General features: G+C 35.4%; 3 protein-coding genes and 2 non-coding genes across 5 annotated transcripts; 3 read left to right on the forward strand and 2 right to left on the reverse strand.

Annotated features, from left to right (window-relative positions):
- Window positions 1-12319: 12319 nt before the first annotated feature.
- On the reverse strand, window positions 12320-12392 carry Trnak-cuu (transfer RNA lysine (anticodon CUU)). The gene has a single exon. It is a non-coding gene; the product is annotated as a tRNA-Lys (tRNA).
- Window positions 12393-12698: 306 nt separating this feature from the next.
- On the forward strand, window positions 12699-12771 carry Trnak-cuu (transfer RNA lysine (anticodon CUU)). The gene has a single exon. It is a non-coding gene; the product is annotated as a tRNA-Lys (tRNA).
- Window positions 12772-25921: 13150 nt separating this feature from the next.
- Window positions 25922-27257, forward strand: LOC129751768 (dehydrogenase/reductase SDR family member 4). The gene is made up of 3 exons (XM_055747470.1): window positions 25922-26298; window positions 26359-26899; window positions 26961-27257. Exons 1-3 carry the CDS (start codon window positions 26153-26155, stop codon window positions 27129-27131), a joined length of 858 nt encoding a protein of 285 aa, XP_055603445.1. The 5' UTR covers window positions 25922-26152; the 3' UTR covers window positions 27132-27257.
- On the reverse strand, window positions 27228-28009 carry LOC129751769 (EKC/KEOPS complex subunit TP53RK). Its single transcript, XM_055747471.1, has one exon. It carries the CDS (start codon window positions 27976-27978, stop codon window positions 27280-27282), a length of 699 nt encoding a protein of 232 aa, XP_055603446.1. The 5' UTR covers window positions 27979-28009; the 3' UTR covers window positions 27228-27279.
- Window positions 28010-28091: 82 nt separating this feature from the next.
- Window positions 28092-31933, forward strand: LOC129751766 (pentatricopeptide repeat-containing protein 1, mitochondrial). The gene is made up of 3 exons (XM_055747467.1): window positions 28092-28516; window positions 29947-31193; window positions 31249-31933. Exons 1-3 carry the CDS (start codon window positions 28184-28186, stop codon window positions 31721-31723), a joined length of 2055 nt encoding a protein of 684 aa, XP_055603442.1. The 5' UTR covers window positions 28092-28183; the 3' UTR covers window positions 31724-31933.
- The last annotated feature ends 30840 nt before the right edge of the window (window positions 31934-62773 follow it).

Raw genomic sequence — 62773 nt, forward strand, 5'->3', positions numbered from 1 at the left:
AAAGAGAATCAATGAAACTAGGATTGCAGAACCTCCAGAGTTAAGAATCATGTTTAATGATTTTATTTGAGAATAAATATAGATTTAGAAATTAAATTTTCCGACGGCTATCCACGATGAGAAATGAATTGCAGAATTGTTAAAAAATAACACGATATTTTCAAATCACTATTCGGAAAACTATAATTAAAATTATATAAGAATTCTAAAATCGGTTATAAAATCATAGTTTTTATTAGGTCAAAAACTTATTTCTAATTTTTGCTTTTCAAATGCAAAATGAAATCATCAAATTACTCTGTAGTGACATATGAAGAAGATACGAAGGTGTACAAAATTTTTAAATAATCATTTTTTTTACAATGTATTTATTTCAAACGGCTCAAAATAATCATTTTATCAAAAAAAAAAATCACATGGAAAATTATAGATTCTTTGATTGAAGTTGAATCAAAGGATATCGGAAAAGTTCACGTGGAAAAGGTCGAAAAGGTTTAAATATCTTCTTTTTTTATCTAGTTCAATCAATTTGGTGGAGAAGGGGCAGTGTACAGCACTCTTGCCACCTCTCCCCCTTACTATTCCACAATAATCCTTTTGTCACAAGATATTTAAGTTCTTTCTATTAATCGATTTTTTAAAATTTTTAAAATAACCCCACAAGAGCGAGCTCTAGGACCGCGCCTGACTCATCCTATTAACAATAATGTAATACAAGATCTTTTTCATGTAGAAGTCTTCCTGATTTTTAAAATGCCACCCATCCTGAAGGACATCAGAGGACTTGTCGCTTCTAGGGCGTTTATCACCCAAAAGTTTGGGATCCTGTGAAATCTGAGACAAAACATGTCGAAACAGGTTAAAAATTGCCATTTAAAATTGCTTATTTGATATCGAATTAGATCAAAATAACGATGATCTTTAAGTTTGAGCAAACCATACTTTTTACCTAACGTATCCATATAGTCGGGCAATTCAGGACGATTTTTAAAATATTTGGTAAAAAAAAGGGCAAATCTGAAACAAACCAAGATATTATTCTAAAGAAATACAAAATGAAAAAGAAAGAAAATTTATTTGATTTAGCAAACAACCTGAATAAACCCGGACAAAATCCGAGCAGTTTTAAGCAATATTTTTTCATCTAGGCCAGTTTTAACTTATCTCGAATTCTTTTTGGATTTGTTGGGAAGCCAGAATATATCAAGAAAATTTGGAATAAACGATAATCAAAGTATAAAGCGATACTTGTCAGAATTCTCCTGTACGATCTACAGTGAAAGATACACGGATACACCTAAGATAGGCTTGCCAGATACTTTTAGAAAAAAGCGGGACATTTCACGAAAAAAAGCGGGACTCAGCCAAAAAAGCGGAACATTTTAGAAAATCTTAAAACAGTTAAATTGTGTAGCCAAACTTATACCTACGTTTACCATCAGCCAAAGTTGTTCATAGACTAAGATTTATTTTTAACGCATATTGATTTTGCCCGGTTTTTCTTACACGACTTCTATTTACACATTATTTTGCCGTATGCAGCAGTACATACATGTAAACGGCGGATTTTATATCGCGTAAAAAACCCTTGTGTAATTTGTATAAAAAATAGTTTGTTTGGTAATTTGTTTAAAAATTTGAAAACTCAAAAAAAAACTTCCATATTAATATACTTTGGACAATTGAGTTGAAACAGGTGGTGACTAAGATTCCAGCGAAAAAAATAATCTCTTTAATTCAATAATCTATAACTATTTGAAAACAACTTAAATAACATTTTATTCATACATTGGTTGAACGTGCTCTAAGAACACTCAACTGAATCAGAATCTTACTGTTATGCCATGTACTTCAGAGTTATTCAGTATTGTCATATGTAAACTATGAAAAAATGCTGCTAATTTTGAAAAAAATACATATTTGAAAGATTTTTTGTTAATCTCAGAATTCAAATTGGGACTAGAATTAGATTTTTTCAGTAAATTTTGTAGAAGTTTCTCACGAAAAAAAAGCGGGACATTTTGAGGAAAAAGCGGGACAGCGGGACACTCAAAAAAAAGCGGGACACGTCCAACTTTTGCGGGACGGATGGCAACCCTAACCTAAGATGTTCAACTAAAACCATTAATCGCAAAAGGCAAGAAAATTTGCAAATTCATTAACTTAATTATAGTCTCCTATGTTCACCAATTTTCATCAAACTAAATAAATAAAAAAAGACATCTTATTTTAACTTCGAATTACGAATAAAGTTTGAATTTGATTCAATAACTACTTTAAAATCGCACTCCACAATAAAACACAACTGCCAACCTCTCTCTTTCTCGCCGTTAACGACCTGTTTATGCGAATTGACGAAACAGCCATAAAACCGAATTAGAGTACGAACGAAATCCGATGCCTATGGCTGCCGCGTGTCCCTTAATCGTGAGGGTGCTTCAGTACTTTTTATTTTTGAATCAGTTGGTGTAATCAGGTAGTTTGAAAACAATTTGAACTCTAGACCAAAATTTTAAGTTTTTATTTTCTAGATTTACAGTTATGATGTTTCCCAAATGGAATGAATCACCCTACAGAATCCAAAATCTTCATGTGTGATGGTTCATTTACATATATCGTCTTGAGCAAAATTGACTGCAGAATGCTTTCATGGAAATTACTTGGCATATTACTGAGCAATATTATAATACACCAAATTATGGCGAGTGCATTCTGGCAGTTTTCTTCTGGTTGGTAATAATCAGTTTTTTTTTCTTTTCTCGACACCCGCTTCACCAAATATGAAGGGTAAAGCCAACAGATTTTACTTGCATAAAACTTGTGACGTTGCCGCACGTTTCGGGAAAAACGACCAAAATCTGCCGAATATTTCGGAACATGTGACAAATTGGCGGTTGAGCAGGTTTGCAAACTGCTTTCCCCGGGATTATGACGAAGGCCCGAAACGATTACGTAGGATAAGAATTTTTGCCGGGGCCGGGAATTTAATCAGCATAATTGAAGCTGCGGGAAAAGTGCTTCATGTTGAGTGCGTGATGATAGTTGCAAAATAAAATTGGGCCTAACAGCTTTACTCACTTTCATACGGATATATTTCAACGGGTAGGTACCTACATTTAATTAATGATATTTATGTTTTCGGTGGAAAAATTTGACAACATTAAGCGGTGGTACTTTTCGACTGGGATTTTCCCTCCTCTCAGAGGAATGCACCAGAAAAAAGTGGATTGAGGATGACCCTTGCCGAAAATTAAACCGAATCACATCATCGGTACAAAGCTATCCGAACCGATATCCCATAAATCTCGGCAAATCGAGCAACGTAGAAAGGAGCATTATTCAATTAGTATGATTGTAATGAAAATTTATGAATCAATTTGCTCTCGATTTCTTTTGCCGAGATTCAGCCACTTCTGAAGTCGGGTAGTACGGCTTAACAAAACCGAATGACAATGATGCCGTTAACGCAAGAGACCGAATCGACAAAAATAAATTTATGAAAAAAAAATACACTTACGCACATCCGGAATCCGACGAGAGAAGGAAGGATGATCCCAATCGAAAAATCTCGGCCGACCCGCGTTTCATATATCGATAGATGGGTGATCTGAAAATCAGAAAAGAGAACAAAAAAAAATAACATCGAGGGTTAATAATGACAACAAAACACCACTCACTCGGGGAGTTGCGAATCTGCCTCATGAAAGCATTATTTATGGCCTACAAAAGAGCAACATTTTTCCCGCAGTCAGCACACTTCATTTAATAGTTGCGTAGGACGTGACGATGAGGGAGATCTTACACAAAATCAATACGAAATACGTTAAAATCGAAAGTTTTAATGTTTTGGAAGGCAAATTTAAGAAAAGCAACAATTACAAAAATGATAGAAAAGACAAAAACGACAACCAATTAAAAAAATAGTAAATTTTTTAAAAATTAAAATAAATAACAAAACATGAAAAGAATCACTAAAATCTAAATAATCGAAATAACAAAAAAATATACCAAAAATAAATAAAAATTCAAAATGAAAATCTCAAGAAATGAAAAAATGAAAAAACTTGACAAAAATCAAACAAATTCACAAAACATTGAAATTTTTTTTATAAACTACAAGAATTTAAAAAAAAATGACAAAACATGACAAAAGTAGCAAAATGAAAAAAATAACAAAAAAACACTAAAAAATTAAAATGAAAAATAAAAAAAAAAACCAAAAAATGACAAAAAAAAAGGCAAAAAATCACAAAAATTTAACACATTCACAAATTCTATTAAAGTAAAAAAAAACTGACAAAACTCACAGAAGTGACAAACTAGAAAAAAAATCAGAAATAAGCTAAAATTGAAAATGAAAAATAAAAACACAAGAATAAAAAAACGAATGTCAAAAGAAACAAAAACTAAACATTCACAAACTTTAGAAAAAATTTTGAAAAAATTTCACAAAAATGACAAAAATGACAAAAATGACAAAAATGACAAAAATGACAAAAATGACAAAAATGACAAAAATGACAAAAATGACAAAAATGACAAAAATGACAAAAATGACAAAAATGACAAAAATGACAAAAATGACAAAAATGACAAAAATGACAAAAATGACAAAAATGACAAAAATGACAAAAATGACAAAAATGACAAAAATGACAAAAATGACAAAAATGACAAAAATGACAAAAATGACAAAAATGACAAAAATGACAAAAATGACAAAAATGACCAAAATGACAAAAATGACAAAAATGACAAAAATGACAAAAATGACAAAAATGACAAAAAAGACAAAATTGACAAAAATGACAAAAATGACAAAAATGACAAAAAAGACAAAAAAGACAAAAATGACAAAAATGACAAAAATGACAAAAATGACAAAAATGACAAAAATGACAAAAATGACAAAAATGACAAAAATGACAAAAATGACAAAAATGACAAAAATGACAAAAATGACAAAAATGACAAAAATGACAAAAATGACAAAAATGACAAAAATGACAAAAATGACAAAAATGACAAAAATGACAAAAATGACAAAAATGACAAAAATGACAAAAATGACAAAAATGACAAAAATGACAAAAATGACAAAAATGACAAAAATGACAAGAATGACAAAAATGACAAAAATGACAAAAATGACAAAAATGATAAAAATGACAAAAATGACAAAAATGACAAAAATGACAAAAATGACAAAAATGACAAAAAATGACAAAAATGACAAAAATGACAAAAATGACAAAAATGACAAAAATGACAAAAATGACAAAAATGACAAAAATGACAAAAATGACAAAAATGACAAAAATGACAAAAATGACAAAAATGACAAAAATGACAAAAATGACAAAAATGACAAAAAAGACAAAAAAAACTAAAATGACAGAAATGACAAAAATGACAAAATGAAAAAAAAGACAAAAATCACAAAAAAAGACAAAAATGACAAAAAATTACAAAAATTACAAAAATTACAAAAATGACAAAAATGACAAAAAAAAAAATACAAAAAATGTCAAAAAATACAAAAATGAAAAAAAGACAAAAATTGAGAAAACTGATAAAAATGACAAAAATAACAAAAATGACAAAAATGATAAAAATGACAAAAATGACAAAAATGACAAAAATGACAAAAATGACAAAAATGACAAAAATGACAAAAATGACAAAAATGACAAAAATGACAAAAATGACAAAAATGACAAAAATGACAAAAATGACAAAAATGACAAAAATGACAAAAATGACAAAAATGACAAAAATGACAAAAATGACAAAAATGACAAAAATGACAAAAATGACAAAAATGACAAAAATGACAAAAATGACAAAAATGACCAAAATGACCAAAATGACCAAAATGACAAAAATGACAAAAATGACAAAAATGACAAAAATGACAAAAATGACAAAAATGACAAAAATGACAAAAATGACAAAAATGACAAAAATGACAAAAATGACAAAAATAACAAAAATGACAAAAATGACGAAAATGACAAAAATGACAAAAATGACAAAAATGACAAAAATGACAAAAATGACAAAAATGACAAAAATGACAAAAATGACAAAAATGACAAAAATTACAAAAATTACAAAAATGACAAAAATGACAAAAATGACAAAAATGACAAAAATGACAAAAATGACAAAAATGACAAAAATGACAAAAATGACAAAAATGACAAAAATGACAAAAATGACAAAAATGACAAAAATGACAAAAATGACAAAAATGACAAAAATGACAAAAATGACAAAAATGACAAAAATGACAAAAATGACAAAAATGACAAAAATGACAAAAATGACAAAAATGACAAAAATGACAAAAATGACAAAAATGACAAAAATGACAAAAATGACAAAAAATGACAAAAATGACAAAAATGACAAAAATGACAAAAATGACAAAAATGACAAAAATGACATAAATGACATAAATGACAAAAATGACAAAAATGACAAAAATGACAAAAATGACAAAAATGACAAAAATGACAAAAATGACAAAAATGACAAAAATGACAAAAATGACAAAAATGACAAAAATGACAAAAATGACAAAAATGACAAAAATGACAAAAATGACAAAAATGACAAAAATGACAAAAATGACAAAAATGACAAAAATGACAAAAATGACAAAAATGACAAAAATGACAAAAATGACAAAAATGACAAAAATGACAAAAATGACAAAAATGACAAAAATGACAAAAATGACAAAAATGACAAAAATGACAAAAATGACAAAAATGACAAAAATGACAAAAATGACAAAAATGACAAAAATGACAAAAATGACAAAAATGACAAAAATGACAAAAATGACAAAAATGACAAAAATGACAAAAATGACAAAAATGACAAAAATGACAAAAATGACAAAAATGACAAAAATGACAAAAATGACAAAAATGACAAAAATGACAAAAATGACAAAAATGACAAAAATGACAAAAATGACAAAAATGACAAAAATGACAAAAATGACAAAAATGACAAAAATGACAAAAATGACAAAAATGACAAAAACGACAAAAATGACAAAAATGACAAAAATGACAAAAATGACAAAAATGACAAAAATGACAAAAATGACAAAAATGACAAAAATGACAAAAATGACAAAAATGACAAAAATGACAAAAATGACAAAAATGACAAAAATGACAAAAATGACAAAAATGACAAAAATGACAAAAATGACAAAAATGACAAAAATGACAAAAATGACAAAAATGACAAAAATGACAAAAATGACAAAAATGACAAAAATGACAAAAATGACAAAAATGACAAAAATGACAAAAATGACAAAAATGACAAAAATGACAAAAATGACAAAAATGACAAAAATGACAAAAATGACAAAAATGACAAAAATGACAAAAATGACAAAAATGACAAAAATGACAAAATGATAAAAATGACAAAAATTACAAAAATGACAAAAATGACAAGAATGACAAAAATGACAAAAACGACAAAAATTAAAAAAAAAGGCAAAAATTACAAAAATGACAAAAATGACAAAAATGACAAAAATGACAAAAATGACAAAAATGACAAAAATGGCAAAAATGACAAAAATGACAAAAATGACAAAAATGACAAAAATGACAAAAATGACAAAAATGACAAAAATGACAAAAATGACAAAAATGACAAAAATGACAAAAATGACAAAAATGACAAAAATGACAAAAATGACAAAAATGACAAAAAAGACAAAATTGACAAAAATGACAAAAATGACAAAAATGACAAAAAAGACAAAAAAGACAAAAATGACAAAAATGACAAAAATGACAAAAATGACAAAAATGACAAAAATGACAAAAATGACAAAAATGACAAAAATGACAAAAATGACAAAAATGACAAAAATGACAAAAATGACAAAAATGACAAAAATGACAAAAATGACAAAAATGACAAAAATGACAAAAATGACAAAAATGACAAAAATGACAAAAATGACAAAAATGACAAAAATGACAAAAATGACAAAAATGACAAAAATGACAAAAATGACAAGAATGACAAAAATGACAAAAATGACAAAAATGACAAAAATGATAAAAATGACAAAAATGACAAAAATGACAAAAATGACAAAAATGACAAAAATGACAAAAATGACAAAAATGACAAAAATGACAAAAATGACAAAAATGACAAAAATGACAAAAATGACAAAAAAGACAAAAAAAACTAAAATGACAGAAATGACAAAAATGACAAAATGAAAAAAAAGACAAAAATCACAAAAAATGACAAAAAATTACAAAAATTACAAAAATTACAAAAATTACAAAAATGACAAAAAAAAAAATACAAAAAATGTCAAAAAATACAAAAATGAAAAAAAGACAAAAATTGAGAAAACTGATAAAAATGACAAAAATAACAAAAATGACAAAAATGATAAAAATGACAAAAATGACAAAAATGACAAAAATGACAAAAATGACAAAAATGACAAAAATGACAAAAATGACAAAAATGACAAAAATGACAAAAATGACAAAAATGACAAAAATGACAAAAATGACAAAAATGACAAAAATGACAAAAATGACAAAAATGACAAAAATGACAAAAATGACAAAAATGACAAAAATGACAAAAATGACAAAAATGACAAAAATGACAAAAATGACAAAAATGACAAAAATGACAAAAATGACAAAAATGACAAAAATGACAAAAATGACAAAAATGACAAAAATGACAAAAATGACAAAAATGACAAAAATGACAAAAATGACAAAAATGACAAAAATGACAAAAATGACAAAAATGACAAAAATGACAAAAATGACAAAAATGACAAAAATGACAAAAATGACAAAAATGACAAAAATGACAAAAATGACAAAAATGACAAAAATGACAAAAATGACAAAAATGACAAAAATGACAAAAATGACAAAAATGACAAAAATGACAAAAATGACAAAAATGACAAAAATGACAAAAATGACAAAAATGACAAAAATGACAAAAATGACAAAAATGACAAAAATGACAAAAATGACAAAAATGACAAAATGACAAAAATGACAAAAATGACAAAAATGACAAAAATGACAAAAATGACAAAAATGACAAAAATGACAAAAATGACAAAAATGACAAAAATGACAAAAATGACATAAATGACATAAATGACATAAATGACAAAAATGACAAAAATGACAAAAATGACAAAAATGACAAAAATGACAAAAATGACAAAAATGACAAAAATGACAAAAATGACAAAAATGACAAAAATGACAAAAATGACAAAAATGACAAAAATGACAAAAATGACAAAAATGACAAAAATGACAAAAATGACAAAAATGACAAAAATGACAAAAATGACAAAAATGACAAAAATGACAAAAATGACAAAAATGACAAAAATGACAAAAATGACAAAAATGACAAAAATGACAAAATGAAAAAAAATGACAAAATAAAAAAAAAGACAAAAATGACAAAAAATTACAAAAATTACAAAAATTACAAAAAAAAATTACAAAAAATGTCAAAAATTACAAAAAAGAAAAAAAGACAAAAATTGACAAAAATTGACAAAACTGATAAAAATGACAAAAATAACAAAAATGACAAAAATGACAGAAATGACAAAAATGACAAAAATGACAAAAATGACAAAAATGACAAAAATGGCAAAAATGACAAAAATGACAAAAATGACAAAAATGACAAAAATGACAAAAATGACAAAAATGACAAAAATGACAAAAATGACAAAAATGACAAAAATGACAAAAATGACAAAAATGACAAAAATGACAAAAATGACAAAAATGACAAAAATGACAAAAATGACAAAAATGACAAAAATGACAAAAATGACAAAAATGACAAAAATGACAAAAATGACAAAAATGACCAAAATGACAAAAATGACAAAAATGACCAAAATTGACAAAAAAAAAATGACAAAAATGACAAAAATATCAAAAAACACAAAAAGTTCTAAAAATACAAAAAATAATTACAGTTATTTTTGTCTCTTCTGGCACTTTTGTCAATTGATTATTTTGGTCATTTTTTGTCATTTTTTGTCAATTTAGTCATTTATGTCATTTTTGTCATTTTTGTCATTTTGTCATTTTTGTCATTTTTGTCATTTATGTCATTTTTGTCATTTTTGTCATTTTTGTCATTTTTGTCATTTTTGTCATTTTTGTCATTTTTGTCATTTTTGTCATTTTTGTCATTTTTGTCATTTTTGTCATTTTTGTCATTTTTGTCATTTTTGTCATTTTTGTCATTTTTGTCATTTTTGTCATTTTTGTCATTTTTGTCATTTTTGTCTTTTTTGTCATTTTTGTCATTTTTGTCATTTTTGTCATTTTTGTCATTTTTGTCATTTTTGTCATTTTTGTCATTTTTGTCATTTTTGTCATTTTTGTCATTTTTGTCATTTTTGTCATTTTTGTCATTTTTGTCATTTTTGTCATTTTTGTCATTTTTGTCATTTTTGTCATTTTTGTCATTTTGTCATTTTTGTCATTTTTGTCATTTTTGTCATTTTTGTCATTTTTGTCATTTTTGTCATTTTTGTCATTTTTGTCATTTTTGTCATTTTTGTCATTTTTGTCATTTTTGTCATTTTTGTCATTTTTGTCATTTTTGTCATTTTTGTCATTTTTGTCATTTTTGTCATTTTTGTCATTTTTGTCATTTTTGTCATTTTTGTCATTTTTGTCATTTTTGTCATTTTGTCATTTTTGTCATTTTTGTCATTTTTGTCATTTTTGTCATTTTTGTCATTTTTGTCATTTTTGTCATTTTTGTCATTTTTGTCATTTTTGTCATTTTTGTCATTTTTGTCATTTTTGTCATTTTTGTCATTTTTGTCATTTTTGTCATTTTTGTCATTTTTGTCATTTTTGTCATTTTTGTCATTTTTGTCATTTTTGTCATTTTTGTCATTTTTGTCATTTTTGTCATTTTTGTCATTTTTGTCATTTTTGTCATTTTTGTCATTTTTGTCATTTTTGTCATTTTTGTCATTTTTGTCATTTTTGTCATTTTTGTCATTTTTGTCATTTTTGTCATTTTTGTCATTTTTGTCATTTTTGTCATTTTTGTCATTTTTGTCATTTTTGTCATTTTTGTCATTTTTGTCATTTTTGTCATTTTTGTCATTTTTGTCATTTTTGTCATTTTTGTCATTTTTGTCATTTTTGTCATTTTGTCATTTTTGTCATTTTTGTCATTTTTGTCATTTTTGTCATTTTTGTCATTTTTGTCATTTTTGTCATTTTTGTCATTTTTGTCATTTTTGTCATTTTTGTCATTTTTGTCATTTTTGTCATTTTTGTCATTTTTGTCATTTTTGTCATTTTTGTCATTTTTGTCATTTATTTTTTATTTTTTTTCTTTTGTTATTCGTTTTGGGTTTAAGCAATCAATTGAAATTTTCTAAACATGTTGTTCTTAGATTGCCTTGGGACATCTTTGTTTAGATACGCCTAAAGTTATACTTTAGTTTATAAAACTAATAAATTTTAACGCCTTTGTTTAGGTAATTGTTCTGTCGATTAGAAATAAAACGAATTCCATATACAGTACAGCAGAATCCCAAAAAACGATTTTTCTATGCATTTGGAACTTCCATTTTAGGACAAAGAAACAGATAAGAACATTTTTCTAAAGTATCTTCATGATTTTGTAAATCCCATTGACACGTCTCGATTACCACCAGAAACCATAACGAAAACATATCAATAGTTTCCCATTCCCTCAGCTATGGGCCGTTTCCCTTGTAAATGGGATGCAACTTTTAGGTTTTTTTTTTCACCCATCCCAATCGTCGATCGGCAACCAAACCAGACTTCGACTGCTAGAGATGTTTGTTGTCACTGTCACTGTTGTTGTTCTCTGGTTTGTCTATCAGCAGCTTCGATGCTCTCCTCTTTGCAATTCAAAACAAATCGCAAGCTCGAAGAATCGGAAAGCAATAAATTATACCGTATACAAAAGTGCAACCGATTGAATGAACGTCGGAACGGCGTCGTTCGAAAAGAAGGACACGTGTCCTTGTCTCTTGTAAGTCATTCAGAGTCAATTTTGGTACTGAATAAGTAGAACTTGAATTACAACCAACAAAAGCGTGATTTTGGAAAATTTGTTACGGAACCCTAAACGCGCCTAAGCTGTATGTCAAACATATCAAAACAGAGTCCGATAATATCTCTTGAATAACCGTGGAGAAAATAGATTGTAACTTTCTCACAAAATATCTGATATTCAATGCAAAATATTGCGCCCAACGTGGGGCTCGAACCCACGACCCTGAGATTAAGAGTCTCATGCTCTACCGACTGAGCTAGCCGGGCTACATATTTATAAATATCAACTCACAAAAATGTGATCAATTTTTCAATTGAATCCGACTGCATCCGAACTAACCAAACGAAAACGAAAAGAAGCAAAAATAAAACGGCAACAATATGCGATAATGAGACCCGTAAATCACCGACACCGAAGCCGAAAACTGTGCTGTGGAGAGGGTGATCATTCAGGTAGAAAAATCTCACCCAAAATACACCGAGATGCTGCTCGATCGACGAAGGGAGGGTAGAGGGCAAATGATGTTGATGTAAATGTTACAAAAATCGACCGAAAAAGTTTAAAAATAACCAGCCCGGCTAGCTCAGTCGGTAGAGCATGAGACTCTTAATCTCAGGGTCGTGGGTTCGAGCCCCACGTTGGGCGGTGAATCTTATTTTATAATTTTTATACCATGGTTTGATTATTGATACTCCGTTTGATCAATATCGATCGGAATCTATAGAAAATAAATTTTGAATATTTTGATATTCAATTTTTGTCATTTGGCATTCCGATTATTCCACTGATTTCCCATATCAGGGACAACTTCAAGGAAAAAAAATTATTCCACTGATTTATATTCGATTTTCAATAATATTTTATAATCGGAACAAATATTTACCAATTTTCATGTAACAATTCGCCGAAAATTGCTGTTCGATAATATAATTAGAACTTTTAAACATTCTTTCCTACTACATCATAACCGATTACTAGATGTTATGCTAAAGGAGAACGGACAACTTGGTTTTCGTATGAACACGGATGAGTAATATACGGTTCGAAAGATCTTAACGAGACGAACGAAAACTATTCAGGTATCTTTTTTTTCATTCTTTTCTCCGAAATAACGATATTTCTTCAATACAAACAAAACGTTTTTCTCCCACGGTAGATTTCTTGACTACGGGATCAAGTAATTTGAATCGTATATTGCTCATTCGTGTACACGTGTATACGAGAAAACCAAATTTCAAACATTTTTGCCCAGTCTCTCTTTTGAACAGATTTTTTTTGACAATTGTATACTTTCATTGTGTTTCAATTTATCGATAATACTCTCAGTTTGACAAATTCAATGATCTGGAAAATTCGTCTATTCGTCATTCGATATTTGACATTCAATAATACTTTCAATTTTTGTGACATTCGATCATTCGTCATGCGATATTTAATTCAAGTAATTTTTCTATATTTGATACATTCTTTGTATAAAAATAAAACAGCGCCCAACGTGGGGCTCGAACCCACGACCCTGAGATTAAGAGTCTCATGCTCTACCGACTGAGCTAGCCGTGCTGCGTTGAAATCGTTGCTTATTTGGGTAGATATGATATTTTCATGTGTAGCACATGATAATAAGCGATTTTTAAGTATCATCAACTGTGTTTTGTAAATCACCGATACACTGATACACGATGTCTCAACATCGAAACGTTTCAATTCCGTGCAGTTTTTGAAATTGAAAAATGACTTACAACTTACACAGTAAACGGAAATCACCGAAACTGGTAGATTTTTAACTTAATTTTCAACGTGCAGAGTACGTGGATCAGTTCGGTAATTTCATCATGACCGATTGACTGTAATAATGCAAATTTTGCTTGTTGGCAAAATCGAATGGGGTCTTACTTATTTACCAAAAAAAAACTTTAAATGGAATATCAATCAAAGGGTGTTCTGATCAAAAAGTGGTCAAACTAAATTGTGTGTAATTCGATAATTAATTTTTTTTTGTTTTGTTGCAAGAAATTCTGGTGTGGGTGTGGGTTCTTATCCTTGGGTAGAACCTACATGTTGTTAGCGGCATACCACTCCATGGCCTTTTTTTTCATAATATGGCAGTATGCCAAACCCGGCCAAACACACACACACACACACACACACACACACACACACACACACACACACACACACACACACACACACACACACACACACACACACACACACACACACACACACACACACACACCAGCCGTGGGGTAGCGGCCCAAGAATACTACCCCTGGGTCATTGGCCGATGTCGTAAGAGGCGACTAAATCCAGCAACCCCCCTCTCGATGACGACAATGGCAAACGGAACTGGATTACCCTACTGGACCTATTGGAAAGAAACAACCCAAGGTGCCCAAGGTGTGCTGCTCATGGGAGCGCTGAAACGGTCCCATGCATAAGACCGTGCTTATGAGGTGGAAGGCTGGCGGGTTGTAAATGTGTCAGTCGATAACGGTAGCCTGTGGGGCACCGGGACAAACCCCACAGTATTGCAGTCCTTGCTGCGCTAAAGCAGGGCACTGGCGCAGTCGACCGTATATTTCCCTAGCTACTCGTGGGATTCACAAATGATTCAAAATACTAAAACTAATGATAAGAGAAAGAAGGAGAAGGGTGAGAGTGCGGAGAAGGGTGCAAGCCCTAATCCGTTCGGTGGCAGGAGTCTACGGCGTTCTCCAGCTCGGCAGCTTGCTGTCCAACTGGTAGCTCCATAGCGGAAGAAGGAAGAGAGTCTGTCAGCTCTCCAGAGAAGAAGGAATGTCGAAGGCAATGAAGGACGCGATGACAGAAATGAAGCCTTTGACTAGCTTGGTTTTGAGCAAGCAAAACATTCATAAGGAGGTCAAGGACAAGCTTGTAAAGGCTATGGCTCTTTTTACAGAGGCAAACAAAGCAGTCCTAGAGATGGTAAGAGCGCAAAATGGCAGCGCTACTAGTAAAGGAACAGAGGCGGAGAAACCCTCTAAGGCGAATGTCGGTCGCCCGAAACGGATCGATGCCTTCGTTCAAACGGTGGGGAATGAGCTCACTACTCCGAAAAGCTCTAAGAGTGTAAAGAGGAAACGAGGGTCATCAGGTGATCCAAGACCTGGCACCCTAAAGAAGAGCGCCCGAGACCCGATGGTTCGACAGGACCCTGGCCAACTGAAAGGCAAGGACGACAGACCCAACGAGGGAGCGCCCTCCGAATGGGAAACAGTGACGCGTAAACACCGTAAGAAGAGAGCTATGAAAACAAACCCCATGCCCAAAAAGCAGCGAAGCCGCGTTAGGGAAAAAGGTGAAGCTATCGTACGCGGACGTGCTTCGTCAGATGCGGACCGACGACAAGCTTGCTGGACTAGGTGAAAACGTGAGGAGGATCCGTCGTACTCGTTCCGGGGAGATGATCCTCGAGTTGAAGCGAAGTTCAGCAACAAAGAGTGCATCCTTCAAGGTGCTAGCGGAGGAAGTTCTAGGCGAGAAGGCGGAGGTGCTTGCGCTATGTCACGAAGTAACCATCCGTATCAAAAACCTCGACGAAATTACGACAGAAGATGAAGTCAGGACAGCGCTAGTCGATCAGTGTAAGATCAGTGAAGATCAGATCTCGATCCGATAGAGACAGGTAGTGGTATGAATAAGGTTTAGCAATTGCTTCGGCAGCTTTTACTTAGCTCGAAATCAAGCAAAGCAAAAGCCCAAAGCATTTACTTAGTTTGGTATGAATAAACATTTGCTTAGCGGATGTGTACTAAAGTCTTAGAACATAGCTTTTGCTTCGAAAAATAGAGCTATCCAACCAGCAGAATCAGAAGTTTTCTAAAGTTAAATGAAAGAAGACGATCAGAAAATTTAAAAGTCCGGCTAAAATAGCCATGAAGTTGACGGTGCGGATGGTGGGTGTAAGAACGACCGGAAAGTTTTTGGTTATTGCGTGCTTGTATGTTGATGTTTAAAGAAAAATGAATACATATTCGAATATAGTCAAACAACAAATGGCCTAACGTTAACATTTATCATAGCTCTCCCACACGTATTCGGATCGGGATAATCCGATGTATAAAAAATAGGCAATAGGCGCGCATCTTAATTTAATTTTTTTTTAAATCTCAGAATTATAAAAAAATCATATAAGTAAATATGGAAGTCTAAATTATGTTTTAAATTATTACAATTTTCTTCCAACTTCAAGCCGATTGGAACTTCTTCCACTATGGCCGGAATTTTTAATTTAGAATATTTACTGATTGATTTGTTTAGTTTCATCTTAGACGAATCATTTCATACAACGACAGGAATATGAAAAAAAGCTGGATTATCACTCCGACTTTTATTTATCCATGTTGAAAATGCCTTTTTGAATTGTATTGAAGTGTAATATTGCTAATTTAATAAATTCATGACATTGCTAAAGAATTTTTTATTGGAAAAGTCTGCTACCGAGCATGCTTAGAAAATAAAGCAATTGCTAGGAGATTTGTCGAGCGATTACTTCAGATTTGGGCTTTATTCATACCAAATTAGCTTGTTCTAAAAGTAAAAGCACCTGACAGAGAAAACAGCTGTCAAAAAAAACTTTATTCATATCAACCGAAGCAATTGCTTTAAGCGACTGCTCGACTGCTCGATTTAGTTTAGCAAAAGCAATTGCTAGGTTTTTTCATACCACCTAGGGTCCTCCCAAATCCGGAACACAGGTTGCAATTGTGAGGCTTCCAGTGGTAGCAGCCAACGCAGCACTCAAGTGTAGGCGGCTAAAGGTGGGATGGTCAGTTTGTCAGATAACCATCTCCCAGCAACCAGAGGTTATTACAAGTTAGCTTCAGCTAACAGTGGATTATGGCTAACTTTTAAGTCAAGTATTCAAGCTCGAAGCACACCAAAAATATGAGCACAGCTCACTTGCTTGAAAATAAGCACCAGGAAAACAATTTTTTGGAAATAATCTCGAGAAGGAATCATCCATCAGCTCTCGGACAACCGCTTCCGGTAGAAAGTAGAATTGATCGGTACGGTAAACAGTCGAGAACGTTGGTGTTATTGTACTCGCGAATCATCGCGAATCATCGCGAATATTAATCCGCGGATTGTGAAATTAATCCGAGTTGGATCGGCAAGAAAGCCAGAAAACGTCGAGTGATCGGGAGCTTTAAAGTAAAACCGTGATTATAGTCGTTTGCGCAGTTAAAGAAAGTGTTCTTCGAGTTGCATGCTGCATGTCATTGACCTCGTCGAAACTTGTAAGATTCTTTTTTAACACGACTTTAAGCATTTCAACTAAATGTAGTTCAAAATTACAGCTTGAACGCCGAACGTTCACCGATCACGAGATGAAACATCCGATGATAAGTGGATCTGCGTAAACTCCAAGTGAGAAATAAAGTTCTTTAATAACTTTCACAAAACCACTAAAATTGCAAATTACAGCTACCTTACATCTACCGGCTACCGATCAGTAAACGAAGCGCCTTATAACAAGTGACCTGCGTGAATGTAAGAAAAACAAAATTGTCAACAAATCCTCATCTAAATTGTTCCACGTTTTCTCCATACTCAAAGTCAACAGAAGTGACAATAACAGGAGATACAAAGAAGGAGGGCCCTGCAGCCATCGTCTCGAGCTGCAAACTTAGCTCCGTGCATGATAAGGGCCTTCACAGAGAAGTAAGTTAAAAATCACCAACTCACATTTCTTGGCCTAACTGACTTTGTTCAACCTACACCATAGGGCCGTTTTTTGGGAGCTTGAGATTCTTCTAGCGCTGAAGCTAAAACGTCGAACTCCAACAACAATTGCGAATCGTCGAATTCCAACAACGATTCCGAAATCGTGCTGTGCCGAAAGCTATGAGCAGGAAGGGACGCAGAGGTAGACGATTATCGAAATCGTAGGAACTGTCGTGATAGCATGAGAGCGACGTCATCAATCCAAGCACTTTACGTTCTTCTTTTGAAAGTTTGGGCAAGTCGATAGGGAGAAGTTTGGTGCATGCGAACTTCCAATTATAAGAGGAAAATTGGTGCAGACGGACACGTGGAGCACAGTGCATGCGAGCTTCGTGTACATTATCGGAAAATTGCGCCAAATAACCAGCATAGAGCAGCTAGCAGGAGAGCGAGGTGCGAATCGCCCACTAGTAGCGAGAGACGGGAAAATCGAGAGAGATTTAATCAGCGCGGTCGAATCAGCAGCCAGCGGATGCATGCACTGAACCAAATTGGGCGATTAAATTTATGGGGTCGTTTTAATAAATCTTATTATTCACAGTCAAATTTTAGCTATTAAATTATCCTTTAAAAAATATAGGAAAATCCAATAAATTGTATCTGCCTCACTCAATTGGTGAAATGCAAAGGACAATCCATTAATTATTAAACTAAATTGGGCTATGCAATTTATAGGGTCAATCTAATAAATCTTATCATTCAGTGTGTGATAGAAGCTAACGATAAGTCCATTACGAAATATAGAAAAATCCAATTAATTTTAGAAGCTCGTTATACCTAATAAAATATATATGAAATTCCTATACATTTCATCATTCTGAAGTTAGAACACACGTTGGCGTGCCTGAGTCGGGATCCGTATCAATCTCTGTTAATTTGTTTGGGAAACATAAACCCAGAAAAACGATTGTTCGTGTTTTGTGCCAGTAGTAATTTTTCGCCGGAGGATTTTACCAGCTGAGTGGCAGCAAAGATAGCTTAAATTTCATCGCTGTGATATAAGCAAACATTTACGAACGTAAGTTAGAAAAGTGGAATGGCTGAACTACTTGGTGTTTATATTTCAATATCTATTTTAACAGGTAAAACACGGGCCTTAAAATAAGGGACAGCAGCGGAGGAAAACAGATTCGAACTTTAGCGAAAATGCGCACGGTTCCATTCTTCGCCATGCACAGGTACCTAATTCATTTTTTAAAACATAATTCGTTTGAAACTTATTGCGGATTTTTTTTTTCAGGAAACATAAATCTACCCGAACAATAGCACTCAATCCGCTGAATCTGGATCTATGTACCAGCCAGGATCAACATGCATCAGGCATGAAACTGCGTCCCACCATTCATAACAAGTGTTTGAAGTGCAGTGCAGTGTAACTTTTTTAATATCTTGATTTGTTATAATAAATGTTTGAATCATATAATTTTGGTTAAATTTGTTTATTTGGATAAATAAGATGAGAAATAGAAATTAAATTACAGGCATATTTGATTTCAATGATGGAACCATTCATTACACTAGTTTAAATAATAAATCGTAATAATTTTCCTATCTATAACATTCATTGAAAATTCTGATAAAATAAATCATTTGTCTTGTGATAAAATGTATTGGATTTTCCTTTAGTGCGAAAACACTAGAATTCCCAATAAACCTTATAGCCGGATTTTGTTCAGTGTGCGGAAAGCAGCTAGCGCGCTAGTTGAAGTGAAACAACAGCAGCAGGTATCACGATCAGGGGTGTCAGGTGTCCTGATTTTTCAGGATTTGTCCTGATTTTTGAGAGGCCGTTCTGATTTTTCAAAAACGCTAGAATTGTCCTGATTTTTGAAAAATGACCTTTAAAATGTCCTGATTTGACCTGATTTTTGAAAAATATCTAAACTTTAAATAAATTTATTGTTAAATGGTGGGAAAATCAAACAAATCTTCTACAAAATAGTTGTTAAACTAATTAAACCGATGATAATCTTTGGTTCACATGATATTTAAATAGTGTTTTTCGTTGTTAACTTCAGGACATAGAAAGTTCTTCTCGCTGTAGTTGCATAACTTAAGGCGTCTTCAGCACCTGAATTTCGCCTTTAGTTATGCAATCTAAGCAGAGCTGCATGTTATCTTCATCAATTTAGTGGTGTCCTGATAAATCCTGATTTTTATAATTGCGGTGTCCTGATTTTTATCAAAACCACTTGGCACCCCTGATCACGATCGCGCCCAAGCGCATTCGAATATTGCCCCGGTAGCGAAGCACCGTCGATGGCGATAAATTGATCGATGTGTTTGTGTGTAGTACGTAAGTTAAAAAGTAGCTTTAAGTAAAATCTTAGTAATTGTAAGAAAATGTGGATTTTGCATGAATACAATTGAACTTTCATGAACATGCAACAGGCTTCGGACGAATCCTGAGGCGCGACTCAAAAGAGGCAGAGCGGTACCACTCATAGAGGAGGAACTCCCAAACTCCTGGCAGTCGAGAATAACTCTTTCTCGTTTCTCCTAACGCCAGAATCTCTAAGAGCGCCAGTCACTCTTTGCTCCCGCAGAGGCTCTGCGTTCCTCCCAAAGAGGCCTCCCTGGGAGGAATCACTTTGCGTGTGACGATTCAGAATTGCGTTCAGGTTAAGTACATATTTGATTGCTTCAAGTAGCTTACAGCTGCTGGCTGGCTGATGGGGTGGCTGTGTGGCGATGTAAGCACAACGAGTTTTAGACTATTTTTAACTTTAACAACGTTTACATTATTACTATAATTTACATTCAATGATCATGTAAAACGTTTGTCGTATTTTCGGTTTTCAAATAACATGTATTACAAAGAAATCGGCCAGTGTTAAAAGATAATCATGATTAATAGGACATCAAATTACCGTAGTCTGAAAAATTATTGGTTTTCCCAATGATTTTAATGAAAAAACAAATAGAAACGTTTGAATATTTATAGCTCTAGATATATTTGGGGTGCCATAACGTATAAAGCACTAATTTTAGTAAGTTTCGATTTTGTTTGAATTTGTTCTGTCAAAAATGATTTGAAAAAAAGCATAAGGGCTCTGCATACATTTAGGGGTAAAAAATACTACAAAAAATGAACTAGCTTTAACCATAAAAGTTCATGTTATGATAGATGAAATTTTGAAATTAACAAACGCGTGATGCAAAACAATCATATTCAAGCGTATGAAATCGAGATTAAAATTTGATGAATTTTAGCCATGATTGGTAACTGAATTATATATTTTTTTTATTTATTTGAAAATATTTGCATCAGGGGGTAATAAAAGCAGTGCAGTATAAAGTTTGTGTGATATCATTAAGCAAATCCGTCAAACTTGGTAAAATGTTTAACGACATCGAAAAATTGTACATCTATTGCTCAATTTTTAAAATTGAGAATTGAGAAAATGAGATTCAAAATTCTAAAAATCTATCTCGCGATGTTAGAAACTGAGTTATCATCATTATCATATGACACGAATGCCACGAAGATGGTAAAGTGTCACTAATAAAACTTAAAAAAAAATCATTTTCATTAAATGATAATTTTATTACATTAGATATATTTATTCAAATAATAATTGAATAAGTGTTGTGGTATAAAAAAGTAGCATCTAACCCTGCCGTTGCATCATACCTCGTTTGACGGTTATTGGAGAAATAGGTACTAGCTACCCGAAAAAAATATCTCAAATTTCTTTACTAACTTGAGGCTCGTTGCGCGATTCCTTCTTGTGCTATAGGACTTGAACTTTTCATGTAAACTTCACACAGCAATCTGCTTATTTGGGCCACTCTACTCAAAAAACTTATCAGCGGGGACACGTTCTGTCTATTGCTATTCGTATTAAATCATTTCCAAATGACACCGCCGGCGTAAACCAAAACAAACGAACAAGGGCCAGCCAGATACCTAGCACATAACGTTCGCTTTATAAGCGTGCTCCTAGAGAGCTACTCCCGTAGAGCGCTCATTTATCTTTTCAGAGCAGAGCGAGAGGCAAAAAGAACTCCCTAGGAGCATTGCATCATTGAGGCAAATGGTAACTCCTTCTCATTCCATCTTGCTGCCTAAAGAGTGGGAGCAGATTTGAGCTCCGTGGGTGTTTGCTCTCAAATGAATCCGAAGGCTGACATGCAATCAAACCTTCTCATTTACGCTATTTGGTAATTTGAGTACCTCAAAATCATTGAGAGTGCTTTAGCCGGGCTTAGACGAAAATACTACGGGGCTCATTTTTCAAAATAGACTATGAGGTTAGATAAAACCGAATAGCCACGGATAAGGCGAATCGCCAACGAGATTGCTTAGGGTTTTGCAAGCGAACAAGAGATCGTTATAAGGTATATGCTTTCGATGCATCCCAGCAAACATGAAATCGCATTAAAAATGATAATTCAAGTCATTCAAAACGTTACTGCGAATCGTAATTCCAACTAACGCCAGAAAAATATCGTAAAAATCGTTACTCAAAGTCGTATTAAATGGTTTAAATCGGATATGATAAAAAGTCCGCCATGTTTGCAGATTTTGAAGACGATTTCGTTCCTTTTTTTCTCCCGCGTCTGTCAAAAGAGAGAACAGTTTTGTTGTTCTCTTTGAGACCAGCAGTGCAACCAGATTGCTCAAAATCAGATGGTGTATTTGCTAGAATTGCCCAATGACAGAAGCAGCAAATATTGTCGCTGGCAACAGTTCGCATGCGTTGAGAGAAAAAAAAAAAAAACTTGTGCTCTCTTGCATTCTTTCAGTATGTATGAATATGGTGTCGAAATCGTATACTCTTATCGCTTTAGCCAGAAGTTGAAAATTTGTATGTATATTGCCTCCACTTTGGTAGGTAAATGCTGTTTATTCATACGATCATTCTATAATGTTTTATATATTGTTATATTGTTAAAAAAAAATATATTATTTATATATTGTTAAAAAAATTTCCTTGAGATTTTTTTTAAAATAGCAAGCTGAGCAAAAATACCTTATTTACCCTAAGAAAACCCATAGTCAATGGGTGGATAAGCGTCTTTCGTTATGCAATTTTTATTATCAAGATTGGTTAACAAAAAATAATGTTTCGCGTGAATCCCTTTTATGGAAGCAAACCTGATAAAACCAAAGATTGATGTAAATTCTGAGCAAATTTTACTGAAACATTCTTCTGCACTTGCAAACGCAGCTGTACCGCACAGAGATAAGAATTGCTTGCCATTTGAATTGCAAACAATATTACTACTGCAGTGATTTCATCTCTTCCCATTCCATCAATTCAAAATAGGTTCCCAAAAAAAAAAAAAACAGAAAAACTAGCTACAACGCTATAATATCGTTTTATTCGGATCATTCTAGTCAGCTATGTATGTAGCTACTGAAAGCTCCCGAAAGGGGAAAATCCTGTATAGTGTACGCCAACACCACCCCTCAAAGCAAGACGCAACGCGAAATTCTTTTCCCGGGGCTAAATTATGTAAGCGTTCTTGGAACGGGGAAAAACGGAATTGGAAAAAGGACAAAAAAAGCTTCTAACAAAGCTGATCCGTCTTCCCTCTCCTTCAAGATGGTGGCGCCAGGATGTCGCAGATCTTTGATATTCTTGTTTTCCAGCAAACTTCCTTCAGCAGCCGATTGACGGATGAATCTTATAGGGCTCAAAAAGGGCGTGCGACTGGTTTCAGTGGTTGTATTTCTTACTGAATGTACTGTAACAACCAAATCAGTCAGTTAGTACCGCAAATTGTATTCTTGGCTCTTTAGAACATCTGTGACTTTCTTCTAATCCTTCCTCTATCTATAATTTTCAATGTAACATAAAAATTAAATACCTATTCGTCAATATGCTGGATTAAAACTTTAAAAATATTTTTATTTCTTAAGTGCTGTATTTATGTTAGGAATTTTCTATCTGAATTCAAGATTCTGCATGAGAATTTTGAATTTTTGTCATTTTTGTACTTTTTTTCATTTTTGTCATTTTTGTCATTTTGTCATTTTTGTAAATTTTGTCAATTTTGTCATTTTGTCATTTTGTCAATTTTGTCAATTTTGTCAATTTTGTCAATTTTGTCAATTTTGTCAATTTTGTCAATTTTGTCAATTTTGTCAATTTTGTCAATTTTGTCAATTTTGTCAATTTTGTCAATGTTGTCAATTTAGTCAATTTAGTCAATTTTGTCATTTTTGTAATTTTTGTAATTTTTGTAATTTTTGTATTTTTTGTACTTTTTGTAATTTTTGTAATTTTTGTCATTTTTGTCATTTTTGTCATTTTTGTCATTTTTGCCATTTTTGTCATTTTTGTCATTTTTGTCATTTTTGTCAATTTTGTCACTTTTATCAGTTTAGTCATTTTGAAGAGTATGAAAAAATGTCCGGAATTATTTAAAAAATTAGTTTTGGTTTAGTATTACTGAAAAAATCAAGAACATATTTATGTTATGAAAATCACAAAATATCAATAAAGCAAAACAAAATAAAATGTGTGCCAATGCTTAAAGATAGGAAATCTAGAGTTTTTTTTGATTAAGTCGTATGAGCCACCTGACTTATTTCGAGAAAATCGCTGCTGAAGTTTTGTAACACATTTTCAATTATGGTATTTCATATTTTAGTCAGAGTTGTCTAAAAAATTAATATACGATACAAAAAAAGATGAGAAATGTGGCAGTGTCCTCGGTACAGGCATTAATTGAGATTTTCGGGTAAACAAGTACCAACGACCTTTTGCATTACGTTTTTGGCGCAAACGTCATTTTGCAAACTGTCAATCATCTAGCAAAAACATAAAAGAAAGAGGACTTACGCGTGACTTCCTCGAGCTTTGTCTGGCCCCGTGGGTGATATGCGCACTGCAAAATTGGTGAGAGGGCCTGATCCCAGTCTGTAAGATTGGAATGAAGTAATCTCCTCACCGCACCAGTGCAGCAGTTGGAACCTGTGCTACGAGGGTCTGTGTACCAGGTTTCTTTTCTACTTGAAATGGCCGGTTAGGTACTTCCTGTGAATTTGATAACCGCTCAAGTAGTGCAGGATCTCGTTCGAAGCTTCTATGTTGACTGCTACTTTATGAACAAAAAATAAGAGGCTGAGTATAAGATAAGACATAGAAGTAACGTTTATTGAACTTACCCAGTTGAAGACATTTGTTTCCCTACGATGCAAAACAACTCTTTTGAACGATTTCTGTTGATAGAAATAAGGTTATTTTCAACACCTGGCAATGAATTTTCTACCAAAATACATTAGGTCGCAAAAACCATCGACGACGACTGTTGTTTATGCGTCGTTTTGCATCACGGCAATCCAGTGCTGCGCAAAACGTCGTTAAAACCAAATTGCACTCGAAAATGAGAAAGTCATTATTCGTCTAAAATTCAAAATATGTTTTAAAATTTATTTATTGATCAAATGCAACCAAATTTTTACCTAACGTAAAATACATGTTTTTCAATCGTTTGCAGTAAATATCTCAATTTTGTTTATGTTGGTTCATACGACCTAATCAAAACAAACTCTAGAAATATTCAAGAAGTTGACCAACGATTGGCCCAACCCTATTCTACAGGACGATGTTGGATTTTTGAATGCCTCTTCGATTCTAAAGCAAAAAACACCATGCTTCTCCTTCAAAATGCATCAGCGAAGGAAAAAAGCTGTATCTGTAGGCGCTTTTTTTGGTAGCTATAGCCTTTTTCACGAAAGCTTCAACATGCGAAAGCTTAGCTTTTCCTATCTCTATGGAAATCAGAACAGTTAAGGACACAGATTGTGCTGGATAAGCGGGATTTGGTTCGAGGCAATTGAATTTTCATCATCGTTCTTCTGAAATTTGTCAGTTTGAATTTGCAATTTACAATTAAAGTTAATTTAGAAGCTAGAAAGCCATCTAATAATTCGAATCTTTTAAACGATGTATTAAAAAAAAGGAATTAACAGTCAAAATTATTGAAGAAAATATCATTACATGATTCACTCACCTGTTGCTTTTTTTTCAAAACCACGCAGCTGAAAAAAATACCAAAAATTTAGTCCCGATTAGCGAGTGAACACTGTAACATGGAAAACGCACATCTATACAGTCAAAGAAACGTAATCTTGCAAGTCCCGTTTTACTCCATTCATTCGATAACAACATTTCATATCAAACGACGTAAACACAAGTAAAGTACCTAGTTGATAAAGTTGCAAAAGGTGAAGTAAATAGGTGCAATCACCGAATTACCTACTTCAGTCAGAAGGAAAAAAAAATAAGCCAAGTCACTCACCGAATTATTCCCTCAGAAGTTGATGATAATGTTTCGCACAATGTTAAATCAGTCATTGGTCCAGAGCTCGAAGATGAACGCCTTAAATCATCAGCGGAATCTGTGCAGTCAAGTCAGTGGCAAAAGGTTGCAAGGGAAGGTTGCTGTTGTCACCGCTTCCACCGATGGGTTTGTGATCCTAGTTATTCTTTTTAAATGTTTGATAACCGAGTTGGTTTTGTTTTCTAGAATCGGTTTTGCCATCGCCGAGCGACTTGGCCAGGAAGGGGCCAAAGTTGTGGTCAGCAGCCGGAAGGAAAAGAATGTGGCCGGTGCTGTGGTTCAGCTCGCGAAGGCTGGAGTCGACGTGATTGGGGTCAAATGTCATGTGGGCAATGCCGAGGATCGAAAGGCTCTGTTTGAGAAAGCTGTCGAACGCTATGGAGGGATCGATATTCTGGTTTCGAATGCTGCCGTTAATCCGGAAGTTGGGGCTGTACTGGATGCCAGTGAACAGGCCTGGGATAAGATCTTCGAGGTCAATGTTAAGTGTTCGTTTTTGTTGGCTAAAGAGGTGCTGCCTTATATCAGGAAACGAGGCGGTGGGGGAAGTATTGTGTTTGTTTCTTCGATTGCCGGATTTCAGCCGTTTTCGTTGCTTGGAGCTTATTCGGTGAGCAAGACGGCCTTGTTTGGACTGACTAAGGCAGCCAGTCAGGATTTAGCCTGCGAGAACATCAGGGTCAACTGCATTGCTCCGGGAATCGTCAAGACGAAATTTGCCGCTGCTGTAAGTCAAAATCTTTCAATCTGCATACGGATTTTAATTCAATATTAATCTTTCTTTACAGCTTCACGAATCGGAATCAGCACGGGACCAAGCTCTGGAAAAGATACCGATGGGAAGATTTGCCCAGTCTCACGAAATTGCCGGCGTTTGTGCTTTCCTGGTTTCGGACGATGCCAGCTACATCACCGGAGAAACGATCGTTGCTTCCGGTGGAATGCCTTCGAGACTTTAAGAAGTGTCCACTAGGACTTAACTTATTTAATACTTTCTTATTTTTTTATGGGTTTTCAAATGTATAGGCTTTCGGATGTAAAAATTGTTGGTAATATTTAGAATGTATCATCTTTATACAACTTCAGATGCAAACTGCTTAAACTATTTTATCCGATCATAGTTCTTTTACGTCCTCTAGCTCGAACTTCCTCGTATTTGGCCACAGTTTCCGCTGGTTTAAATTTGTTATGCTTCTTGTAGCTCTCCAAAATCCATCCGAAAAATTCCGGAACCTGACTGTGGGCGCTAAGCAGTGCTCTCTCTAAAACGTAAAGGTCCACCCCCATGTCTTCCACATTCATCGAATGATACGAAAGGCCAAAATCAATCATTACCAATCGGTACGGAAGCTTGCCATCTTCCACATTCTCAACCGGGTCCAAAAGCATGTTAGAAGTCGTTAAATCCCCATGGATAATATTGTGGCCATGAAGCTGTCCCACAACCCGACCAATCTCTCGGGCCAACGATTCTATTTTATCGAAACCATCCTTTCCCTCCAAAATCGAGTCATCCACAAACCTTTTCCCAGTTTGCGCCCCCGAAAGATACTCCATATAAATTTTCCGCTCACCAAAATCTACCCCTAAAAATTTGGGTGTATCGACTCCGGCCGCCTTGCATCGCTCGAAAGCCTTCTGTTCGGCTTTGATTCGTTGCCGGGTAAGCTGCTGGTCCAAATCCGGATGCCGGTACTTTTTCGAAAACCGTTCCTTTACCAAACACTCCTGTCCCTGGTACCGGCCGAGGAACAGTTTTCCCTCGGCGCCCTGCTGGATTAACACAACCGGTTCCGTCGCGGACATTCTTTTTTCGTTTACCCGCACGCACGTTTTGTTTTGATTCGCATGCAAGCGGTTCACATCTCTTTCCGTTTCGCCCAGCTCTACTTATCGTTTTGTTTAGAAAATAAGCAAAATCGAGACGAACGCGAAACGTGCTTCATTTATTTAAAATTTTGAACTAAATTCAATTAATTCTACGTTATTTCAAGTTATTCCAACTCTCCAAATGGCTGCTCTAATAGTCCGTTCAATCCTCAGTCGGCAGATGATGTTACGTGCTAAAATTTCTCGTGATTTGACCTGTTTACCAAAGCATCAAATAACGCCGGTCTTCATACAACAACAACATCGGCTGCATTTGCATGATTATCTTCGCTCGGAAGCGTCGGAATCGTCTGGTAAGTGGGTCAAAGATAGTTCCCGTAGAAGAGACCTTCGAGCAGAGAGCTACGACGATGAAAGACAAACCTTGCTGGAAGCTAAACAGAATCCGGACGTTTTTGGAACCCTGTCGCCCTCGGTTGAGGAACCGGCCGAATTGGACGAGGGGGATGTTGAGGTGAGTTTGTTAAATTTGTCTTTACTTATTCTACGCAATTTAAAATTTTATTAGGATTTAGATTTCAAATTGAGTCTTCACACTGAGATTTTCTCTTGTTGACCTCAGAAATCAAAACGCTGATTTCGGATTCTGATCTCATACTCAAAAGATGAACAGGAACCTAAGCTCAGCCCCAGATTTCATGGAATCGAGGTTCTAATTTTAAATTCCGATAAAACTTTGGGACTTCGAGCAAAACAATCAAATTTAGACTTGTCGAAAGATGGTAAGTACTCAGAAATCATAAGTAGGCCCAATAATATCAGAAATTTAAATTTTGAATAGAAACTCTCAGCTTTCGAATTCAATAGGTCTGAGATAACGCTTACATTTTAATCTAAGACCCTAATTGATACAACATCGATTGCTAAATTATTTCACTGACTCATAACTCAAACTTAGATTTCAATCACCTTAAATTTGAGTTTTATATTTTACCAGACATCAAAAATAGTTTCATATTCTCTATCTCAATTTGGGGACTTCTGAGAGTTTGAGCTTCAAGTTCGAGTCAAATTGAAACCTCATATTTGAGTTTCAAAGCCATATTCGGACTAGATTTAGCGCTGATGTGGTCTAGTGGATAGGCTGGCGCGAGTCTGGTAACCCAGGCGTACTGGGTTCGATTCCCGGTATCAGCAAGAAAAACTTTTGGGTTCGAATCCCATAAGTTGCCGACAGGTGAGATGTTTGTGGAGTAAGTAGAGCCAGTCTCGAACCCACTCTTGTCTTCCTCCAACTGGTATCAGGAGGGGTTGGATTATTATCTTGAACTGCATTCTGTCCATATCCAGCCGGAATGTATATAATGAAGAGCATGATGGTCTAACCAACGTCTCATGATTGCTTACTATTCTACGCTGCCTACTCTAAACTTTAAAATTTCCTTCTCCAAACTATCTCTAATTTTCATTTCCAGCGTCAGCTCCAGAGCTAAAAAAAAGCCATATTCGGACTAGATTCTGGTCCAGACTATGGTTATAAATTCCTATTTCAGAAGTTAGTTTTTGACGTCAACTCAAGATTTAAACTGAGATTTGGATTGAATTGAATTGAATTGAAATATAAGGCTAAAATTTCAGATTAAGATTCGGTTAATTAAAACCGAATCCCTATGGAGCATCACATTCAAATTTAACATAAGGGAAAGGGTCTGGGACTGTAGTAAAAAGAGTTTATTAGGTAGTTCGTTTTCTGGAAATCTTCGACATAAAGTAATGTGGGAGAAACTAGGTTCGATCTCATGGCCATTGGTTTAGAAGAAAAGAACGTTATCCTTAGGCCACAATCTGCGTGCGTTGTTTTCACAGTTGGAGTTTTAATAAAATCTTTATTTTATTTATCAAAAAAGTAAGAAACAATTCAAATCGTATTCCTTCTTGTTGTAGGAAGAAAATTTCCTCCAGAACAAACCAGCCCGATCCCAAAAGCTACGAACGCACCAGTACGCGGATCTGATCAAGGGACACCTGCGAAACCAACAAATCCGTGAGGCAATCGACGTACTGGAGGTGCGCATGAAGGAAGATCGCGTTAAACCGGTGAACTATCTGTTCAACTTGGTCATCGGGGGCTGTGCCAGGGTTGGCTACAGCAAGAAAGCCTTCCAACTGTACAACAAAATGAAACAACATGGGTTGAAGGTTACTGGAGGAACGTACACCTCGTTGTTCAACGCTTGTGCAAATAGTCCATTTTTGGGCGATGGACTGGAGAAGGTGAATCGGTTACGGGAGATCATGATCGAGAAGGGTTACGAACCTAATGAATCAAATTATAATGCGATGATCAAGGCGTACGGGCGATGTGGCGATTTGAAGACGGCTTTCCAGCTGGTGGATCAGATGATTGCCAAAAAGTTGAGCGTTGGGACGGATACCTTCAATTTTCTGTTGCAAGCCTGTATTAGCGATACCGAGTTTGGATTCCGTCACGCTTTATTAGTGTGGCACAAAATGCATCGAATGAAGTCATTACCCGATATTTATTCCTTCAATCTTCTGTTGAGATGTGTACGTGATTGTGGCATGGGTGATCTGGAGACGACAGAACAGGTGATCGAACAAATTTTATACTCCAGCGAAGGGGCACCTGCTCTCCTCAAAAATTCAGAACAAAAGATGATCGAAAGTGGTGACAATGAACAAGAAAAAGAAATAGAACTGATACCCAGTAATAATCTGTATGCCTCGGAAGGTGTTCCCAATCTTCTGTCTCGCAAACCTCACCTGGGAAGTCTTGTACGTTTGAGTGAAGTCAAAAAACCCGAAGATAGATTACTGTTACTAGGAGGTACCAGTTCAATCTTACAGGAAATGGAGCAACTCAAGATTCGTCCTGAAATCAAAACAATGACCGAGCTACTGGACGTTGTTCCCTCGACTCATGTGGCCGAAAAACAAGTACTGACAACGATCCGGAAGCTCGGTATCAAATGTGACATCGACTTCTTCAACATACTGATCAAGAAGCGATCGATGCGTTTCGATTACGAAGGAGCCCGTGAAGTATTAACTATGATACAGACTGCTCGGCTGGAACCGGACATTGTAACTTATGGGGTTTTGGCTCTGGGTTGTCGAACAGAGGCAGACGCTAAGATTCTACTCAAAGAAATGAAGGATGCTGAAATTAGGTAAAAATCTTTTTTTAACGTCCTTAACAATTATCTAAAAATCCTCTCTTTTCAGAATCAACATTCAAATTTTGGGGGCCATGCTGCGTCAAGGTACGGCCACACAAAACTTCCGCTACGTTACCGAAATACTAGATATAGTAAAATCTCAACGCCTTAAACCAAACGAACCCTTTCTGCAGCACTTGGATAAGTTCAACCAGAAGTGCGAAAAAATGGCAAATGCATACGCTAAAAATCCGCGTAAACCGGGTAAAGAAGAATTCGCGCTGGAGCACAATCGCTACAAGCTGAAGCTGGACAGCTGGATGGACTTTATGGGGCTCAAGGGCTTAACGATGGACGCTGCTCGTGGCGTGGTTCGGGAACATCCTTGGGATCAGTACAAGCAACCACAAGCAGACGGCTATGAAGAAACCAAGAATCCGAAACTAAGGCATCGCAAAAAGAAACAGCACTCGATCCGGAAGATTAAGGTAGAGGAACTGGGCGACGGGGAAAGGGAGGAGGACATCAAACGGATAGAGTGATGTAAGTTACTAGTAGTTGTTTAGCTTGATAGTAAGAAATATAGTTATTAGAAAAGTATACAAATAAACATTTTAAAAACTTGATCCTTGAACTTTGAAAGCTTGAGAAATTTTGTTAGAAACACCATGTAGTCATAGAGGTTTATGCATTGAAAAATAGCAAATATTTTGTTTTGGATTAAAGTCCTTTGAAATCCTAATAATTCACAAAACGAGACATAAAAAAACCTTCTGTAAGATATTTTTCCCGAAGGAAAAATTCGGTAGTGAATTTTGAATAAAAAATGATTGCTGAAAAGCGTAGTGAGATTTTCACTGAACAAATTATTTGAATGGAAATGAAAAAAGAAGATATTGAAGATAAGTCTTCCGCTTGAAAAAAAATATCCAATCGGATTGTGACGTCCACTTGAAAAATATAATTTAGGTATATTGAGACTTCCACTTGATAAATAATCTTTAAGCGGATTGAGAATACCACTTGAAGAGAACTCGGTAAGCGGGTTAAGACTTCCACTTAAAACAAGTCTTTAAACCGATTGAGAACAACAACTGAAAAATCATTATCAAACAGCTTAAGACTTCCATTTGAAAAACACCCTTTAAGCGGATTGAGGTTTCCACTTGAAATTTTTTTTTTTTTTTCAAGGAATTTAACAGCAAGCTGTCATTCTTCCCAACACCACTTGAAAAATACTGTCAAGCGCAGAAAAACAGTTTCAAACCAATTCAGAACACCAACGCAATGGAAGCACTATCTTTAAACGAATTGAGTATTCCATTTCAAAAAAATTCTTTACGTGGATTGAGACTTCTATTTGAAAAGCGGATTGAGAATTTTTTCGAACTTTCACTTGAAATACTATTTAAGCGGATTGAGATTTCCACTTGAAAAATATTCTTTGAGCAGATTAAGACTTCCATTTGAAAATAGTGTTTTAACTGGTTGAGACTTTTATTTGAAAAATACTTTCAAGTGGATTGAGGCTTTCTACTCAATACAATACTCTTCTAGCGCATTGAAACTTCCACTTGAAAAGTATTCTTTTTTTAATAATTCTTTATTTGAAACGGCTCGCACCTTCAGGTTTTAAGGAGCCAAACTCGTTTTTGTTTTAACAAATGGTTGCTTAGCTTAACACTTTTAGTTTAAAAAAAAGGATTGATTCTTCCAAAAAGATTTATTGAGACTTCCACTTGAAACATATTAATAACACCGTTCAAGCAGATTCAGATTTCCACTTGACATATAGTCATTGAACATGCTGAACTTCTGTTTGAAAAATACTCCTTCGACGGCTAGAGACTTTCACTTGAAAAATGTTCACTTGAAGATTGAGACTTCCACTTGAAATAATTGAGACTTCCACTTGATAAACACTCTTCAAGCGGATTGAGATTTCTACTTCAAAAATGTTCTCAAAGTGGATTGAGACTTCCACTTAAAACAATATTCGTTTCAGCGGGTTGAGACTTCCACTCTAGAAAATTTCCTCCTTTCAAGCGAGTAGAAACTTCCATTTGTAAATTTTTTTAAAGCGCATTGAAACTTTTACTAGGTAGCACAAGCAAAACACTCTTGAGGCGGATTGAAACTTTCTCTTGAAAATACTCCTAAGCGGGATAAGGCTATAAAAAAAATTAGGTGGTATGAGACTTTAACTTGAACAATATTTTACCTTCGTTTTAAGCATACTTGAGACTTCCATTTGAAAATAGTCTTTTAACGGGTTCAGATTTTTATTTAAAAAATACTTTTGGTCACCTTGAGACATTCACACGAAAAATCTTCTCTAAGTGGATTGGGACTTATACTCAATACAATACTCTTTAAGCGCATTGAGACTTCCACTTTAATAAATCCAGGGTTTCTCTCAGGAGTAAAAAAGACGTGTTGTTCGATTGCAGGTCCACAGGAAAAAGGACGATCGTTTTTTATTATTTTCTTCATCAACTCTTGCAACTTGTTTTCATTTTCTAATATTGATATCTATGTCACGGTTGCCCAAACACTCGATCAACGAGGGGTTTTATAAATTTTCATTTCAATTTAAAAATTCACTGCACACTTGAAAAGTATTTTCTTTAACCGATTGATTTTTCCAAAAAGGATATTGAGGCTTCCAGTTGAAAACATATTATTTAAGCGAATTGATAATTCCACTTTTAAAACACTGCTAAACAGATTCAGACTTTCACTTGAAAAATATAAATGAGTATTGAGTAAACATTTTGAGACTTTTGTTTGAAAAATACTCATTCGAAAGATTTAGGTTATCACTTTAAGATTGAGACTCTCACTTGAAACACCGTCTTCAAGGCAATTGAAACTTCCATTTGGTAAACACTCTTTTAGCGGATTGAGATTTCTACTTCAAAAATATTCTCAAAGTGGATTGAGACTTCCACTTGAAACAACATATTCGTTTCAGCGAGTTGTGACTTCCACTTTAGAAATTTTTTTCTTTTCATGCGAGTAGAAACTTCCATTTGCGCATAGAAACTTCCACTAGCACAAGCAAAACTCTTTAAGCTGATTGAAACTGCTTCTTGAAAAATACTCCTAAGCTGAATAGGGCTTTTAAAAAAATGGAGGCGGTATGAGACTTCCACTTTAATAACATTTTTCAAGCTGATTGAGACCTACACGTAAAAAATACTCTTCGAACGGTTCGAGACTTTAAAAATTCTTCTCAAGCTGATTGAGACTTCCACTTAAAAAAATCCATTTAAGAATGCGCCAAATGTGAACAAATGGAGTTATTAGCTGGGTCGAAAAGTACTAGTATTACAATTTGATATTACAAAGTAGTGTGAATAATATTTGGCTTTCGGGAAATTAAGAAAACAAATTTTTTTTTGCTGGAAGCTTATAGAGCTGTCAAACTTTGAACGCGTTTTTCTCGAAACAGTGATGTTGGCGCCTTTGCTGTATTCAAAATTCGATATCGAATTATCCTCATGTAGGAAATGAGTAAAGATAAGAATAAATGTATAATTGGCATCACTATCAATAGGCGAAGCGAAGAGTACTTATTACTCGTCCAGGTAATAGAGCAAGGTATTTTGTATAGAGAGAAAATAAAGTGTGTAGAGTTTGAATAAAAGAGAGAGAGTGCGCTGAGAGTTGAGTAGAAAAGTAGGTGTTCTGGAACGAAGGAGCTCCGTTTGAACCACTCTAACATCAGAAAAGGCTCAGTAGAAACATGGCGATGCTGCGCGCATTAACGGCGGTAATGCGCGCCAAAATCATCGGTTTTCCTCGGACACGAAGAGGTTTTTCCGAAGGATCGAGCCACCGTCGATCCTTGAATAGGTCTCTTTTTCATCCAACCACCACCCTGTCAGGAAGGTTTGCTCAATCGGGCCGATTGCAAAACAGAGATGCCAGCACTCGAATTCTAGCGGTTAGAATTCGATCAGTTTTCGGCTCGATTTCCACCCGCCTGCTCGAATGCTCGAAAACAGACGATATTTTTTGCAGTGCTGCGATGAACAAAACGAAACACGAGCAGTTTTCAATCGCAGCAATCCGGTGGCGTGTTTTGTTTTGGCGCGTGTTTGGTGTGAAATTTGGCGCAGTTATTTTTGCTTGTATATTTCCGCTGTTTCAGAATTCAGAAATGCTTTGAGCGCTTAAAAGAAGCCATTGTCCAGCGATAATTTGATGACAAACAAGGTATGTTTGATTTATTGATTTCTAACGGCGTGTTCTTAAATTGATTTTTCTATCGAAGTGATTTTTTCCATCGATGCTGGAGTCCGTAAATTAAACAAACTGCATGTAAAAGCATTGGAAGGTGATTTGACATCTACCAAAAAAATCGATGCATCACCCAAAAAATCAATTTACGAACACGCCGGCGTGTTATAATCAAGTTTTATTTACATAATTTTCTAACCCATTATGTGCCATTATCGTCCCTACAGAAAACATCGACCCATGAAAACGAAGCTGCCAAGGAAATGTCCACACGGTACGGGCTCTGGTGGAATGTCATCCCGGACATCGTATCCGGATCCGCTTTAAGGTGGTGGCACACAATGCAAGTGGCCCCGTACGCTTCCAGAAAACCGTATAAAATTGACCAGAAAACTTATAAATGGCCACACACACAGCACCACAACAATCGCACCGTGGCCTATAACAACTTAGCGGTAAAAGTAAGTGAAAAAATACTTTAAAGTCTTTTGATTTTAACAGAATTCGAAGAAGTGTTTTGAGAAAGCTAAATTTCATTGTGTGTTAATGCATAAATGAAGCCTTGAGAATCAGAGGGAGATGAGTGGCCAAGTAGTAGTTTCAATAAAACGTGCTTCCATTGTCAAAGTGCTAGATTTTTCATAAATTGTTTTATTTACTTCGAGCAGTTTTAATTATGTCGTAAAAATGATAATTTCGTTTATCCAAGTTTTGCATCACATGTAGATTAAAATAAGAAGAATCAATAGTAAACTGAACTCAAAATTGATGATTTTGGCACTTATCTCCCCCTGATTCTGAGTGCTTCAAATGTGAAAGTAAATAAACCTGTGAAGCAATTAAGATAATCTATTTGGCATTTACCTATTTTTTTGAATGATTGAATTCCACAAGTATGAGTTTTTTTACTCTTCAGTGAAAATTGAGTTCAGTTTTTCTACGAATTCGTTAAGTTCAATTCGGTCTTTGTTTTTCAAAAAAGCGAATGCGAGAAATGTAAAGAAATCAAAGTTATTAGCTGAATGAATTATAGTTATCTCATACCTGCCTTTTAATGATATAAAAAAAATATTTTGCGCGATATTATGAAAAAAAAACCAAATATGTCATATTTTTATGCTGGGAGTTTATGTAGCTATCAAACTCCAAAAGCGACTTTTACGAAACGGCACATTCGCCCTTTACTAAAATCGATACCGAGTTGTTTTGAGTTTTGTTTTGATCTCGGATAAGTTTCATCAAGTTTTTTTTATATTTTACATTATTAATTTTGTTTCACAGAATATGAAGAAATTGGTACGTATTTTAGTGTCTATTTTTGCATAAATTTGACTTATGAATTTTAGACACAAATCATTAAACATGTATGTTTTACATGAGGTTAATCGTGAAACTTTTTGCAACCCTTTTTTTTATTTTGTCACGCTCCGTTTAATAAATGCATATACTTTTCGATTTTACAATTAATTTCAGATTGGCAACAAATTACACGAATGTGAACGTAGTGACCCGAAATGTAGCACACCAGGACGAAGAAAAGCAACAGCACTAAGAATAAAAGTCAAAACTTAACATCTGAAGATCCTAAGCCATCCACAACAGATATTTTATTTGTGAGTATTCTTGTAAAACTTATTTGAAGCCTCCTAGAAAACCCCGTAAAACATTTGGTAGGATGTAACGGATAAGGGAAATTGATTTATTTTTGTTTATTAAGGGCTATGTAGTTGAAACATTTGGTAAAATTGGCAAATCCTTTTATAACACTTAGGTTCGAAATCAAGTTCATAGCATTTTTTTTACTGTTAAAAATCAGATTATTTAACACATAAAAGGACCACGAAGTAATTTAAGCCGCGAAACGATATAAGTATCTCGTATTTGATCCACAATGCGTTTAGTTTAAGCTACGATTAGTTTTTTTCAGGTTGGCTAAAGTAGCATAGCTTGTGCATATGCTTCAGCAAACTTAAACATTCGCATAGTTTTCCGTTGTTCAGATCAAGGCTAATCTTATTATTCGGTACTCATTTTTTTGTCAGCTGAATGACGTTTCGTCTAGGGATATCTAGTACCATGGCCGTAGGAACGGGGGGGGGGGGGTTTTGGGGGTTAAACCTCCCCCATGAGGACCCAAAACAGCAAGCAAGTTCGCCAACTCTACACTCAAAATTTTAAATTCAGAACCAACTTATGATAATAAAGTTAGATTAATCAAGATTAACAATCTAGTCCGTACCCTAGGCTGTAATGGGTCACGGCGACGGCGTGCATTACTGTGTTTATGGAAGTTGACGGTTTGGAAACAGACTCTAAACTAACATAAACCTGAGAGGGCGGTTGCACGTAGCCTTATTCGATATGAGATCATAGACAATAAATTAAAAGGTGAATCAATATCGTGTACTTTTTCTTTGATGATCCATGTTGATAAGGTGAATGGGAGTTGAAACACTTGCCCTCCCTTCCGTTGGACAACAACAGCATTGCGCAGTGGAAATATCACAATTAGTTGTTTTAATGTTGATATTTCCACTTTTCCACCATGCGCAAGTTAGATTAGAATAGACAGTATTGTAAATGAATGATAACTGCCAAAATTAGATAGGCAATTCAATTGTACAAGAATTAGTTGGATGAGGATGTTAACAATTGGCACATGGTTAGGTATTCAATGTTCAATGTGCTACTAGGCAAGGTAAAGTAATAGTTTCCTTCTCCCCAATGCTCTAGTAAGTGTGCATTTGCGGTTTATGAATTTCGAAGGCTTATTCTTAAATCAAGCATTTTACAAGAAGTAGAGGCTTATTGGATCAAGGTGCTGTTTAGATAGTTTTCTGTCAAAAATAATTCCTTTTCGTTTCAATACTTTTTGATAGAATTGTCTATTTTTTGGTTAGGTGTGAAATTCAAATAATGAAGTAAAAGATAGATGATAGTCCAGCAAAATAATATTGGAGATTTATAAATAGGAGTGTAATTTATTTCATCCGAAACAGATTGAGGAAAGTTGTTCTGTGAAATTGTAAATGTTCGAGATTTTAGAAGAACAGCATAGTTCTTTCTCATTTAATACTTTTTTATTGAAGTTCGATCTTATAGCTTGATTAGGTTTGAAATTCAAATAAGGATGTAGAAAATAGAAGGTATGATTTTGATAAACAAGAACCTACTCGTCCAGGAAAATAATATCGGGGTTTTAAAAATTGACATTCATTTTAACCAAACCAAAGATCGAGGAAGGTTGTTTGAGAAGTTGTTCAAAATTAGCAATGAGGTTTTAGAAGAACAGCATCGTCATTTGCATTATCATGTTATTTTGATAAGTCAATGAGAGTACAAAAGATATTGAACATGCAATTCATAATTGTATCTCTATATTATTTTTTAATTTTCAAAATATTTGGTACAATTATTATTTGTGTTTAGCGAAATTCTATTAATTGCTGCATTGAGAGATAGCTTCCTATCTAGATGTTTTGTTCTGAATTCGAAAAATATGTTTTCTTAGTCAATCTAAAACGATAATATATTCAAAGTTATTGCATCGAGTAAGGTTAGGTGACAGGTAGGGATAACTCAACTACGGTAAGATAGTGAACCCTTCTGACAATGATATCGAGGCGTTGGCATATGATAACTTTTGCTACCATACTGTTACTGCTCGGTTGAATTGGAAGTTGGGTTAACTCGAAGCTCATGTAGGGCCCAATTGTCCCAGTCCGTCGAGCACTATCTTAACGCTTCCCTAAACTGGTGCTTCAGAACCCTCGGGCTCTGCTGCCGCTATCCTACTCTAAGCTATTCTACTCTCATGTAAATTTTCCTCTTCTGTCCCCCGATCTGTTTTTCCTTTCCGGGTCAGCCAGGTAGCTCATAAACCCATACAAAAAAAAAAAAAAAAAAAAAAAATTAATCAAGATTAACAATCTAGTCTAAAAACTAATGCCAAAACCTCAAAAACCTGCCTCAAGTCCAAAATTCTGCAACAATTTTTCAAAATTTTCTCACTTGGTCATCGAAATTCAGGTCTGAATATGAAACTTCGAGTTAAATTAAATCTATTTCGAAGGTTCTGATTCCATAATTCCCATAACAAGAATTGTATTCTTATTTTCGTATTTAGGATTCAGTGTTCAGGATTCTTCATTTTCTTTATTCTTTATTGATGATGAAAAGCTGCATTGAAATCATGGTTTAGATTTCGTTTTTTAATTTCATATCAAATTTGAATCATGTATCATGAATCATGTTGAATCATGTCGAGATCATATGTATTTTCAATACTTTGATAATAGTTTTCCGAATATAAAACAAAGAAAAAATTTGTTTTATATTTAAATTCGTAGTTCTTGAGCTTAATTCTTACACAAAATTCGAAAATTTAAAGCTTCGAAATGGCAATCCAAAATTGAAAAGTAAGATTCAAATCTATTTAAATTTATATTTTAATTCTGATTCACAATGAAGATTAAAAATAATTAATTTGAATAGTGAATTTAGATTAAACCTGATCTACAGAATTTAAATTCATGAATGAGGGCTTATAAAATTCTGATCTGAAGATTCGGAAATCGTATATTTTGTACATTTCAGAAATCGTATGGAAATTTGGATAAAAATTAAAAGTACAAGAGATATCCCGTTTTTCGCTTGCCAACATTGTTCTACACTTCGAAGAATAACTTGAATGGACTGAATTTAAGTGTTGAACTTTATTCGACAAAACTGAACACAAATTTTGGTGTTTCTCGTCATAGATTTCTCCGCGGTTCTTAATGCGTTAAAATTGCTTGTCAATTTCACTTCTAGATTTAAATTTTTTAAACAAAATTAGTTTCTAAACACTTAAAATCAGCTTAAAATCACAAATTCATGGTAAAAGTTTGAGTTTTTTGTTTTATCCGTAAAAAACCAAAATTTTTAAACAAAATCATCCACAGGATTTTTATCATGGAATTGATTCTTCATAAAAAATATTTCCTGGTAAAGAAAAATCTTCATCTAAAAATCAGCACAAAATTTTATATCTTCCCAGTGTATTGTTTGACAATATTCACACGTTCAGGACATGAAAATTTGGTATTTTATATTTCAGAAACCAGTAGACAAAATTCTGCTTATTTAATACAGATATTTTCGTAACTGGAAGTGTCGTGTTACATTTCGTAGAATGAGCCTTTATTATTATATTCAAAACATTTGAAAAGTTGATCCGAAAATCTAATGATTTTATCTCTTACTTTTTTTGGAAATTTGATTTATTTCATTAAAGGTTAAAATATTTGAATTTGAAAAATAGTTTGGGCTTGATATATATATATATATTTATATTTTTTTTTTTTAAGAAATGGAAGACTCTCCTAAAAAAAGCTTATTTTATGCTCAAATCCTCAAAGTTTCATCCACCGGACTTTTAAAAATTCAAAGATTTTAACCATCAATGGACGCGAATTTAGCTCACTTTCTAGATTTAGGACCAATTTTCTAAAATAACGATTAAATACGCAAAATTTTAATGTAAAAGTACTTAAAAATGAATAAACATACAAACATAATTTGTTTTTTTTTTGTATTCGTGCATTGTTGGGCAAAAACTCATAAAAAAATCAGTCGCTAAAACCCCCCCCCATGAGTCGATTCTTCCTACGGCCCTGTCTAGTACCTTTATTTTTTTCAAAAAATATTTAAGAATTTTTTCTATTTTGCAGATCAGAACCGGAAACGTTTCGAGATTTATGCATCTGCCGATCAAACATGACACACCGAAGCATTCAAGAGCTGATCAAATGGTGCATATGGTGGTGGCGATACAATGTTTCAACGAGATTCAAAACCATCAATTTGAAGAATTATTCGTCATCAAAAGCGAAAACAAACTCAAAACCTAAGTGTCGTTCCAATAATCCGTGGAAAATTTAAAAGGATATGTTAGGTATTGATTTATGTCGTTTTTCGAAATTAATATATTGAAGGTGTGATCAATAACTCAAATTATAATGATAAAACAAACTCTTTTTTCAATCGAAGAGCATCCCTACTGTGCATGTTAAAAAAATGTGTCGAATGTTATCTAATTTTATGTCACATGGAATGATTTTATTTTGTGCATCTAATTTGACGTAAATTTACAGAATCAGAAACAGAAATTTATATCTGAGAATTTAAGGCTTCAAGCGTTTCTGTCTTTCTGAAGTGTAATTTTATGTCAAAAGTGATGCTTCAATTTTGTGCATCCAATTTGACATAAATTTACACCAAAAAATTAATTGTGTTTTTTAACAAGTTGGAAATAAGAAAAATTTCGAAAACGATTTCAAAAACTCAATTTTTATAAATATATTTCAATTTGTCTTTTTAGGTTGACAAAAGAAGTTTGTTACCCTGCTTGAGACGCATGCATGGAATAAGCTAATCTACGGCTGAAACCGAGTCTGAATCATCCTCTTTCAAGAGATGGAACAACGGTATCACTTCGTTAGTTCGTTGGATCAGACGGGTGGCACTAACAGCAGCAGGAACGAAAAGTCCCTACAGTTCAGAAATGTTTTCCTGCAACGGCGGTCACATTCCGAATTCTTTTATCTTCGATTTCCCACGAGGGTAAGTTTTCAAGTAAAAATGTTTTAACATGTGGTGCAACTGATGCATGTTTGTTAATTTTTAATTGTTGCAGCTTGTAGAAATATTTCAAACATTGAAGATTAAAGACAGATAGAAGATGAAAAGAAAATTTCGGCATAATTAACTTACAACTCCTTATGACCAAGTTTTGTGATAAAAAGTTTCTAACTTAAAAATTAACCTTCACTTATTTTAACATCTTATTTTCTACTAATCTTCAATGCTTGAAAAACTCGTATCATAGAATGTAATGTTCTTACAGCCGTAAAATAAATAATTCACAAAAATTGTTTTGTTTATTTTTTCAGGCTTTTTGGTTATGTTTGATAAACTTCAACTAACGATTGCATGTCTACGGTTGATAACTCCACTACTCCGGGAAATCAGCTGGTCGATGTATGACAGTTGTTTGGCTCTCGAAGCAATGGAGCCCGTGTAAGACCGTGTTGGAGGAGCTGGAGGTATTTGCCGCTACATTTAATTGTTTATTGAATGGTTTGAAAATCCTTTTCCTTTTGTATCCGTAGGTGAATGAGAAATCATGACCGTTTCTTTTGTAAGTGGGCACCAAAATGTTCCCCATGTACAAAAAGGTCATCAAGTATCTGATGGATATGTCGACCTGCAATGGTGTATGTATGTTGAAACTTGTAATCAAAATTTATTTTAAATTTTAACAATTCTCTTTTTCATCCTTCAATAGCTATAAATCACAGGATTTCTTTAATGAACGTTCTGCTCATCTTTGACAACTGTGAAATGGTCAACGATGACGATTCGCCGGTGGGCACAGCCGGTCATAGAATGTGCCATCATGCGTTGGGCTGAACTGACCGAGAAGCCGGCCACGCAACAACCACAACGACAGCAATCATCATAACAGCCGGATCAACAACACTCCAGCAGTCAACCGTATCGATTAATTTATAAGAAGTTAGTTTAAACAGTTTGACGTTAAAAATTTAGGTAGTTAAATTGAAACTCGTTAAAATAGTAGAAAACCAAGACCTAAAATGACCTCCAAATGGAAATAATAGGATTTTTTTAATAGCTCATGTAAAAAACTGTAGGCAAATAGAATTGTAGCATTGAGACTACATAAGAAAATTCTCAAAATGAATCTTCACTCGGTCTTGAAAGGTTTAATTTAGTATGAACATTTAAAACGTTAAACGTGGGAAAATTTTATGATTGTGATAATTATTGTTATAACTTATTATTATTTCATTATAATTATACAATTATGTTTAATACGAGTTATGATTAAAAGCATAAATTAGGATAAGAAAAACTTAAAATAAAAAAAAAACAAAAACATTGAAAATTTCTTTTGAAAAAAAAACGAAAATTCTGAATGGATGGCAACCTTGGTAATCGGCCCAGAAACGGTTCGAAAAATCGTTCGGTTTCGGTCCGAAATCGGTGCTTTTTTTAGGATGGACGCTATGGCAATCGGCCCAGAAACGGTTCGTAAAATCGTTCGATTTCGGCCCGAAATCGGTGCTTTTTTCGGATGGACGCTATGGCAATCGGCCCAGAAACTGTTCGAAAAACGTTCGGTTTCGGTTGGAAAACGGTCCGCTTGTTATGACATTTGATCTGCTCGAACTGGTTGAAAAAACTTATCGTCGTCCGAAAAAGTGTTTCATTTTCGCACGATTTTCTACTAAATTCGGCCCGATTTCTTATACGATTTCGGACCGATCGAGCAGATGAACGGACAAAAATCGGGCTGATTTCGGGCGATTTTTCCTGACTGGGCAGCGGAGACGGTAACGAAATCAGTAGCCCTCTGGGCCAGAGTCAGAGGTCCGAGCGGCCAAGTCAGAGGTCCAAAGGGACCATATTTTGTGTCGGAAGTCTTTGTAATTTAGTTAATAAGTCATAATACAGTCCACTATGTTTGTAATGTTTTAAGAATGTGTGCGGTTTTTATTAATCGAAGAAAGGCCTGATGCTATCGATCCTGCCATCAGGGGCGATCCTGAACATGGTCCTTCGAGCCGGATCACAATCAGCGGATAGCATCAGTAAGTATGTTCGGTACGTTATGTATGGTGTGTATGAGCGAGCGTGTGTATCATCCAATCAAGGTATCTTGTGTGAAAGTTATGTTAAAAGCAGTCTACCAACCTAATCTGCGCGTTAATAGGATAATCTCAATTGAATTCTACGAAACAAAATCATCCCGAATCAAAGAGAGACTTAGCCAATGTGTGTCAGCTAATGTGTGAAACTTTTGTCCAAACTAAACTATCAATTGTCGAATGAATCATGAATCGACATTATTTCAATTCTGCTATCTCTTTGTGTTTGCATAATCGTACAAAACTCAAAATCTCATGTGAAAATCGGAAAAATCTTATTTTGAAACCAGTCCACTTATCATCCAACAACACTGGTCAATCTCTCGTCGACTCAATAATGTTCACTTTACCTTTTCATAAAAACATGCTGCATTCAGCTTCCATTCATCTCTCGTTGCTGTTTCATGTAAACAGAAGAAAATATCGAGAACTGTTAAAAGACAAGTTTTAATGTTTTAGTCATCAATCCATTAGGAACCACAACAAACAACCTAATGAAATGACAACTACAAAACTCACCAAAAGCTGCCATAAAACTTTGGCCTCGATTGATAAACCAAATTGTCTTATTGAGTGAAAAACTTGTTCAATGGATGTTTATCCCAGCGTAAAATCATTAGGTACTTGTATTCGGCGATTATTTATCAACTTCAAAGTTGTGCTCAAAAACTGTATGTTCATGCGTCGGAGCGAATTATAACGCCAATTATGTACGCCAAGAAGATTGAAATATTTCTCATTGGTTTATATCGTGTTTCTATATCCATGATCGCTGTGCAATTCACCAAGGGCAACAACTTGCTGAATCCATCTACCAGCTATAAAATCATGGGACAGCATGGCAAACAGAACGAAGATAGAAATGTCAAAATGTAGAAAACAAAATCGATGTGTTTTGCGGTGAAGTCGGGTTTTTAAAAGGCAGTAATCGAGGCAATAATTGACCGTCGTAAGTGATAGATGCATGATGAATGATGAAGAAAATTGTGCTTGTTGTAACGGAGTAACTACAATCTCACTAGCAATAATTTAAAAATACAGTTTGCCGTGTTACTCTGGTAGTGTTCTCCCTTTTGAGGAATAAGTCCCTTCGTGATTCGGATTTGGAACATAACCGCAACCCCATTAGTATCATGCATCATTATTGAGCCGAAGGAAGACGGTAAGAAGAATTTTAACATGATCCGAAACTATCATGTCTTCAGTTTTTTGTGTTTCCTGTTGTGAGCTAATAGTAAAAATGTCATCATGTGTTCTGGAAATATCATCGCTAAGCGTATGATGATAACTAAACATTCATCTTTCCAAATTATTCGTGCCCAATATAATTAGAAAGGAGTCGAGAAGATTGTGATTACATCGCCACAACAGATAGAGGCAGTTCAAAACTTTGTGAACTTTGGGCTGCAAATCAGAAATTTTCGACGGTTGGAATATCATTTGAATAGTTTCAAATTCACAAAAGGCACAATAATTGAATCACTTTCAATGAAATCCATCGAACTTACAATCAATCAAGTCGGAAATATCCAAGTTAAATGTGTTAAAATCGGAAATCGGAAATCTGTGTCGATTTATCTCAATGGGTGTTCGAAGAGCTTGTATGTTGTGCTACGCTCAGCTCAGGCGTCCGTTGTCCGTTTGTTTGTTGGAGCGAATTACAAATCGTTCAGATGCTTATTCAGAATTACGGGAATCACTTGACAAACATTTTTAAACCATTTGGAAACTCTCACAGGAAATCATTCAGATTTACTTTTGGAGCTGTATATATTGAAAGCTGTTTATGATCAATGAGGTTGGAATTCGGTCGTTCAAAGTTGTGTATTCAGCTGTCGAGATTTGTGTTCAAACACTCCGGAGACGTTTTGAGAGACAAAACTGTTGGATGCATCTTTAGTCGGAACAATCGATTGAAAATTATTTTCGGTAATCCGATTTTCATTTAAAATGGTCATTGGTATCCGAAACCGTCCAAAGTCCAAGTTGGAATCGAAATCGGAATTACATTTACAGTTTTTTACATTCCGTCGGAAACGCTCTACTGTTGAAACTAGTCTAGTTTGATTCTCTTAAGTCGGATTCGTCTACGCCAGGTTTTTGTTGGAATTATATGGAAACTCATTCGGTATTTTGTCAGCTTGGGTCATTGAAAAAACGGTCAGATATTTTGGACAGTAAATCGTACAGACAACCATTCAGTATAGAGGGGCCTGAGTACATCGAATCAGGTTCGCCTCGGAAATGTCAGAAAATCATTCAGTTGTTTCGGGAATCAATCGGATTCACATCGGTCAGCAACCCATTCAGAATTTTCGGGAACCAGTTGGGTTCAAATCGGTTTAAAAATCATTCGTGGACACAGTCAGCATCGGTCAGCTCATCATTCAGATTCACTTCAATAAACTCTAACAATACACGTACAATTATTGGGATAAAATCATAAAGGGAATCAAGCGGGATTCCATTCGGTAAACATTCGGTCATCAATTCGGTTCATGTTCGGAGTAGGCGTTGGAATTCGTTTTTCGGTTAACCTGATCGCGGGATCAGGACATTTATGTGACGGTTTTTTTTTCTGCTGTGTCTTCTCTGATGCAATCGGGCATGGCAATACCAGGGCTTTCCAGCGCGCCTCCGAACACACAAATTACTTCCGGAAGTTTTTTGTGCAGTCACTCCGCCATCAGGAGTTTTTGGGAATCTTTGAGATTCAAATATTTGGTTATATTCGGTTCGGTACACTTTAGAGTTGCGTTGGATTTCGGTTTTCGGATAGTCTGATCGACGGGATCAGGACTAGCATTTGGCGGTTTTTCATCAAGCATAATCCTGGATTAAGTACCAGGACTCTCTAACGCAACTCTGCATCACACAAACACACATACACCCACACACACAATCAATAAATCGGAATGAAGCTAGCGGAGTATTAGTCAGTGATGATACGGTTTGACTATTGGTCAGAAGTCATTTGAACATGTGTCAGTTTTTTGGAGTCTGATTTTGTCAGAGAATATTTGCTATTTTGTCGGAAACATTCAGAAACACAGTCGGAAAATCAATTGTAAATTTGGTCGGAACCCTTAGTTGGAAAAACATTCAGAATTGGTTGGCGGACAAATATCGAGAGTAAAGCCGGAAAATTGTGAGAATTGAGTCAGTATTAGATAAATGTTTGAGTCAGTTATATGTTATGTGTATGTCTGATTTAAAGACTGGGTATGTGTCGGAAGAGCTTGGGAACTAGCATGTTCGGCTCAAGTCAGTTGTTGGAAGTCAGAGAGCTTGGAGGGCTCAGAATTTGGAGGTCCGGAGATATTTCGGACGCAAACAGCAAAAGAATCGGCATCAGGGCGCTGATCGTGGTTAGGAGCATCAGATCAGCGTCCAACATTCCAAGCTAAGTATTTTAGAACTCCTCTAACATACTAGAAAAGTGATTCTTCCTTTCCCAAGATCTTAGACGCGCATCCAGACTACTATCGGACGAAGGCAGACAACCAGAGAGGTTGCAAAAAACAGAGTCGGCACCCAAGCACAAAGGTCGGAACCAACGTGGGTTAACGGCGGGCGGTAACACAAGGTCTCTCCGCATACAACGAGCGCAGGTCTTCGGCGTGATCGAAGCGAGGTGGTCCATCACGGTACGGTACATCAACATCGGCACGACAGTAAAACAGCGGGAATTTCGAAATGCGTACGTCCCGTCGCCTTTCAAGGCGGGCGGCATGTTCTGGAACGAAGGAGCTCCGTTTGAACCACTCTAACATCAGAAAAGGCTCAGTAGAAACATGGCGATGCTGCGCGCATTAACGGCGGTAATGCGCGCCAAAATCATCGGTTTTCCTCGGACACGAAGAGGTTTTTCCGAAGGATCGAGCCACCGTCGATCCTTGAATAGGTCTCTTTTTCATCCAACCACCAGCGGAGACGGTAACGAAATCAGTAGCCCTATGGGCCAGAGTCAGAGGTCCGAGCGGCCAAGTCAGAGGTCCAAAGGGACCATATTTTGTGTCGGAAGTCTTTGTAATTTAGTTAATAAGTCATAATACAGTCCACTATGTTTGTAATGTTTTAAGAATGTGTGCGGTTTTTATTAATCGAAGAAAGGCCTGATGCTATCGATCCTGCCATCAGGGGCGATCCTGAACAGTAGGATCAGTTAACAAACTAATTTCGCGAAGGAAGGATCGGTTGAGGGTACGGCGTGTTGATATGGAGGTGAAATTGAAGACAGACGCGTGGAATTTCGGTCGGTTTCGACAATGGCTCGGTCGGTTCGATGTAGTAATATGTGTTGGAAAACGGTGGAAGCTCGGTCGGTAACGTGATATTTTTATGCTGCATGGAAGAAGATTGAAATGGTGGCAACAGTTGATGTGAAATAATTACGTTCGGTAAGAATAAGTACCGATCAAGATGGCGGCAGATTGTTGTAAGTGAATTTTAGAGAGAGCATGTAGTACAGTTGTGAAGGTGCAAACTCCTGCGAGGAGCAGCACGTTTGGAGAAGACACAAACCCCTGAGTGGGGCAGTGTCATTGAATCTCGGATAAAGGAAGTACAAACTCCTGAGAGGAGCAGTACTATTTAATTGCAAACTCCTGCGAGGAGCAGCACGTTCGGTGACGACACAAACCTCTGAGTGGGGCAGTGTCATGGAAGTCATTTCGAATGAAGTACAAACTCCTGAGAGGAGCAGTACTTATTCAATTTTTATATCTGGTGCAAACCCCTGCGAGGGGCAGCCCTTTGTTTGTAGTCGGAAGAATATACAAACCTCTGAGGGAGGCAGTATTATTCAAGTCGCATGGATGAAGCTGGAAGTACAAACCCCTGCGAGGGGCAGTGCTTGGTTCTGGCTCTAAAAATATGATGGAAACCCCCGAGAGGGGCAGCACGATGGATAAGAGTTGGAGTTGTAAAGGATAAAATTCATGCAAGGAGAGGTTAAAACTAAACCTCAGCTGTCTGGTAATCGTTAAAAATTTGGAGAAAAATTTGGCTGGCGTTTGAGAATAAAAATAAATCCAGTCTAAAAAGGCAAACAAAAATCAGTCAAAGAGATGGCGATCTGAATGTAGGATTTTGTATAATGAAAGAAAAATTAAGATTGGAAAAGAGAAAGATATTAAATGCATAAAAAGATAAAAAAAATGGAGGATGAAAAAGATTACAAAAACGGAGAAATGAATAGAAAAAGATAGAAAATAGCTAATAAATGAAATTCACAGTAGATTATTTTTGTTTTTAATGAAAATACGATTCCAGAAGTTGGAAATGAATAATGACTAAATGAACAAAAGTAAAGATTGATTTAGAGTAGAAAAGAGAATATATAGAGCGGGTAACTGAGAAAGAAAAATGGATCACGATAAAGAGGATAATGGATTAAAGAAATATGAGGATCAAGATTTTTCCAAAAAGGATAATGAAATTGGAGAACGGAAATGAATAAAACTGAGGATGGACCATCATGTACAGAAAAGAAAAACAAAAAAAATTGAGAAGATATCATGAAATGAAAGATACGATACGCTAAAAGGGGGACTAGAAAAAAAATTGAGAATGGAAAATGGATGATGAGAAAATGACGTAATGTGCAGAAAAAAACTGTAGAAGAAGAAAATAGAATAAGAAATAATGGAAGGGAATTTTACAATAGTTAAAAAAGAAAATAGTAGAAGTAGAAATAGTGAAGCTAAATCAGATTACGTATGATGGAGATTTAAAATGGAAGTACAGAATTTATAAGAAGCAGAAGGATGAGTGAAAAGTAAGATGAGAGAATAGTTGTCAGAAGCAAAAAAAAAATCATGGAAAGGGAAAAGATAGTTAGAGCAGAAAAAAACTGAAAAATAATCAAAGAAAAATGGAGGATTATATGCGGAAGTATTGAAAATAAGATAGTGGTTGAGAGTGCCGAATGAAACAAAATTAAACAATTAATGAAGAAAAAATAAATCACGGAATAAGAAAGAGTGATCTAATTGAAATTGAAGATTTCTCAAAAGGATTTTTCAAAAGAAATACTTAAAAAAAAGTAAAAATGCGAATGAATAAAAAAGATGGGAAATTATGTTCAAATAAGATTGTTTACTATATTGTCAAAGATTACTCGGATAACGAAAAAATGAAGATTTGAACAGAGGCTGCGAAAGATGATAAATCAAAAAAAAGAAAGAAAAATGGAGGATGAAAAAGATAAATAAAAGTAAGAGAGATAAAAAAACTTGAATTTCAGAGTAGATTTTTTAAATGAAGGAAAGATATCGGAAGCTGCAAATGAAGGAAGGAAAAATGAACAAAAGAAAACGGTTGATGGAAAATATTTATAATTGAAGATTAATTGAGAGTAAAAAAGAGGCGGGTAATTGAAAAAGAAAAATGGATAACGAGAACGGAGATAATTGATAAAAGAAAAATAGTGATGTAGATTTTTTCCAAAAAGGATAATGGAATTAGAGAATGAAAAGAAAAAAAAATTGAGGATGGATAAAAAATTAGACAATACCATAAGAAGAAAGACACAAAGCTGAAATGTGCATTGTAAAATATTGAGAGTGGCAAATGGATGATGAGAAAATGGCGAAACGGAGAAGAATAAGGAATAATGGAAGGGAATATAGATTATAGAGTATAGATTGCGTACGATGGAGATTTGAAATGAAAGTACAGAATTTAGAGGAAGAATAATTATGAGTGAAAAGCAGTGGTCGGAAAATCGCTCAAGAAAAGCAATCAGGAATGGTTTCTAGCTAGAATGATGCTACCTCCGAGTGCTGTGATACGCACGTGGTAAAAGTACCCATTGAATATATGTCGAAAATCAACACTAACTTGATACAAGAAGATATACCATGCCCCACCGGAGGCAACCGTTGCTATTCGTCACGTGGCTAATCGACGGTGATCGACATACTTGGTGATACATTTTGAACGTCGCTCCCTCAATCATTCCCGAACGTCTATCCTCGCATCATTGTTGATAATGCTCGTTATTGATAGACGATCATTAATGTTTCAAAAGGAAAAATCTGAATAAATACCAGGACCACATGTTCAAAAAAGCTGTAGCACATGCTGGACAGTTCATTGCGGTTACCTAGTCATGATTTTGTCCTTCTAGGCAAAACGAAAAATAAAAAATCATCTGATAGCCTACATAGATCGCTCAGAACTGATACATATCAGTTATGATCCTAAAGGTTGAAAGTCGTTAGGGGAAGGAAATCAGCATCGAGACGTTCGTTGCTGATAGTCTGCGTCCTTTTTTACCTCATCATGTATCGCAAAAGTGTTTCAAATACAGAAGCGTCGTTGTCATGCATGATTGTTTGTATGATTTGGTTGAAGAAGGAAAATTTGACTGCTTTGATTTTTTGGCTCTGAATGTAGTCAAGCATGGCTCAGTGAAAATGATTGATTTTCGGAAGCATGGTGAAAAGTGAGATGAGAGAATGGACGTCAGAAATAAAAGAATAATTGAAAGGGAATAAAAAGTTTAAGCAGGAAAAACTGGAAAATGATTTATGTAAAACGGATTATTATATGCGGAAGTATTGATAATAGGATATTGGCTGAGAGTGCAGAACAAAAAAAAAATTGAATAATTATTATTGAAGAAAAAATAAATCATGAAAAAAGAAAGAGTATTCAAATGGATATTGGAGATAAAAATTGAAACAAACCTTAGTTATATGAAATAAATGACAGAAATTTTGTTTTACGATGGATAATAGGATATATTCATTTAACGTGTGATTTAAAAAAATTGAACCTGTTCAAACAAGAACATTAAACATTTCAGCCAGTATTATGAATAAAGTGACGATGAATGATATAAATACGAGAGATGATGAACATTTCTTAAAAACTATAATAAGAAGTATAGAGGCGGAGGCGAATGTAGGAAATGAGTAAAGATAAGAATAAATGTATAATTGGCATCACTATCAATAGGCGAAGCGAAGAGTACTTATTACTCGTCCAGGTAATAGAGCAAGGTATTTTGTATAGAGAGAGAATAAAGTGTGTAGAGTTTGAATAAAAGAGAGAGAGTGCGCTGAGAGTTGAGTAGAAAAGTAGGATCAGTTAACAAACTAATTTCGCGAAGGAAGGATCGGTTGAGGGTACGGCGCGTTGATATGGAGGTGAAATTGAAGACAGACGCGTGGAATTTCGGTCGGTTTCGACACCTCAGTCGACGAGCAAATGTATTATTGATTTAAAACCTTTAATTAGGAGTTGTAGAGAAAATTCACAAATTTTCAATAGATTTTCTTATTAAAAAAAAACAAAAACAGAAAAGATCTAAAAATGTAGAGCTGTTAAAGAAGTCCTTTTTGCATATTTGGGTTTACGCACCCAAATTGGTCAAAAAGAGCTCTGAAACTCCTGGCGCCAAGAAAAAAAGTGAGTATATTGTAAACCTTATCTTGAGCACTCTGAAGTCACTTCTCAGGAGATAAGGTTGTAGTGACTTTCTTTAAAATGTTTTTTTCGGCTAAAAAGACGCTCGACCTTTCTCTCCAAATTTAATAATTCCCTTAATGAATTTAGTACAGACGTCTTTCGATTTTGGCAACACGTCCGAACATTTTCGGTCGCTAAAATCGAACCTTGCTAAAATTAATAAGTTGTTTTTCTCAAGTTTTTTCTTAATTTTTTTACAATTTTATGTAATTTTTTATCATTTTTAGTATTGTTCTATTTACCCTTTAGCACTTTTTTTTATTCTGTTTGTAATGTTTGTCATATTTGTAATCTTAGCAATTAAATTTTTTTTTCATTTTTAATCTTTTGTTTGTACCCGATTATGAATTTCTTAAAAAAAATGTAATCAAATACTTTAAGGTAATAAATGCCACTTTTAATTTGAGCAACTTTAAAGGACAACATATTTTCAATGTTTTTAAAATTAAGTTGGTCCAGTAAATAAGGGGAATAAAAGAAAATATTGTTTCAAAACACCGTTCGATTTTGGCACATATGTGGAACGTGCTAAAATCGGGAGGGGCCTTTAGGTTGTTGCTGATTAGTTTGTAATAAAAGTATAATAATTGTTAAACGACAAAAAAGACTAAAATTTTTTTATCTTTCCGAAGGATTCATAGGGATTCGAATTCTCAGTATTTACATTCTAAGAATGGGATTCGTTTTGCATCACTCGCCGAAGGCGGTCGCCTTTTTTACCCTTTGCTAGTGAAACCAAACAAAAGCGTGAAAAAAAGTTTAAAGTTTTGTGGAGTTTTATGGTACAAGTGCGATTAAAATTGGACCGTGAGTGGACAATCGACAGTAGTACCGGAAAGGATTATTTTCTCCAGACAGCCGGATACATCCGGATAAAATCTACCGCAACGGCGGAGGGATTGTTTTGGAAGCCCGAATAATTCGGATTTGATTGCCGTTATCGGGGAACCAATTCATCCAGGTGAACACAATTTGGACAATCTACGTCTGATCAAGGCGGACAAGCAGTTCGGACGAGGTTTTATCGAATCGGAAGAAAAACACGTGGTGGACGGCCATTGTTGACGTTGGAAAATAGGACCATTGCTGACACTGAACAAAATCGTCGATTACGAATAAGGAAACAAGTTTGTAACTTTCTTTTTTTTTCTCTTTTTCTACCCTATCATTTTCTCATTTATTAAATTTCGAATTTTAGTGCTTTGTTCATATTTTTGAAAACGGCAGGCACTAGTGTCTCCGTTGATAAATATGGATGAAGGCGGGGAGTTAAACTCTTCAACCGAAGACGATGAGAATTTAACCACTGATAACTGATGTACAAGCTCGAACAAAAAATCTTCAGAAACGTGTGTAAAATTTCCAGTGCTCTCTTTTAAAGAAGCCGTTAAAAAGTGACGAAAAACAGTGCCATCTATTGCTTGATTTGTAACTTTTGAACGGCGCAATAGATGGCACTGTTTCTAGATAGCTCTTTTGAAAGTAAGAATTTTTCGAAAGGGCGCAATGGTATTTGAACTCATTAATAAATAAATTTGAATACATGAATTGCTCTACATAATTAGATGTACTACGAATCAATTTCAGCTTAGAAAAATAGCATCATTATAATGTTGTCACTAGAGAGACTGACGAAATGACAAATATACAAGCTGTAATTATTAAATTCCTGATACGTATTCTAAATTTCAAATGCTATCATTTAAACAAGCCGAACCAACTTTCGAAGTACCTGATTCTTGGAAGCGCGCAACTGTAAATGATCTCAAAAATTTATAAACTAACGTCGTAAACAAATTTTACCTTGATTCTTTTTACTAAAAAGGACTAACTAAAAACTTTGAACAAGCCAGACGAATCAGTTATTTTATTAAGTTGAGCTTAAAATTAACAATCCAACGAAGAAATGCAGATTCTAAGCTACTCTGAGCGGGCATTTTCACGCATCATATCTGTTTATATTAAGTGCTTCATGCTAGTTTGAAGCAATTCGGAAAACAGCTTTAAGCGTAAAACTTTGATAACGCAAATCATAAATGTGTAATAAATCTTCAAAATCAATTTGCTCGAAACTCGTTAAATAGATACGACCTTTTCATAATTGACTAAAAATTTGTTATTTTGTTTTGTTTACATTTAATTTTCTTCTTGACAGTTCTCTCTGTTGTCCTTGGAGACATCTGGTGGCTCAACCAAAAAACATAAATTGATTCAAAACAGTCGTTGGGACTTTACACACTTTTCAAGGCTTAGCTTGTACATCAGTTCATCAGTGATTTAACTTACGAGAATGAAGAGCATTTGGAAGATACAGATCATGCTGGTCCCTCAAATGCGAACCTTTCTCGGGTAGGTGATAATTCTTCATCGCCCTCGGTTAAGAGTGGAACAGCCCGACTCCGAAAATACACAGAGGGCTCATCTCTCACTGGACCTTGGGTGGTTTTCATCCGGCCCAAAGTAAACGGTAAACAACTAAATGTGGTACAGATCACCAAAGATCTGGCAAGGTGGCCCTCTGTAACTAGTATTACAAAAGTACGTCCGAACAAGCTGCGCGTTGTTGTGGCTGACCGGAAAGCCGCAAATGAAATTGTAGCTAGCAATTTCATAAACCTTGAGTACCGTGTCTACATCCCGTCTCGAGACGTAGAGATCGAGGGCGTGATCACAGAGATGAGTCTCAAGGAGGAGTACATTAAATCCAACGGCGTTGGTAAGTTCAAGAGCCTTGATTCGACTTCGGTTGAAATCTTGGATTGTCGCCAACTCAGAACTACCACCGTCGTTAATGGAGATAAAAGGTACACTCCTTCAGCCTCATTTCGTGTTACCTTCGCAGGTACCGCCCTCCCTAACTACGTCTTGATTGACGGAGTTTTGAGGCTTCCTGTGCGGCTCTTTGTGCCTCGACCGATGCAATGTAAAAATTGCATAAAATTGGGGCACACAGCGTCCCACTGCTGCAACAAGACGCGTTGTCCCAACTGTGGGGAGACTCATGGGGAAGGAGCGTGCTCAGCAATAGAGCAGAAATGTGTCTATTGCGGGGGCTCACCCCATGATATCTCCCTGTGCGAGGCATTCAAGAGCCGCTGGGATAAACAAAGGCGCTCTTTGAAGGAACGGTCAAAACGTTCCTATGCCGCAATTTTAAAGAGCGCGGCGCCTCCGACCCAACCCCAATGCAGTAACATCTTCTCAGTGCTGTCAGTTGACAGTGAAGACACTGATTCCACTGATCAGGATAGACCAGTTATCTTCGTTGGAAACTCCCGGAAACGGGCAAAACCTGCTCCTAAAACCCCCAAAGTTCCAAAAAAAATACCCTCAGTTAGCTCTACAACAAATAATAGACAAAATCCATCAAGTTCGAGAAATGCCAAAACAGGCCCTCCTGGATTCCCCATGAAATTTGTACCCCAGAGTAAACCAGAAGTGACAGGATCTTCGAAGTCTCCAATATTCAACGTAGTTTCGGGAGAACCAACCTCCCAAGCGGGAATTTTCAAGCTAACTGATATAGTAAATGGAATATTATCGTTTTTCAACGTATCTGAATCCATAAGAGACATTGTTTTCGCAATGCTCCCCTTGGCAAAGACATTTTTGAAGCAATTGATGCAAACCTGGCCCCTTCTTTCAGTGTTCATCTCTCTCGATGGCTAATTTACGCCGAGAGGTCGGAGATATCACTGTTCTACAGTGGAATTGTCGTAGTCTAATTCCGAAAATGGATCCGTTCAAACATCTTCTTCATGAAATAAATTGTGACATTTTTGCGTTGTCCGAAACTTGGCTTTCTTCTCAATCGAACATTTCATTCCACGATTTTAATGTTATCCGTCTGGATCGTTACGATTCTTATGGAGGGGTCCTTTTGGGGATCAATAAGCGCCACTCCTTTTACAGAATCCACCTTCCATTATCAGGCGGAATTGAAGCTGTTGCGTGTCATACAACTATAAGAGGTAAGGACTTATGTGTTGTCAGTTTGTACTGGCCTCAGAGAGTTGCAGTGGATCGAAATCACCTAGAGGACCTGTGCTCAGTGCTCCCTGAGCCAAGGTTAATAATGGGCGATTTCAATTCGCATGGAACTGTCTGGGGAGAACAAATTGACGATAGTCGTTCTACTCTTATCTATGACATTTGTGACAGTTTCAATTTAACAGTTTTGAACACGGGAGAAAAAACACGAGTACCTAAACCACCTGCAAGACACAGTGCAATTGACCTCTCACTCTGCTCAAATTCACTATCATTGGATTGCCAGTGGAAGGTAATCCCTGATCCCAATGGTAGTGATCATTTGCCTATCAAAATTACAATCACCAATGGGGTCAGCTCTTCAAACACAATAAATATGACATATGACCTTACAAGACACATCGACTGCAAAAAGTACACGGACGAAATAACATCAGCTATCGGTGCTACGAATGTTTTACCTCCTACAGAGGAGTACCACTTTCTTTCACGATTAATACATGAAAGTGCACTTCGTGCTCAAACAAAACCCATCCCAGATTCATCAGTTCCTCGAAGGCCTCCAAACCCACACAGTAAACGAAAATTACCGAATTCGGTAATTTTTTTACCGAAATCCTAACATGTGGAGTTCGTTAAACTGTTCGGTAAATTTTTCATGGCCGAGAAGTGACAGCTGTCAAATATTACGGACCTTTTTCGGTAAAAAATAACCAAAACTCGGCTGATCATCTGTCAAAATATTGACAGTTGTTAACATGACAGCTCGTTATATTACCGAACAACCGGTATTGTTGAACCGAAACGTCTTTAATTATTACCGAAAGGCCGGTAATGTTTAACCGATATACTATACAAGCTAGTTAATGTGTACCGAACAACCGGTAGAGTTTACCGAAATACCGAAATTTATTACCGAAAAACCTGTAATTATTACCAAAATATCTATAAATTTTACCGAAAAACCGTATTTTTTTTTACCGAAAAGCTGTAAAAGCTCGGTAATATTTACCGAACAACAGAAATATTTTACCGAAATACCTGTAATTATTACCGTAATTCCGGTGGATATTACAGAAATACAGGTAAATATTACCGAAATACCGGTAAATTCTACCAAAAAGTTCGGTAACTTGTACCGAACAACCGGCGACGTTTACCGAAATATCGGTGGTTTTTACCGAAATTTTGTAATTATTACCGAAATGCTGGTAATATTTACCGAAAACTGTAAAAATTTCGGTAATTTTTAACGAAATCCGTTATACGTTCGGTAATTTCACCATATGATGCAAAGCGCATAACGCGAGATGATTCGAGTTTCCAGAGGTTACTTCAAGCAAGAAATTTCAATCCTGAGGAATACATAATATGGTCGTCAGAGACTCATTTAAATCGATGTTGTGCCGAAGTGTCTTCTGGAAAAAAGTGCCCCTCACGTTGAACGCCGTGCGTAATTAAAACACCGCTTTAGGAGAAAACATCGATTCGACTTTTTTATGTCCATCTGTGTTCATCAGAATTGAGATTTCTTGCTTAATGTCTTCAGGATACTCGAATCATCTTGTGTTATTCGCTGTGCATGATAAGCTGAAATAATAGAACGTTTTACGGGTTTCAGTAAAAATTACCGAAAATTTTTCAGTTTTCAGCTAACCTCATATTTGTTTTTTGCTTATCCATATTCGACATAAAATTCACTAACAGTCGTGAGAATCTTCAGAAGAGAAGAAAATACATGAAGAATTTATTGAAGAATTTATTTATTGTGGAAATGAAAATCTCGGGAAGGTAGGTTAGATATCGTACTGCTAGCTGATTACAAAGACTGCAATTGATACTGCGCAAGCGGCTTCCACACTGAAATCGCTATCTAAGACCATCTTGAATCTATAGTTTTCCCAATCTCAATTTGTACTGAAATTCATATCAAAATGTGAATCTTAAATCTGAGTTGGAAACTGAAATCTGAAACCTTAATCTTAATTTGATTCTGAATCTAAAATCTGAATATGAATCGGAAACTGAAACCTCTATCTGAAACTAGATTTGAAATCTGAATCTAAAAACCTAATCTATATTTGAATCTCAAATTTAAAACTGAATCGAACAACTGAATCTAAACTGGTATATCTCAATCCTAATTTGAATCTGAAATCCGATCAAAATGTGAATCCATAATCTGAATTAGATACTGAAATATGAACCCCAAATGAATGATGAATGATTCTGAAATCTGAATCGTAATCTCAACTAAATCTGAAATCTGAATATGAATTGGAAACTGAAAACTCAATCGGAATCTGAAACTAGATCTAAAATCTGGATTTAAAGTTTTAATCTAATTTTGAATTTTAAATTTGAAACTACTGCTGCTGCTGGGGGTGATGGCTGTTTGCAATCTTCTGCCACTCAACGGATGTTTTGTTGCCAGATTCATAAACACAAACACACGCCTCCGCCAAAGGCTATCTGCAGACCACATCTCGAAGTATTAGTTGCTAGAAAAACAACAGAAAATAATATATTATTTAACTTTATTTAACACTGCTAAGATATTGCGAAGTAGAATTATAAAAAAATTGTCTCCACTTACCTTGGTATTCCTTTTTTAAACCAAACCGGGTGCCGGGTGGATCTCCTTTCACACCAAAAAATTTACCCAAGATCGGACAATGCAGGTGATTATCGGTGGGTATCGTATAATCCATATCGGCAGCAAGCAGAAACGGGAAGTACCTAGGTAACATTCTGGTGTAGCGGTGGTTACATCTTCAACCAAGAAACAGTTTGTTTTTTGCTCTGTTTTACTTACTTGTAACACTGATGAACTTGTAACACTTGTTCCGGGGGACGGATGAGACAGTAAAATCCATCTTGCAGCTCAATCATTTCCAAATCGTTTGGGACAGGAAAAAATTTACCAAAGGTGAGATTGACCACTGGGAATATTGCTGCTGTTGAGGCTGGTGGCAGTAATTACTCGAATTATGAAGTTTGTTGGGACCGTCGCTTGGACCCTTACCGGAACTTTTGCCGATCTGTCTTGGAAGTTTGGAAAAAGAAGAAATGCAATTGGGTAAAGGAAAATTTACTTTGGGTCATTGGGCATTCGGCTATTCAATTTTGCAAAAGCTGGAAGATAACTCTTTCTGCAAGCGCTGATTTAGGTAATGATGATATCGAATCATTTGATACTTACCTGCAATTTCAACACCAGGTTAAAAAATCTCAACCGCAGGAAAAGGCAATCATCCAACAAGCCGGACAATCAGATACTATAAAGTGCGCTAGAGGTTCCATACCTCTAGCACGCTTGGAGAGTAAACCTTCCAGCAGAGGTAATTCGGTGGCACACCAGTATTATGGGTTATTATCACAAATCGATTACCGAAACATTAGTTCAACCCGCACCGGATGATTTTAATTATCGATTTTTCTCAACATCATCCACAAACACGCGATACCGAAATTTTACTGCTCGATAGAAAGCACCCCGCTTGCGCATACGCAAAAATTGAAAACGTTTCTTTTTGATTTTGTTTTTAGTGGCGCAAGCGGGACGTCACTAACACATCGCGGTTATCAGAAAGAGACGGTTGTGCTCAAAGCTGCAAAAAATGGGCGCTCAAAATTTGACGTTTGTGTTGACGGCGATGCTAATTTACAGTTTTCGGTGTTTTTTCACCGAAAATTTACGGCGAAGCGATTTGTTTATATAAAAATAAACGAACCTCGGTAAACAAAGAATCAATCTACCGAACTCGGTAAAAACAAGACGTCAGATCGATCAATTACCGAAAATTTACGAATTACAGAACTGGTTCGGTAAAAAAAATTACCGAACTCGGTAGTTTTCGTTTACTGTGCATGGTGGGACCAGCAGTGTTCCAAGCTTTATAAGGACAAATCACAAGCATTCAAAGATTTCCGGAAATATGGAACTCTCGCCCTTTTTGAAGTATATGTTTCCCTTGAAAATTGAAAATTGGTCAAGGGGAAGAAAAAGGCGTACTGGAGGAATTTTGTGGGTGGCTTATCACGAGAAACATCCTTGAGTACCTTGTGGAGAGTGGCACGCAGCATGCGTAATCGATCAACTACGAATGAAAGTGAGGAATATTCACATAGATGGATATTTAACTTCGCACGGAAAGTATGTCCAGACTCTACGCCTGTACAAAAAATAATACGGGATGTGCCTCCAGATAGGTGTGGTATGGATTCCAGCTTTTCAATGGTCGAATTCTCACTTGCCCTCCTCTCTTGCAACAATTCAGCTCCGGGTATTGATAAAATCAAATTTAACTTGTTGAAAAACCTTCCGGACGCTGCCAAATTTCGCTTGTTAAATTTATTTAATCAATTCTTGGAGCATAACATTGTTCCCCAAGAGTGGAGACAAGTGAGAGTTATCGCTATCCAAAAGCCCGGAAAACCAGCGTCCGATGCGAATTCGTACCGTCCAATAGCGATGTTGTCTTGTATACGCAAATTGATGGAAAAAATGATTTTGTTTCGTTTGGATAAATGGGTTGAAACAAATGGTCTCCTTTCAGATACTCAATTTGGGTTTCGAAGGGGCAGAGGGACAAACGATTGTCTTGCTTTGCTGTCTTCAGAGATACAAATGGCGTACGCAAAACGTGAGCAAATGGCTTCAGTGTTTCTGGACATAAAGGGAGCTTTTGATGCAGTTTCAATAGAGGTGTTGTCAGACAAGTTGCACTCCCGGGGTCTGCCTCCTCTCTTGAACAACATTTTATACAGCTTGCTTTGTGAGAAACATCTGAACTTTGCTCACGGAGATATTGCAATTAGAAGAACCTCTTACATGGGCCTCCCGCAGGGTTCATGTTTAAGTCCACTTTTGTACAACTTTTACGTAAGTGACATCGACAGTTGTCTCTCTGAAGGCTGCACTCTAAGACAACTTGCAGATGACGGCGTGGTGTCTGTCACAGGATCTTCCGAGTCTCATCTGCACAGACCTTTACAAGATACTTTAGACAGATTGTCTTCCTGGGCTTTGGGGCTTGGGATTGAGTTTTCCCCTCAGAAAACGGAGATGGTGGTTTTCTCTAAGAAACATAGACCTGCTCAACCTAAGCTTCAACTCCTAGGCAGAACGATCACTCAATCGAGGTGTTTCAAGTATCTTGGGGTTTGGTTTGATTCCAAGTGTACCTGGAGAGCCCACATTGAGTATCTGAAAGGAAAATGCCAACAAAGAATCAATTTTCTCCGATCAATCACTGGCACCTGGTGGGGAGCCCATCCAGAAGATCTTTTAAAATTGTATCGAACAACTATTCTCTCAGTGATGGAGTATGGTAGCTTCTGTTTCCAGTCAGCTGCTAAAACTCACCTCATCAAACTCGAGCGTATTCAATATCGTTGTCTCCGCATAGCGTTGGGCTGTATGCCCTCAACGCATAACATGAGTCTTGAAGTTTTAGCAGGCATACTCCCACTAAAAGATCGATTTAATTTATTATCACTTCGGTTCCTCATCAGGTGTGAGGTCATGAACCCATTGGTGATCGTAAATTTTGAAAGACTACTTGAGCAAAATCTTCAAATAAGATTTATGTCTATATATCATGTCTTTATGTCCATGCAGTTTAATCCTTCTTCGTACTCTCCAACTCGTGTTTTCATCCCTGACTACGACACCTCTTCTGTCCAGTTTGATTTGTCTATGCAGCAAGAAATTCGAGGAATCCCGGAATCGCATCGTCCACTTTTGATTCCAAGAATTTTCGATGCTAAATATAGACACGTCGATGCTGATAAAATGTACTTTACCGATGGGTCTCTAATAGAGGAATCAACGGGATTTGGAGTTTTCAACGAAATAGCTAGCGCCTCATATAATCTCCAGTCACCATGTTCTGTATACATTGCAGAGTTAGCAGCCATTTTTTGGGCGTTGGAAAGCGTCGCATCACGGCCAACAGAACACTACTATATTGTAACGGACAGTCTTAGTTCTGTTGAAGCAATCCGTTCAATAAGATCGGGAAAGCACTCGCCGTATTTCCTTGGGAAGATACGAGATATTCTGAGTGCTTTATCAAAACGTTGCTTTGCCATCACCTTTGTTTGGGTCCCCTCACATTGCTCGATAATGGGTAATGAGAGGGCAGACTCTCTGGCAAAAGTGGG

The sequence above is a fragment of the Uranotaenia lowii genome, chromosome 3 (genome assembly GCF_029784155.1).
Source record: "Uranotaenia lowii strain MFRU-FL chromosome 3, ASM2978415v1, whole genome shotgun sequence".
Lineage (NCBI taxonomy): Eukaryota > Metazoa > Arthropoda > Insecta > Diptera > Culicidae > Uranotaenia > Uranotaenia lowii.

Coding starts and splice junctions, on each gene's coding strand:
- LOC129751768 (XM_055747470.1), top strand. CDS start 26,153: ATGATAATGTTTCGCACAATGTTAAATCAGTCATTGGTCCAGAGCTCG. Junction 26,299..26,358: donor GTCACCGCTTCCACCGATGG/GTTTGTGATCCT, acceptor TTTGTTTTCTAG/AATCGGTTTTGCCATCGCCG. Junction 26,900..26,960: donor AGACGAAATTTGCCGCTGCT/GTAAGTCAAAAT, acceptor CTTTCTTTACAG/CTTCACGAATCGGAATCAGC.
- LOC129751769 (XM_055747471.1), bottom strand. CDS start 27,978: ATGTCCGCGACGGAACCGGTTGTGTTAATCCAGCAGGGCGCCGAGGGA.
- LOC129751766 (XM_055747467.1), top strand. CDS start 28,184: ATGGCTGCTCTAATAGTCCGTTCAATCCTCAGTCGGCAGATGATGTTA. Junction 28,517..29,946: donor TGGACGAGGGGGATGTTGAG/GTGAGTTTGTTA, acceptor TTCTTGTTGTAG/GAAGAAAATTTCCTCCAGAA. Junction 31,194..31,248: donor ATGAAGGATGCTGAAATTAG/GTAAAAATCTTT, acceptor CTCTCTTTTCAG/AATCAACATTCAAATTTTGG.